The 72089-nt window shown below is 41.1% G+C and overlaps 1 protein-coding gene across 1 annotated transcript; it reads right to left on the minus strand.

Annotated features, from left to right (window-relative positions):
- Positions 1–2360: 2360 nt before the first annotated feature.
- On the minus strand, positions 2361–60476 carry spred1 (sprouty related EVH1 domain containing 1). The gene is made up of 6 exons (XM_010878703.4): positions 59814–60476; positions 29572–29785; positions 12780–12948; positions 10124–10170; positions 3692–3856; positions 2361–3471 (listed from the first exon to the last, which is right to left on the minus strand). Exons 1-6 carry the CDS (start codon positions 59843–59845, stop codon positions 2770–2772), a joined length of 1329 nt encoding a protein of 442 aa, XP_010877005.1. The 5' UTR covers positions 59846–60476; the 3' UTR covers positions 2361–2769.
- Between the last annotated feature and the right edge of the window lie 11613 nt (positions 60477–72089).

Below are 72089 nucleotides of genomic sequence, written 5' to 3' on the forward strand. Positions count from 1 at the left end.
GCAGCTTTATGTGTGTGTATATATACATACACACACACACACACACACACACACACACACACACACACACACACACACACACACACATATGTATGTGTATATATATGTATGTGTGTATATATATACACACATACATATATACATACATACACATATATACATATACATACATATATACACACACACACACACACACACACACACACACACACACACACACCTATATATATACACACACATATATATATATATATATATATCAAACTTTCAAATAAGTGGACAGTCACTACTGTACCGTGTTAGCACTCTAGTCTGCCTTCTTTACTCCGTACAAAACTAGAAAGAAACTCTATTAAAAGCTCAATAGTCATTTCCATCATGAACGCCCTCTACTTTTCAATGTGAAACAATACTAAAAGGTGACCTATGTACATAATGCTGTCAATTGAAGCTACAGTATATGCTGACAGCAGTGATAAATACAGCTCTATCATTTAATGTCCAAAAACAAAATGGGATTATTATTTGGCATTTAAATATAGTGTTACTTATTTACAGGAGTTTGGAGTTGGTACCTGGTAATGTCTACTCAGCGCTATTAAAGTGTCCTGTCACCGACTCAGTGTGGAGAAGTCTGTGCGTTTCCCATTCGTTTTCTCTATGTCTTTCCCATGAGTCTCGCGAGTTTGCATAGAAATAACAAGTGTCGGTTGGTGCCATGCGTTGGACAAGAGGGTGTGATTTGGAAGAAGTTGACTCCCGCCATCAAGTCGGGAGACAAGACTGAATGATTACATCCTATTCTGGAGCTGTGGCCCGGGGGTGGTGTGAATATCGATTGGCTATGTCACAAAGGTTTTAATGATAGACTTGTCTGGTCGGGGGGGCGGTTTTTCGATTACTTATGATAAACAAATGTGTCTAAAATGTTCAAAGAAACCAACTTCTTTACATCAGTTATTTTTTTTTAGCAGTTTCTCTTAACCTGAGCGAATTCTAGGAGCAATTAAGAGTTAAGTGCTTTGCCCACTAATTCTAAAATCAACAGTTGATTCCGTTGTGTGGCAATAATATTGTCATTTGAGATGAAGTACAAAAGTATTCAACTGGGGGTCAGAATATAGTCACAGGATACAATCCAGGCCATGTTCCTCTGAGTGAAATATAGATTTGAAAAAGGTCAAGTTATTTAGTCAACATCAGTTTCTATGATCACTGTGTTGACATCTCTGTGTGAAGATCTATGCATGTGAAAAACTATGCATATGAAGAACTATGCACATACATTCACTCACTCTTATGCTATAATAACCTATATCTAGATTACATTGTGACATTTAAAACAATGCACCCATTCATTCACAGCTGGGCAAATGTTATGTAATGTATGCTAGGAGTTACCATGAACAAGCTGCAAAATGACCTAATATCAGCAGTACATTTCAATCATCCTTACAAATGCATCAATCAAAAAGGGACACATACAGAACTTTTGGAGATGGTGCTGTAACCAAAGCTTGGAGACCAGTGCTTTCAAGGTGGGTTTTTCCTCACACTAATCTGGGGTTTCAGTTAGTGATTTCTAGTTGCCAACTAATTCAATAAAAAGGATTTTCACCCCAAAAAAACAAATTTAAGTGCCTTGTTAAACAAACGACCACTTAAGACCCTCTACCCAAATTAAACAGAAAAACTTGCTGGTTGAGCAAAATTTCAGCTTCTTCAAAACCAAAAGAGGAAGAAAAAAAACCAGTTTCACCATTAAGCCAACAGATCTGGTAAAGTATGTGGAATTTTGACATATTGGTCTCACGTACGGTGATTCATGAAGTACTGAACATTAATTCTTGACTTAGGGGGATAGAAGATGTATGACCATGTTTTCCTTGCTCATGGAATCAATCCCTTTATATTGGAATGCAATCAAGTGGTCCAAACCGCCTTACCAAAACAAAGAAAACATTGTTTCATCATCAAAATCTATGTCAGACTGTACCATCAGAAGATAAAGGTGTTACCGAATTTTGTTAAATATTTGATGAATAGGAAAAATATGGAAACATTTACAGATCCACCACAAAAAAAGTTCTGAACTGATAAATTACTTGACAACAATATGGTGTTATGGTTAATATACCACTAGAATTGTGTGAATTTTACCTTTAAGGGTGGGTGCGTGGGTTGGAGTGGGGGTAAAAAGAAAACCTAGTGCACTTTCTCTAAATTATGTTATCAGCAAATGCTCATTAAGGAAAGGCCACTGTTACCCAACTGTAAATTCACAAAAAAGCAACAACATATCCCTTTTAGCATACTCATATACTAAGTATGTTTTCTTTACGGACAATTGTTTTGTTTTCTTTTTTTCTTGTTGTTTGTTATTCCTTCATAAAGTTACACATTACTTGTAGGGTAGAGTCTGACATGATAGCCTGGTAGTTGGGTGTATTGTACGAGTGGGAGTCAGTGTGTGTGTATTTAGTAATATCGCCATGTCTGTTAATCTCAACACCTCCTCGCATTAGGCTTCCCGTACTCAACTTCTGGCCCAGAGCCCGTCAAACGCCAGGTTTCGTCTTTCGCCGCTCTCTGCATCGGAGGACACAAACTCAAACGTCTCCAAAAGACCTCCAAGCGCCTGGGGTCAACAACATGTCACCCCCTCTGAGGTGAATGAAAAACAAGGACGCCGTCATTTTAAGAACCGGCATTTTTCCGCTTTCCTGTGTTAGCTAGCTGTGTTGTGGGTGGATGGTCCCAGACGAGCCCTCACCCGGCGGCCTTGTGCTTGCCCCCGCAGCAGCGGCAGGCCTCTCCGCAGTAGTGGCAGAATCTCAGCGGCAGATAGCAACACATACAGGGCGCCATAAAGGACAGAGCCACCAGGGCCAGCCAGCGCAGGCAGAACTGCTCGTCGGCCGTGTCGCACGAACAGGGGTCCGAGAAGTCTCCCTCCGAGTCGGACATGCAGTGGTAGAGCATGCTCTCGGCACACAGCATGCAGCTGACTTTATGGATGCACTGCTTGATGGGGTCCGGGGCGTCCTGGCACTGGCCCCGCCGGTTGTCCTCATGGTTGAACATCTCACGGCAGTAGATGCAGCGCGAGCGCTCGCCGTCTTCCCGCCGCCGCCGGCCTTTTTTGGACTTGAGCAGCGGTGAGGGCTGGGTTTTGATGGAAGAGTCTTTACCCAGGCCTAGCCCCAGTCCTGTACCCAAGCCCATACCGCCTGGCCCCGAGTGGGACTCCATTCCTGGACCCTCCGGGAAGAGGTACTCGCACTTCTTGTTGTCCAGTTTGTGGAAGGTGGTTGGGAAGTCTTGGTCGTCCCGTTCCGCCTCCTGCTTCCACATGATGGGGTGGCGGTAGTCCTCGTAGCCGCGGATCAAAACGTCCTTGCGAGGGTTGATCCGGACAATCTCCTCCTCGTCCATGTGAAAGCTCACGTGACGCGTGGACTTGAAGGCCACCTGGTGGAAAAGTATGGTTACTTTGTCAGATTGTTCATTCCGGGCATAAGGAGAACAGATATTGCAACGTCTTTTTAGTATGCGTCTTGTGTGATCTTCACTGACCTTCCATGTTATAATATATATTAGGTCTTATTAATAACAAGCTTTTGTCTCCAACAACAGTTAAGGGCTAAATACAGACAACTGTACAGTGGATGTGGGCATATTTGGTTCTGACCTGTGGAGGCAGGTAGCGGCGGTTGCTGGACGGGAACTCGTCAAAGGGCTGAGTACGGACGTAGCAGCCCCGGCAGGGCTCAGTGGACACCACACTGTGGACACTCAGCGGGGAAAACGGCTCCTTCACCGGACTACAAATGGAGGGCGGCTCCTCACACAGGGGCTGCAAAACAAAAACGGACATTGGCCAAATCAACATTAAATACATAATTTATCACTTCTCCTCTTTAGTTCACGTGGAATGTTTATTACACTTCCAGCTACAAAATAGAAGAATACCACGGATTTATGCAAGATGCCAATGTCCGTTTTGCCCACCACATTTGGCCACTAGATGGGGCTCAGACATTCCATTTGGCCCTGTTCGCCTGCCTGGGAGATGACTCAAGCTCCTTCTGTTAAGAACTCAGAGTTCCTATCAGCCTCCCATGTGTTCCCACAGGCAGTTATATTTGTGTGAGATCTACAAACATCGCTCTGATAAACACATAGCTACTTCTAACCTTGTGGCCGGTGCCAAATACAGGAATTCAGCACTCCAGAGCAGAACACTTGCTCTTCTTTAATGCAAAACGTGTCCTCTATCGAGAGAGTTTTTGGTTGTTGTTTTAAAGTGTGGGGCTCAAAAGACAATCCAGAAGCGTCCACAAACATGATTGAATAGCTCTAGTCAACTGCAAAGCTAAAGTAATATTAAGAACTGAGATAGTGACGTTCAGATACAAATACACACCTGCCTTGTATGTGCAAACAACGGACTATCAGCTCTGAACTCTAGCAGGAGAGGCAGAATGTTTTGGAGTAGAATATTAACATTCTGGAGGAGAGGAGAAAAAAACGATCTGGAGGAGAGGAAAGGCGAACGCTTGGGAGCGGACAGGCGAAGGCTCGGGAGCGGACTGAAGAACGTTCTGGAGGGGACTGAAGAACGTTCTGGAGGGGACTGAAGAACGTTCTGGAGGGGACTGAATAATTTTCTTGAGCAGATGAAAAACCTGCCAGTGGACACATTTCTGTGCGTGCGTGTATCTCTCTCTGTCGGTCTCTTCCTAACTCCCTCCCCCCTCTCTGCGTGTGGAGGAGGCTGCTGGCTCTGGTTAGTCAGTGCCGTGTGTAAAGTAGCCCACGCCAGTGTTTTAACGCACAGCGGAAATCTGGTTTGCTCCCAGCTGCTGCTACAGTAATTACTGTCCTGTGGTTGCTAAGAGATGCTTCCTTTGACTTATTTTTTCCCTCTCTTTTCTTTCTTTTTTTTTCTACCTCTCTCTCTCAGACTGCTAACACAGTGTCTTTTTTCTTCTCTGCATGCTAAAACGCTGTGTCTGTCTGTCTGTCTGTCTGTGTGCACATGTGCGCACGTCACGCTCGGTGTTAGACGCCTGAGCAGGAATGACAAAATATGGAGAGGAGTGAAGAGAGAAAGAACAGAACAGGGAAAAAAAAAACAAGTGTGTACCATGTGTATACGTGATCGTGTGTCTAGATGCGTGTGCGAGAGACACAGCACAGCCAACGAGTCTGCCGAGGGAATGTCAGAAACCAGCTCCAGCTGGAGAAATGCAGCACAGAACTTAAAAAGCCAGATGACAGCTGTGTGTGTGTGTGTGTGTGTGTGTGAGAAAGAGAGAGAGAGAGGGGGGGAGGGAGGGTGGGTTAGGGGGATGAAATGGGAACCAGACTTGTGCTTCCTTTTAAAGCACTGGGCTGAGCCCCAGCATTCAAAGGCATGTGTGGGGGCCAATCTGGTTCCGATCTGACCCCAGAGATGTTGAGGGGGAGACGGCTGATGGCGCGGGACCAACATCGGAGCTCCACGTGCTTCCGCCCTCCCAGGGACACACAGGGAAACTGGCAGCCCTGGAAAGCCCACAGGGCTGGATGTTAAGGACACAGGTCTGGAGCCTGTACGACAACACCGCGTGTTCACGGCGTTTCACAGAGTAACCTACCAAAAACCAAAAGGGCTCAGACGTGGTTTTGAGAGAGCGGGAGGAGAGGGAGAGAACGTGGGATCGTGCACGACGAGTTCCTCGGCATTACGGACAACGATGACTCATCTTTAGCGTTCATCCTTGTAATGCCGCTAAGCCCTGCTCTACACTAATTGTACAGGGGCTTTAACCCAGATTTGGAGTTGGGTTTTCTAATCTCTCCTGGACTACACCACCCATCTTCTCTCAAGCACTTTGCTGCACCAGAAACTTTGTTTGCTAACAAGCACAAACAGAAGTCGCCTCTTCTTCATCCATTTGGGTTTATCCCCCCACTGCCCACCGTTCGCCCCAGCTGAGGTCACGACTGTTGTGTTGCATTCTTACACACCTGCATTTAGGTGGATTCTGAGAGCGCTTCTGCATCGATAAGGTGTGAAAATGGCGACGAGAGAGCGAATCCAGGCCATTTGTACAGTATGCCATCCTTAGAATGTGTAATCACATGTCAGGTGTGTGTGTGTGGGTGGGTGTGACGGGCAGCGGGTGTGAGCTGTCACAGTGAAAAGAGGGCTGTGGTCTGCTGGTAGGGGCGCAGAAACCTGCTGGGCAGGATGTGGGTTGATAATGCCACACACACACACAAACAAACCAAATGGGTGCACACACACATCTGGACTGGGGAGTAAAAAGATCCAGATACCAAGAGATCTGGCTGGATAGAGGAGTGGAAGGGGGGTGAACTCAGACACCCCAAAACACTTGTTCCATTTCCAGTCCAGCTCATACAGAAAATGACTAGGCTAAATACAATAAAGGTCTAAACGGGTCTTCAAAGTGGGGAGAACAAGTATTTGATACACTCCCGATTTTGCAGGTTGTCCTACTTACAAAGCAAGTCATTTTTATCATAGGTACACTTCAAATGTGAGAGACGGAATCTAAAACAAAAATCCAGAAAATCACATTGTATGATTCAATAATTAATTAGCATTTTATTGCATGACATAAGTATTTGATCACCTACCAACCAGTAAGGATTCCAGCTCTCACAGACCTGTTCGTTTTTCTTTAAGAAGCCCTCCTGTTCTCCACTCATTACCTGTATTAACTGCACCTGTTTGAACTAGTTACCTGTATAAAAGACACCTGTCTACACACTCAGACTCCAACCTCTCCACAAGGGCCAAGACCAGAGAGCTGTGTAAGGACATCAGGGATAAAATTGTAGACCTGCACAAGGCTGGGATGGGCTACAGGACAATAGGCAAGCAGCTTGGTGAGAAGGCAACAACTTTTGGCGCAATTATTAGAACATGGAAGAAGTTCAAGATGGTCTGGGGCTCCATGCAAGATCTCACCTCGTGGGGCATCAATGATCATGAGGAAGGTGAGGGATCAGCACAGAACTACACAGCAGGACCTGGTCAATGACCTGAAGAGAGCTGGAACCACAGTCTCAAAGAAAACCATTAGTAACACACTACGCCGTCATGGATTAAAATCCTGCAGCGCACGCAAGGTCCCCCTGCTCAAGCCAGTGCATGTCCAGGCCCGTCTGAAGTTTGCCAGTGACCATCTGGATGATCCAGAGGAAGAATGGAAGAAGGCCATGAGGTCTGATGAGACAAAAATAGAGCTTTTTGGTCTAAACTCCACTCGCTGTGTTTGGAGGAAGAAGAGGAATGAGTACAACCCCAAGAACACCATCCCAACCGTGAAGCATGGAGGTGGATAGATCATTCTTTGGAGATGCTTTTCTGCAAAGGGGACAGGACGACTGCACCGTATTGAGGGGAGGATGGAGGGGGCCATGTATTGCGAGATCTTGGCCAACAACCTCCTTCCCTCAGTAAGAGCATTGAAGATGGGTCGTGGCTGGGTCTTCCAGCATGACAACGACCCGAAACACACAGCCAGGGCAACTAAGGAGTGGCTCCGTAAGAAGCATCTCAAGGTCCTGGAGTGAACTAGCCATTCTCCAGACCTGAACCCAATAGACAATCTTTGGAGGGAGCTCAAAGTCTGTATTGCCCACCGACAGCCCCGAAACCTGAAGGATCTGGAGAAGGTCTGTATGGAGGAGTGGGCCAAAATCCCTGTTGCAGTGTGTGCAAACCTGGTCAAGAACTACAGGAAATGTATGAGCTCTGTAATTGCAAACAAAGGTTCATGTACCAAATATTAAGTTCTGCTTTTCTGATGTATCAAATACTTATGTCATGCAATAAAATGCTAATTAATTACTTAAAAATCATACAATGTGATTTTCTGGATTTTCGTTTTAGATTACGTCACCTGCAAAATCGGCAGTGTATCAAATACATGTTCTCCCCACTGTATGTCCAAGTGGCTCTTCCCCTGGCTTTCAGCTGGGCTACAGTACAAGGTCACTTTCAACTAAATCGACTGACGTTAGTTCGTCGATGAGGAACAGATTCTGAACAAAACCAAACACATCTACTAGTTTTTTTAGTCTGCACACAGTTGTCGTCAATTGAGTCAAATGCTCTGACGTAGCACAGCTCAAAGCAAAGACTAGATCGTGTCAAGTTACGAAGGGCTAATGTCACACATTGTGTGGTGGTGTTTGAGTCAAGCATTAGTTAGCTCTCCGTCTCACGGGTTGCATGGCTCGGTGTGAGAGTGACTAGCCTCACAGTTTCTCGGTGTAGCCCAGGTCTCCAACCGCAACACTCCGATGCCAAATCACCATGGCGACACCCTCGGTTGCTCACTCACTGAACCCTCCCCCACCACCCCCCCACCCGCCCGCCTGCTCCTCTGCTGCTTAGCAACAGCAGTGCCATTGGACTTCCTGTATGGTTGATTCCTTAAAGCTGCTCTGCCGCAGGAACAGGAACAGATCCCCCCTCCCTTTCACGCCCTCTGACCTTCTACACTCCACTCGGTGAATGAGGTAAGGTAGTGAGGGATCAAAGGTGACTGTGGCCATCCATCAGGTCAGTTTCGGACACAAAACCCACAGATATTGGGAAAAGAAGGATAGGCAGGTCATACTGGGCAATAATTGGATAGGCAGGTCATCTAACACAATGGCATTTGTTAAGAGGTTTCATTAACCCTACACACATGGATCAGAAACATACATCTAAAATTACAGACACCATCCAAGAAATGTTGCATATGCACCAAAAGCTTTTCAACACATTTATATACCTATTAGTGAGCTTTTCCTCTTTGCCAAAATAATCTATAAGCCCATATAAGAAGCTTTATAAACCCAATGTCCATTACACAGGTGCATCTTGTTCAGGGGACAATAAAAGGCCACCGTAAAAACAATGCCCCAGAAGTCACAGGTGTTAAGGGAGCATGTAATTAGCAGGTTGACAGCAGGACAGTCCCCCAGAGCGGTTGCCAAATAATTTAACTCTTCCATAAGACACCTCAAACGGTCTTTTAGAGGATTTGGCAGTTTGCCCAACTAGCCTCAAAACCGCAGACCACATGTAACCACACCAGCTAAGGACCTTTACATCCGGCTTCACCTGCACGATCGTCTGAGGCCTGTCAGTCAGACAGCAAATGAAACTGTGGGATTTCACAACCAATTGACTTCTGCACAAACTGACAAAAACTGTTTCAGGCTGATCTGTGTCTGACTGATGCCCTTGCATTTTCTTTCAAGGTATGTGACCATCAAATGTGTACTTGTATTACAAGTCATGTGAAATCCATAGATGCCTAATTACTTGAATTCAATGATTCATATCCTTACACGAACAGTAACTAAATAAACTTTTCTAAATCACATGTATATTTTGTTCAGTGTACAACACACCTATTTCTGGTATAAGTAAAAACTAGGGCAAGGGGCAGTGATGTTTCTACAACACTCCATATCTAAAGGGAAATCAAGCCAATACCAGCTAATGTCTTGATGAGACTGAAAAGCTTGCTAACCACACATAAAAAAAAAAAAACAGTTCAGTAGCTTGTGAGAGGACCAAGACATAATTTCTTCCTCAGCTCACCAACACAATATGTCTGAGCATAACTTGATCTATCGATAGACGGGGAACATGAGAAAATACAAGTGGTTTCAGATAACCCACAAAGATGATTTGGAAAAAAGTCAAGTTGGACGATAACCTTTATTTTTATTCAACTCGGTTCCCAGGTATCAGTTATGAATGCGTGACAGATATGGACACATAAGCCATAGGCACATTCAACAACTCCTCAACAGTAAAAGGTAATGGAAGGCCCAGGCTGTTCAAAGACACCCAAACCCTAAAGACAACTGTCAGGAAACAAGACAAAAGAGCCTGTAACAGAACTGGGATAGAATGTTAGGTTGAGCCACTGCTCAGATTTCCCTCAGCCAGCTTCCTGGAATCAAGCACATGCAAGAGAACTGAAACGCACACTACACAAATGAGAAGAGAAATCAAGTCAGTCCTACAGGAAACCATAGTGCTTTCAAATAAATTCACATGCGCAGATCATTTAGGAGCCCTAGTCCCAGGACTCACCTGTAAACCATCTTCAAGAGAGTCCGAGTCGCCAAATGCAGGAAAGCCTGGAAAACAGAAAATGTAATATTATCAGAAACGTACACATGTAACTATAGAGGGACATGAGCTACATAGACAGACGAATGAGCTACAGAGGCTTAGAGAGAGGCAGCTCAAGACGTCTACCAAGTCTCCATATGTCAGAAGTCCCTAAAATACCACATGTCCCCAGGCTTAGATGCCACTGGTGACAAAAGGAAGCCGTTCAGGGAGGTATGCTAGGCCCAGACTTATACTCGTCATCCCCATTAAATGGGGAAATGAAAGCTAGCCTGTGCTTATATAAGCGCATGCTGAGACAAAAAAGACATGTCTTAATCCAAAAATGGCACGCGGATGAGTTTCAAGCATGTAGACATCACAGAAAACCGAAGTAACTGTACTGTCAAACATGTATGAGGCTTACAGCACCATCTTGTCTAACTGCAACCTTTCAAGAAATCTTGGGAAGGGAAAGTGTGTCCCAAGTTAAATGTTGTCAACTACGGTAGAAAACAGAGATTCCACTGGGATGGAAGAAGAAAAAAAACTGTTTGTACCTGAGGCATCAGGGGGCTCTTTTAAGAGTCCCAGTTCACTTAATTAGGATCACCAAGACCTCATTTCAAACAAGCCAGGCAAGCAGTAGGAGAAACCAGGCCTGTCTGTCCTACTGTATGCACACTGCTCTGTGTTATTCTCTGCCTCTGGTTTAGGAAAGACGCTTGCATTGAAACATTGCACAACAAAACTGCGGGAGTATTCAACGGTGTCCTGGTATCTATTTGTCTGTCTGCCTGTCAGTAAGTGCTGGAGTGAGACGCGGGCTGTCTGTAGCACGATGAGGCAGAGACTTCCTGCAGCACAACTGTGCCAGTGCTGGGCCACGGAACTGCCTGAGCCATGTGCCCACCGTTGCCATGGCAACAAGAAGACTGCAAGGCTGACACACACACACACACACACACTTAAAACACACTAAGACAGATACACTTGTACACACATGTCCGACAGTAGAGCAATGCAACAGGAATACAGAGGAACCTGCCTGTGTTGAAGAGGCATTACACAACACTAGTGGAATACAGAGGAAAGGAATATTATACGGCCATGAGAGACAACTAGACCAAATGCAGAGGCATGTGCAATATTCACCAGGTTTACCAATACAGATCAGCTTCTATCCATCAATAACCAGGTTAACCTAACTAGATCAGCTTCTTCCCATCAATAACCAAATTACAGTAGCTAGACTAGCTTGGACCCATCAATTCCCAGGTCAGTCAAGTTCCACCCATCAACAACCAGGTTAACCTAATCCAGCTTCCACCCATCAACAACCAGGTTAACCTAGCTAGACCAGTTTCCACCCATCAACAACCAGGTTAACCTAACTAGACAAGCTTCCACCCATCAACAACCAGGTTAACCTAGCTAATCCAGTTCCACCCATCAACAACCAGGTTAACCTAATCCGCCTTCCACCCATAAACAACCAGGATCAATTAGCTAGTAGCTTGTCCAGCATCCAACCATCAACAACCAGGTTAACCTATCTACAGACTACACACAGTAACAACCATCTTAACCTAGCTAGAGATTACACACAGAAACAACCATCTTAACCTAGCCTAACCTATTCTAGCATGTCCAGCACCCACTCATCAACAACCCGGTTATCCTATCTAGTCCAGTTTTAGCTTATCAAGTTAACCTAACTAGTCTAGTTTTAATCAACAAAAAGCTTATCCAGTAAGGTCTTAACATTAACGTGTCTAAAAACAATGACATATTGTAGGTTGATTTGAGTGCAAGTTATTCTTCAAATTCCTAACGTCACTAGCTCTAGCATCTGTGTGCTCATATTCTCTACCTCGACTATCTGCACACAAGGTTCGCAGTCCTTACAGGAAGTGATGCCCTTATCAACTCCACAGCTGGTACAGATAACATAGTAGGGGCAGTCATGGGTGAGTGAGCAGGGGAAGTCATCACAGCTAATCAACGCTATGCATCTACCACCAGGAGAACAGGCAGCAGGTCAACCATTAAATGCCACAGGCAAAGACCAATCACCATACAGTCAAAACCAGAAACAGATGCAAACAGACCAGCACACACAATAATATATACAAACATACAGGCAGAGACAAGGAGCCTCTAGATTGTGAAAAGGGAAATAAAAAATGCAGGAAATGTATTGGGTTGTTTACTAAACCCAGATCAAAACAACATCATTTCAAACGCTTGAATTTGGTCAGGGTTTGTTCCAAATCATGAATGTTAAGGGACTAATGCTGTGATTGAGTAGCACATCTCTACACTGATAAAGTATCTCTAGTCTTGGCCAATAAATCCCTGCATTTACAAACAGGCATTCGATCAACAGGCAGCACTCAGGCGGATGTGTACTGTTAAAAGGCTCTATTAAATTGAAGAAAAACATACTAAAATGTAGCCAGCTACAATATTTCAATGAGAAACATTAAAGATATGATGGACCATCCATCATATAGCAATCATACTTGCGTATATATTTTCAGCTGATTTAGTCAAAACAATGTATTCTTTGTACAGAAAAACTGTACATAAAATGTAGGTAAAATCGTGTTGAATAAGTCTCCAGGGTCCCCACCTTGGTTCATGTCCTCGATGGCTCGGCGGATCCCTCTGTCAAACGCCCTGGCGTCAGCAGGACTCTGGAAGGTCAGGCCAAACTTTTTCTCATTGATCCTCCAATGGTGGAATATGGGATTGACCTTGTTGTAGACCAGGTCCTTCTTTAGAATACATTCCAGAACAACCTTAACAGAAAGACAGACAGGGCGGTTAGTGACATAAAGTTACCAGAAGGTAAAACATTGGTCCGACTTATTTAAATTAAATTACGTAGTTTAGCTCCAGGCAGAAGCTGCAAATAAATACCCGAAATTGGTTTCTTAAACTAATAAGCAAAACTGTTGATGGTTAAGCAGAAATGCAGGTTGATATGAGATTGTAAAATCATTAAGTGGAAACGTAGCTATTTACTCCAGTCTGACAGAGCCTTTGAGAATCCTTGATGTTACTCTTCACCCTAAGCTCTTTAAACCTGTCAAAATCAATTACAACAAAAACAAAGGGTATGAAAGAGAAGAATCCTGATGTGAAGATAAAAATAAAAATAAATACAAACACTCTAACCGTCCAACTATGTATTTTAACTCAGTCTTCCTATTTTTTTTATTTATATTTTTAAAACACAATATTAAATGACAAAAATCAGGGTCCAGCCAAAGAAAATGAATGTGTGACAAAGGCGGGAGCCCCCAAAAGCCTATTATTAATCAAAACTGCTGCATGGCCTCCAGCCCATCCTTAAAGCAAAAAGACGGACATTAGCCCGTGGTTGTGTGTGAGCATGCGCAAAGACAGAGGGTGAATGAGTGAATGGAGTGTGGTTGTATGGACCAAGGGTTGGATAAGGGAGGGACTGATCAGTGGTATTCAAACCCGGCCCTCAAAGTCAGTTCCACTCCATGTCTTCATCAGAGTCTTATTTAGACGGGGGACACCAGGTGGGTGCGATTAATGATGAGGTAGGACAGAAGGCTAAGTCCCTGATTAGGTCGTTGATTGGAAAAATGGAGTGGATCTGGCTTTTTAGGGCCATATTTGAATACCACTGGACTAGTTTGTGATAACTTCAATATTCTTATTCTCAAGTAAAAAAATAATTTTCAACAGAATAGTTAACTGGTTTGTAAGAAGGGGTTACTGACAGTAATGTTTAGTTGTGTAGTTCTGCTCTGGTGTTAAAGGTAGAATCTCTGAAATTTGTCCATAAAATATCAGCAGTAATAGTGAAATGATATTACTTGATCACATTCATGCAACAGACATTATTTTGGGTGCATACAAAAGTGCATTATAAATAGCAGAATTTATTTTGGTCAAATGGAAAAGCCACACAACCTTCTCCAATGGCATCCAGGGGCAAGCAAAATGCCTAAGTAATTTCATGATTCAATCCACTTAATCTTTGTTGAAGAAAAGCACTAAACAGGGTACGGAACCATATAACCATCTATATAGCTTTCTTGCATTCTTTTAAAGATCCAAACATTAACTTTTTCAAGCTTTTGTAAATTGGTCAACCAAAAGCGAAAGTGAGTTTTGAGAGTGTGCTGCATGGCCAAGTTGGTGTAATTCAGTATACTTCTACAACGATCAAAATAGTGAAATTATGTAGATGTTTGCATTATGAGTGAGATAATTTCAACAGGGACTATAATATAATACGATTAAAACAATAAATCGAATTAGGCCTACTCATCACACGTCCTTTGAAACTGGAGAATAGAATATATAATGTCTTTGGCCCACTGACCCTCCAGGAAGCCCAGGCATCCCATTTCGTAGAGACGCATCCCCTAGGTTGGGAATCCCTGGTATATGACATGATAACCTGTGCTATTCTGTCACCCTTTAAACAAGGCACCGGTAACTGTAGTGAGATCAATTCCTCATATCAACACTTTATGTAATAACCAATGCAGAAATCGATAACCTCAATATCAGAGCACATAAACATGGTCACCTATTTCCATGTTTGACATCAGTGCGCATGTAGCAGCTGTGTGGCTGTAAGATATATAGTGCCCTCCATAAGTATTGGGGAATTAAAGTCCCAATACTTATCAGCTGTGTGACTGTAGTCACATTAATTTGGCTAACATACCTGGTTTCTGGAGACCACCCGACTATATCCAGAAAATATTTGTGTGAATGGGTGCACTAGGGATGTACATTGGACCATATTGTACTATCCGAATAGTGGGTTGTTATTCGAATAGTATTCGGTTAACCGAAATACGTGGTTTTAAAAACTACCATACCACACGAGCGCTACATAACGCGCGAAGGACAGGGTGTTGTTCTCATGTAACATCGGCTAAATGATCGTTTGTGTGACTAACAAAGCGACTGCGTGTATGGAGGAAGCCGTGTGGTTGACACGCAAAACTACAGAACTAGAAAACAATATTAAGCAGCACACAACATTGAGATTATTGGATGGAAGAGTGTAGAGAAGCTAAGAAGTATACACTGCGTTATTCCGACTGACTGGGCCCGATCGAACCACTACCGCTTTGATTGAGGAACGTAGACAACAAACACGTGTGAAGGAGCGCATGTTATAAAAACGACTTAAAACGGTATAACTTTTTTAAATGTCATGGTATATTGTCATATGTAACATTTTTTGATGGGAAGTATTTAGAAAAATAACATTCAAGTCTATTTATTTCAACCAAAAAAATACATATCGTTTTTAAAAAATGGGGGTTAATTGAATACACTAAATACATTTCAGGTATTCGACTATTCGTGCCCATCCCTAGCGTGCACATTGTTTGGGCAGAATGCTGCACTATCAACCTAGATACTAACATAATAGGCACACGACAGAGGAGAAATATATACATAATTCCGCACTAAATGTCTAAGATGTCAAAAAGTGCAATTCATCCTCCATGATGAGATTCGAACGTGGGACCTGTTGATTGCAGGTCCGCATCTCTAACCACGCTATTTAACAAGGGTGGGTGGATCGGTCAGTCGGTGGGTCACTCACTCACAAGTTCGGTCTGTCACACACTCGGTCAGTGGATCACTCAGTAAGAGACATTTGCTCTTCTTGGCCGGCACCGCTTACGCGGTCCGGCAAAAAAACTGGACAAAACTTTAATGTAAGTTGTATCAAGTGAGCTAGATTGCCAAACTAGCTAGCTTGCATCTAGTTGGCTGAAATACTATCTAGAGTCACAAAAACACATAAAAACACTTAAGTTCCCATGGTAGACAAGAGGGAACTTCAAATGTTTCCAGATTTTTACTTAGTTTGAATAAGATCCACCAAAAACATTGTTTTATATTTTGTTTCATTATAATGAAAATGTTCTAAAAAAAATTCTTACATTTTGCATGAAGCTACGTTTAAAGCTACAATAGGGTCATCTAGATAAAAGTTGTACCAAGACTTGTTGGATATATGTTATTTGCAAGTATAAACTGTTAAAAATGGATGTTCCACCATTCACTGTCTCTGTCACAGAGACAGTGAATGGTAACGAAGGTGAAAGTACATTCCCTGTTGTTTAAAATAGCAAGGATTTACAGTATGGGGACACTAACTCTCTGTGACACAAACAGATTGATTCAATATGCAACATGTTTTCCCCAACCCAATTACCTGTGGTTTAATATTAAGTTGCACTGGCTGGCCCAAGTACATTGTTAGCATGCAACTTTCCATGACTTTCAAAACAATGTAGCTATTGGATGTTGTTTTTCTGGAGTTGTCCTATAACAGCATCCGACATGTCAAAAAAGCCTTTTAACGAGTATAAATAAATAAATATAAAAATAAAATACATAATTGTGTGGCATTATAGGTGGGTCAACTTTTTTCCCCCATATTTTTCAGGATTGATTCGTACATTTGTACTATTTCGATCAAACTTCTGTTCTTAAAAAAACAAAACAATACTAATCAGGCAAGCTAGCCAGCTACCTAGCCCTGGTGCCCTAAAGATACAAATATTACTAACTTATCGCCAAGCTTTGTGAGTGTGAAACATTGGCATTGCATGTGTATATCCAACACTGTATTCACATATTTACGTAAATGTAATTTGTCACTAAATTGTTGTAGTCCGTAGTCTTAGCATGTTGTGAAGATAACTTTCAACAAGGCACACCGATTAACTAAAATGCATTCCAGGAGACCACCTCATGAAGCTGGTAGAGTGAATGCCAAGTGTGCAAAGCTGTCATCAAGGCAAAGTGTGGATACTTAAAATACTCCAAACCCAACTCACACATTTCATCATTATATATTCTGGATAATATAATCTGCACTGATTTTGTTATAAATCCATGGTTGCTGTTTCATATGTACACTAGAAATTAATTGTGGTGGCCAGGAATGTGACAAATGTATATTTTCTGTAACACTTTTGTTAATATCACCGTCATGCACAGAAAGATGAAAACAGTCCACATGCAAAACAAAATCCATGTTAAGAGTTAAACCTTTATGTTTACACTGTGGAATCATATGAAAAGGCCAATATCATACAACACAGAGCCTACAGAGGGAGGGAGAAGGGAGGGGCGATGGAGAAGAGAGGGGAGCAGGGGTGTCCGCCTCTGGGGCTGATTGTGGGAGGCGAGACTGAGCGGAGCCAAAGCAGGTAAGGTGAGCAGCAAGCCTATGAGAGGAGGAAGTATCGCTGCTACAAGGAAGGACGACACACCACACCACATTCCACAGAGGGAGGTAGAGAGAGGTAGAGAGAAGTAGAGAGAGGGAGAGAGGGGGACAGATAGGTAGAGGGATAGAAAGCTAGAAGACAGAATAGAAGACAAAGGTGGAGCAAGACAGTTTAAAAAAAGAGATAGTGAGAGACATGTAGGTAAGGAGAGGGGGAAGATGAATGGTATTCAGAGAGTCTAAACGGATTGGAGGGAGGTTAGAGTTGCACTCCAGCTTCTGTGACAGGAGAAGGGAAGCTGCTTCCACTCTGGGAGTTAAACCAAATAGGACTGTTTGAGAGCAATAGACAAGCAAACACCCAACTGCTATGTTCCCTCAAAAAAAGATTGACATTAATTAATGATTTTGTACTTGGTCTGTAAAACCAAGGTCCAAATAGTGAGTGTAAATAGAATTGAATGAAGAAAGAAATCCTGTTACATTGTTTTTTATTACCATAGAGATAGACTACAAACTAGTACATAGGCATCTCTCTGCTTATTGGCCAACTTGCAAGTTCAAGTGTGAATAAAAACATAACACTGGCCCTTTAAGACAGCTTTTTATCTGACTGCCTTCAGAGATCTTAAAATGTAGACCTGTCACATTTTTTGTTATTTCAGGAAACAGTAACTCCCCCATCGCTGATGAGAATAAACATTTTCAACATATATTTTTAATTGGTCACATCAGCGCAACATACAAAAACAAACATTTAAATATTTCCAGGTTTTATACTTTGGTCAAGAAATAATGTGAAGCATTCTGGTCCTGAGCTATGCCCTAAGCAATCAGAATTTAAAAAATGAGGCGACAAGAGGCAGAACGATTGGGCAAACCGTGCAAGGGAGGACACAGATTATAGTGTAGTTCACCAAGCCTATAACATGCCATCTAAAAAGTTCAAATCAGAGATCATTCTACAAAAAACAAACTCTCTCACAATCCATGGCATGCTAGACACAAAATGAGCTTGGTTCATTGGCATCAAAGCAGATAATATAAAAAGTATACCGCAGATCAACACCCCACTCTCTCCCTGAACTAATGTGAGACACAGATCATAAGGCAGGGGAAACCTCCCAAAAGCCATATTGGTGATGTGCAGTTCGTGAACATTATTTTTAGTAACACCCTGCAGTTTGTGAACTGAGCATATTACTTTGCAGCTGTCAAGCAATCAAAATGTGTTGAAGCTGGAAGTCCATCTCGTTTTAACTGCATTACATGTATTTGAGCCACAAAGTAACAAGTCTATAATGTCAGCAATAGCATATTATTCTGAACAAGCAGCTTGAATGTAGAATCATGACGTGAATATTCAGTTTTGTTTGCCAGCAGTGGGTCATGGGGTGGTCTAGGCATTACGGACTAAAATTAAAGATCAGTCAAAAGATGTGTTCTTTTCACTGAAAAACTCAAAAATATGAGTTCAGTCAGAAATGAACCTCCATCACTAGTCCATATTGGTTGTGACGAAATCTAGCATGCCAAAGCAAAAGGCGTTAACTGAAAAGTAAAATAACTCTGAGTACTACAGTACAACCATAATGGATTTCACCCTCTGTATACTCAACCTGACCCATTAAGGAGGAAATAAATTCCACAAAATAACTTTCAACAAGGCACACCGATTAACTAAAATGCATTCCAGGAGACCACCTCATGAAGCTGGTAGAGTGAATGCCAAGTGTGCAAAGCTGTCATCAAGGCAAAGTGTGGATCCTTCGAAGAGTCTAAAATATACAATTATTTTGATTTATTTAAACACACCTAAATGATTCCATTGGGTAATTTTACTAGTTTTGATATATTCACTATAATTCTACAATGTGAAAAATACACTGCTTAAAGAAATTTTGGGAACACGTAATCATCACAGTATCAAGTCAATTAAACTTCAGGGATATCAATCTGTTTAGTTAGGAAGCATAAGCGATTGTGAATCAATGTCACCCGTTTCGGTGAAAATGAAAACAGGTGCACTGGAGAGGCAACAGCAAGACAACCTCCAAAAACTGAATGGTTTTGCAGGCAGTGGCCACAGAACTGTTAGGGTGGCATGAGGGCCTGACGTCCTCTAGTGGGACCCGTGCTCACAGCCTGTGCAGCTGGATTGGCTTTGGCCAGACAACACCAGAATTGGCAGGTCCGCCATTGGCATACCGTTCTCTTCACAGATGAGACCAAGATCACACTATACACATGATGGTGAATGTAATGCTGCCTGCAACATCATCCAGCATGATTGGGGAGGCATATACTTGGAAGATCGCACAGACCTCCATATGCTAGCCAATGGTACCATGACTACTGTTATTTACCGGGAGGAAATACTCAGACCCATCATCAGTCTTTACTCTGGTGCAGTGGGCCCTGGGTTCCTCCTGGTACAGAACAATGCCCAGCCTCATGTGGCCAGAGTGTGTAGGCAGTTCCTGGATGACAAAGGCATTGAAGCCATTGACTGGCCCTCACGTTCCACAGACCTGAATCCAATTGAGAACCTCTGGGATGTTATGCAGTAGCGCCACAAACTGTCCAGGAGCTCACGTATGCCCTGATCCAGGTAGGACACCATCTGCCGTCTCATCAATAGCTTATCTAAACGTTGTCGTGAGTGCATACATGTATGTGGGGGCCTTTCACACTTCTGAGTCACATTATGAGTAGTTGGAACAGCCAGCCTAAGATTTCAATTGTTTACTTAGATTTTCGGTGAGTTTGAATCCAGTCCGTAATTGGTTGGTGATTTTTAAAAAATTGGTTAGTGATTTTATTCTCAGTGAATTACAAATGTACAGTAAAGATTTTGATCTATCAACAGAAGACGTCTGCAGGAAATAATTTCAGTCAATATATCAACAAAATAAATCAAGATAATTGTTCCCAGTGCCTGAGATATTCCACATTGAAACTTTCTTGCCTGTCTGTCTATTAGCTCACATTGATTTTGGGTCTATTTACACAACCGTTCAAAACTCTGTATCATTTACAAATTGTATTTTTTTCAAAAGAAAAGTCCAGCATCCTAGAGTAAACCCTTCACGGTCGACATTGAGACTGGTGTTTTACTAGATTAGATTAAACTTTGTCATTGAACGGTACAAGCACAGTACAATTAAATGGGAAGAAAATGTACAAGAATTAAGTATAACGTATGTTAGAAGTGGGATGTATAGATGTGCAATGAAAGCAAATTCAAGTGCAAATGGCAATTCTAAATGTGGCAATTCGAAATTCCAAATTAAGGTGCATTTCCAACAGAAATGCAGGGATAGCAGCAATGAGGTTCCAGCGGTAGGTGTATACACTCACCTAAAGGATTATTAGGAACACCATACTAATACTGTGTTTGACCCCCTTTCGCCTTCAGAACTGCCTTAATTCTATGTGGCATTGATTCAACAAGGTTCTGAAAGCATTCTTTAGAAATGTTGGCCCATATTGATAGGATAGCATCTTGCAGTTGATGGAGATTTGTGGGATGCACATCCAGGGCACGAAGCTCCCGTTCCACCACATCCCAAAGATGCTCTATTGGGTTGAGATCTGGTGACTGTGGGGGCCATTTCAGTACAGTGAACTCATTGTCATGTTCAAGAAACCAATTTGAAATGATTCAAGCTTTGTGACATGGTGCATTATCCTGCTGGAAGTAGCCATCAGAGGATGGGTACATGGTAGTCATAAAGGGATGGACCTGGTCAGAAACAATGCTCAGGTAGGCCGTGGCATTTAAACAATGCCCAATTGGCACTAAGGGGCCTAAAGTGTGCCAAGAAAACATCCCCCACACCATTACACCACCAGCCTGCACAGTGGTAACAAGGCATGATGGAATCCATGTTCTCATTCTGTTTACGCCAAATTCTGACTCTACCATCTGAATGTCTCAACAGAAATCGAGACTCATCAGACCAGGCAACATTCTTCCAGTCTTCAACTGTCCAATTTTGGTGACCTCGTGCAAATTGTTGCCTCTTTTTCCTATTTGTAGTGGAGATGAGTGGTACCCGGTGGGGTCTTCTGCTGTTGCAGCCCGTCTGCCTCAAGGTTGTGTGTGTTGTGGCTTCACAAATGATCTGCTGCATACCTCGGTTGTAATGAGTGGTTGTGTCAGTCAAAGTTGCTCTTCTATCAGCTTAAATCAGTCGGCCCATTCTCCTCTGACCTCTAGCATCAACAAGGCATTTTCGCCCACAGGACTACCGCATACTGGATGTTTTTCCCTTTTCACACCATTCTTGTGCGTGAAAATCCCAGTAACTGAGCAGATTGTGAAATACTCAGACCGGCCCGTCTGGCACCAACAACCATGCCATGCTCAAAATTGCTTAAATCACCTTTCTTTCCCATTCTGACATTCAGTTTGGAGTTCAGGAGATTGTCTTGACCAGGACCACACCCCTAAATGCATTGAAGCAACTGCCATGTGATTGGTTGATTAGATAATTGCATTAATGAGAAATTGAACAGATGTTCCTAATAATCCTTTAGGTGAGTGTATATGTAGAAACTGAAAACATCCTTATCAGACTTTGCAAAGCAGTGTCAGAGAGAGAATAAATTGCAAGTAGTATGTTACAAGTGGGATGTATAGGTGTGCAATAAAGGCAAATGCAAGTACAATTTACTACACAAGTACAAATCCAAGTACTATTTAATGATGCTGCCAGTTGAGGACCTGGCATCGGTTTCTCCAACTAGACACTAATGTATTTGTCCTCTTCCTCAGTTGTGCACTGGGGCCTCCCACTCCTCTTTTTATTCTGGTTAGAGTCAGTTTGCACTGCTCTATGAAGGGGGTAGCACACATCATGCTATGAACTCATCAGTTTCTTGGCAATTTCTCACATGGTATAGCCTTAATCCTCAGAACAAGAATAGATCTACAAGTTTCAGAAATTATTGGTTTCTGACCATTATTAGCATGTAATCCAATACACAAATGCTGATGCTGAAGATAATCAACTAGTCAAAAGAAGGACCGTTTCATGGCTTCTTTAATCAGCATAACAGTTTTCACCAGTGCTAATGATCACAGAAGGGTTTTCTACTGATCAATTAGGCTTTTAAAATGATAAACATGGATTAGCAAACAACGTGCCATTGGAACACAGGAGGGATGGTTGCTGATAATGGGCCTCTGTACGCCTATGTAGATATTCCATTGAAAATAAGCCGTTTCGATTAACAATGTCTATACAAGACATTTTTATGTTATTTTACGGGATAATATATGTGATCCCAAACTTTTGAACGGTAGTGTATATACACTTGCTTAAGACTGGCAGTACTACCCTACCACCACAAAACTGCTAATTTTCTATGTGGACTAGCTAATACTATTCCAGTCATGTTTAGAAAGGGAAGGAGATACGTCGTATCATTGTGTAGCATTTAGTAAAAGTTACAGGCAGGATTCTACACAGTGCCTCTGTGTAGAATCCTTAACGACTCAAATAAAAAAATTATTAGGAAGGCTACAAAATAAATAATTCGAAGAGGATGTGTTAAATCTAGCAATAAAGATGCCGGGAGACAGGCCCGAGAGACAGGCCCGAGAGACAGGCCCGAGAGACAGGCCCGAGAGACAGGCCCGAGAGACAGGCCCGAGAGACAGGCCCGAGAGACAGGCCCGAGAGACAGGCCAAGGTAATAATCTGAGAGCTTGGAATTCAGCAGCCAATTAAAGATGTGCTCTTTAACAAACAGGGAGAGAAGGAGAAGAGAGAAAGAATAGGGAGAAATGGACAACAGAGAGAGAACAGATAGAGAAGGAGAACAGAGAGAGGAGAACAGGGAGAGGTTGGTTATATCAGGACCCAGCTGACTCATCAGTACAATCTGTGCTGCATCATTGTGCTTACAGGCAGATCCCCATCCAACGATGCAGTCACCACCTCCTCTCTATTTCACTCTCACACACTCTCACTCTCTTGATTTCTTTGTCTATTTTTCAGTCCATCTCTTTGACTGGTAATCGTCTTCCTAATTTTTCTCTGTTCCATACTGTTCACTGGTCCATTCTTCCTCTCACTCCCAGGCTGTGCCTCCATCTCATCCTATGTTCTCATCTCTCCCCTCTTCATGGCTCCATCTCAGTGCCTCTCGGGTGTCCTTCTTCATCTCCCTGGTGTCATCAATCTGTTGGTGGCACAGTCGGTGATGCCAGCAGACACCCCGGCACTTTGGTGGCATTCCCCAAACAGCCTACATATGGTGGGGTGTTTGTTGTGGTGGCTGGGGTAGCCATGTTTTACTACATGAGCTGGCTAAACCCAAACATCTGAACTGAAGACGTGCAGTTGACTTGACGATCCAATCCTCAGAGAGCACGCCCAGTCCCCACCGCTAAACACACCACACACCCCGAGTGTGGGAACTATGAGTGGCAGTCTGAGGCGCAAGTTTCGTCTCTGTAAAACGGTGGTTTGGGCCTGCTGCTGTAACAAGCCACTGGGGTGGGTGACATCACCAAAATCACGCTCCATGTAGCACGGTGACCCAGGACCAGAATTGACACCAACATGAAAAGAGAAATGGCACGTTGGAGCAACTTTGCCAAAACACCCAAAAAAAAAATATTCTCTACATTCTCGTGAATGGAAAATACTTGGTTAACACGAATGAGAGTGACAGGACCAGTTTCATTGAGTTAGGATGAGAATATAAGATGTCCGTTACAGTGGAGAGAACAAGTATTTGATAACCTGCCGATTTTGCAGGTTTTCCTAAGTACAAAGCATGTATAGGTCTGTGAGAGACGGAATCAAAGAAAAAAAAAAATATTTAATTTGCATTTTATTGCATGACATAAGTATTTGATCACCTACCAACCAGTAATAATTCCGGCTCTCACAGACCTGTTAGTTTTTCTTTAAGAAGCCCTCCTATTCTCCACTCATTACCTGTATTAACTGCACCTGTTTGAACTCATTAACTGTCCATACATTCAATCAAACTCCAACATAGACTCCAACCTCTCCACAATGGCCAAGACCAGAGAGCTGTGTAAGGACATCAGGGATAAAATTGTAGACCTGCAAAAAGGCTGGGATGGGCTACAGGACAACAGGCAAGCAGCTTGGTGAGAAGGCAACAACTGTTGGCGCAATTGTTAGAAAATTTAAGAAGTTCAAGATGACGGTCAATCTCCCTTGGTCTGGGGATCCATGCGAGATCTCACCTCGTGGGGCGTCAATGATCATGAGGAAGGTGAGGGATCAGCCCAGAACTATATGGCAGGACCTGGTCAATGACCTGAAGAGAGCTGGGACCGCAGTCTCAAAGAAAACCATTAGAAACACACTACGCCGTCATGGATTAAAATCCTGCAGCGCACGCAAGGTCCCCCTGCTCAAGCCAGCGCATGTCCATGCCCGTCTGAAGTTTGTCAATGACCAGCTGGATGATCCAGAGGAAGAATGGAAGAAGGCCATGAGGTCTGATGAGACAAAAATAGAGCTTTTTGGTCTAAACTCCACTCACCGTGTTTGGAGGAAGAAGAAGGATGAGTACAACCCCAAGAACATCATCCCAACCGTGAAGCATGGAGGTGGAAACATCATTCTTTGGGGATGCTTTTCTGCATAGTGGACAGGATGACTGCACCGTATTGAGGGGAAGATGGATGGGGCCATGTATCGCGAGATCTTGGCCAACAACCTCCTTCCCTCAGTAAGAGCATTGAAGATGGGTCGTGGCTGGGTCTTCCAGCATGACAACGACCCGAAACACACAGCCAGGGCAACTAAGGAGTGGCTCCGTAAGAAGCATCTCAAGGTCCTGGAGTGGCCTAGCCAGTCTCCAGACCTGAACACAATAGAAAATCTTTGGAGGGAGCTGAAAGTCTGTATTGCCCAGCGACAGCCCCGAAACCTGAAGGATCTGGAGAAGGTCTGTATGGAGGAGTGGGCCAAAATCCATGCTGCAGTGTGTGCAAACCTGGTCAAGAACTACAGGAAACGTATGATCTCTGTAACTGCAAACAAAGGTCTCTGTACCAAATATTAAGTTCTGCTTTTCTGATGTATCAAATACTTATGTCATGCAATAAAAAGCAAATTAATTACTTAATCATACAATGTGATTTTCTGGATTTTAGTTTTAGATCCCATCACTCACAGTTGAAGAGTACCTATGATAAAAATTACAGACTTATACATGCCTTAAGTGGGAAAACCTGAAAAATCGGCAGTGTATCAAATACTTGTTCTCCCCACTGTATGTAATTACTAGCACCTTATAATAACGACGAGCAAAAAAAAGTCTCTGAAATACTGAATGCCTCAAAATATTTGGGAAAAAAGTATTATTATATTTTGGTACAATTGCTCTAAGAAAGACTTTGTAACCTGATTCAAACACCTATTATTAAAAACGATTTTGACCCCATTGTTATTTTTGTTAAGTGTTAGGTTACCTGAGAAAATTATTTCAAGTATTTAAAGCACTCAATAAGTATTTGTTCATAACAACAGTATAACATTGAAGTAAACAAAGGAGCATTAATACAATAGAAATTCACAGAAATGTACTTCATTTTTAAAGCTTGTCAGCATTGTTTCCCTAACAACACAAAGCGAAAGCAATTTACTTTTTTCAAGTAGTCTGAGCGTCTTGCAGGAATTGATTGTGTTAGTCTCATAGTGGTCATATCCCAATTGCAGACTTCGCTCTAAGTACTTCTTAATCATATGGGGTCATTATTGTGCTGTAGATGACTCTGCCAGATGCTGAGCATGCACTTTAGTGGATTTCCTTTTGTCCATCAAGGAAGTGAGCTTTAAGTACTGTTTACTAAATACATTTCTTGTAGCCATCTTAAAAGATGCCTATTACCATTCCGACAACAATTATTTTATTGTATTCATGTGCATTTGTATTAATTCAAACCACATATGTTGCTTTTTAGAGCAAAAACCCTTACTGCCCAGACTGCAGGTGCTGGTCATAAAATTAGATTTATTTTAGTAATTCCAATCAAAAAGTGAAACTTGTATATTATATTCATTCATTGCACACAGACTGATATATTTCAAATGTTTATTTCTTCTAATTGTGATGATTATAACTGACAACTAAAAAATCCCAAATTCAGTATCTCTGAAAAAATTATTTGTATAAATGTTGGCCAACTGAAATATTTTGGCATGTACAGCACTCAATACTTAGTTGGGGTTCCTTTTGCCTGAATTACTGCAGCAATGCAGCGTGGCATGGAGTTGATCAGTCTGTGGCACTGCTCAGGTGTTATGAGAGATCAGGTTGCTCTGATAGTGGCCTTCAGCTCTTCTGCATTGTTGGGTCTGGCATATCACATCTTCCTCTTCACAATACCCCATAGATTGGTCCTTAAACCAGGTACTGGTAGCTTTGGCACTGTGTGCAGGTGCCAAGTCCTGTTGGAAAATGAAATCTGCATCTCCATAAAGTTGGTCAGCAGCAGGAAGCATGAAGTACTCTAAAACGTCCTGGTAGACGGCTGTGTTGACCTTGGACCTCAGAAAACACAGTGGACCAACACCAGCAGATGACATGGAACCCAAAACCATCACTGACTGTGGAATTCAAGCAACGTGGATTCTGTGCCTATCCTCTCTTCCTCCAGACTCTGGGACCTTGATTTCCAAAGGAAAATGCAAATGTACTTTCATCAGAGAACATAACTTTGGACCACTCAGCAGTAGTCCAGTCTTTTTTGTCTTTAGCCCAGGCGAGACGCTTCTGGCGCTGTGTCTTGTTCAAGAGTGGCTTGACACAAGGAATGTGACAGCTGAAACCCATGTCTTGCATACGTCTGTGCGTGGTGGTTCTTGAAGCACTGACTCCAGCTGCAGTCCACTCTTTGTGAATCTCCCCCACATTTTTGAATGAGTTTTGTTTCACAATCCTCTCTAGGGTGCGGTTATCCCTATTGCTTGTACACTTTCTTCTACCACATCTTTTCCTTCCCTTTGCCTCTCTATTAATGTGCTTGGACACAGAGCAATGTGAACAGCCAGCCTCTTTAGCAATGACCTTTTGTGTCTTGCCCTCCTTGTGCAAGGTGTCAATGGTCGTCTTTTGGACAGCTGTCAAGTCAGCAGTCTTCCCCATGATTGTGTTGCCTACAGAACTAGACAGAGACCATTTAAGGGCCTTTGCAGGTGTTTTGGGTTAATTAGCTGATTAGGGTGTGGTACCAGGTGTCTTCAATATTGAACCTTTTCACAATATTCTAATTTTCTGAGATACTGAATTTGGGGTTTTCATTATTTGTCAGTTATAATCATCAAAATTAAAAGAAATAAACACTTGAAATATATCGGTCTGTGTGGAATGAATGTGTAATTATACAAGTTTTCACTTTTTGAATGGAATTACTGATATAAATCAACTTTTCGATGATTATTCAAATTTTATGACCAGCACCTGTAAATTAAAAGGCCTTTTTTGTACTGTTTCTCTTATTTTTATAAAGACCACCATAATAATGGACCTGACTGTACTAGATACAACCATAGAAGAAGGACATCTGTTAATTGTCTTCCTCCTTTCTTTTCTCCTCTGTTATCTTCCCTTTGACATCCTGCATCCCTCATCTCACATTCTACTCCCTTAAACAGTCTGCCCTTTTCCTCTCTCTGATGATATCAGCATGCATCACACACTCGCTCAGCCCCAATCCTATTTACAGATACCTGCCCTGCACAGCCGACAAAAGCCAAGCAACCACTTCCTGTGTGTGTGTGTGTGTGTGTCTGCATACAGCATAAATGAACGCAAGGCGGGGGCTGATGGTGATCTCATCCCACAACCCCTCTCTGTGTGGTGTGCGTCACAATCAGCAAGCATGCATCCTCACCATTGTGAGTGATGAGTGTGTGAGGTTGTCAGAGTGCGAGTTGCATGATGAGGAGTGTTTCCTCCAATTTTAAATTTTAGAAGGAGATGAGGTCCTGGTCCACACCTGCGGATTACCTGGTTTGGGGGGACCGTTGCTGTTCCTGTGCTTGTCCAGCTGGTCATACTTCTGACCTAGTATAAAATCAAATATACTCTGGATTTAGCCCAGAGAAATGTATTTATTATTCCAATTGGACTCTTAATATCTCACCCGGCACAGCCAGAAGAGGACTGGTCACCCCTCTGAGCCTGGGTCCTCTCTAGGTTTCTTCCTAAAATTCAACCTTCTTAGGGAGTTTTTCCTAGCCATTGAAATTCAACACTACTGTTGTGTGCTCCTTGGGGTTTAAGGCCGGGTGTCTCTGTAAAGCACTTTGTGACAACTGCTGTTGTAAAAAGCGCTTTATAAATCAATTTTGATTGATTGATTTGATTGAGTGTCAAGTTTGTATTAGGAGTCACTCCTTGAGTGGGAGCTTTGTTAAGTTGTAAAACACAGAGTATTCACATACTACGTGTTAGATATCAGGGTTTGAGACAAAGACCAAATTAATGGTATTTGTGACGGTATGACTTCAGAGTACGACAAAATTTGCATTGGTTGCTAGGGTGGGAAGAAATGTAGCATGGCGCCGTTCATTATAGATTTTTATATTATATATAGATTTTTATATATATATATAAGTTATTATTAATCCAAACAGTGGGCTAATGTGCATTTTACATGAATATAAAGCAAATAAATGTGCTTGTGTAGTGTGTGCGTAGGCCACCTTCACTCACTCTCCATACGGTGTACCCAGTAAAAAGACATGCATTCTAGCATGTTGCCCTAAATGCAAGCATGTGGACAGTTTAAAATGCAACAATTGTTGTTCTAGTTACTGGAGTAGTCATTGCTTTCTGCAAAGTAATTTATTTTAAGAGTTAATATTGATTTTGTAGCACCACTTCACAATTGTAGTAGGCTGTAGAATATGGTTTTAATGAGTCTTTGGAGACATATTTACTGAATAGGTCAACATGAAGTACCATAGGCTTACGCTGGAAAGTTACTGGACATTGCATTTACTGGTAGAATTAATTAAATAGGTGTTTAGAATTCCCACTTTGTGGTCAATAATACAGCCTAGGCCAAATGAACATATATGATAAAATCTGGATCCTATCTTTTACAGGTAAAACATGAAAATATAAATAATGGATGTGAGGAGAAAGCAAGGTCGCTCCTTACCGATTTGTCTTTGAGACGCTCCCCCTTGATCAGGAAGTCCGCCGTACTGTTGGTTCTGGTGCCGTTTGGGTCTGTGACGCTGCTTTCACTGTCCGCTGTCCGGCTGACTTTGTAGACGGTGACACAGCTGAGGCCCCCGCCCCCCAGAGGCAGCCACCCACCACTGGAGTCATCCCGAGTCATGACCACTGCTCTCACACGCGCATAACTATCACTGAATAGAGAGAAGGTAGAGAGGTAGAAGGTTAGGTCCTGCAACATAACCATAGCATCCATTTCCTGTACACGTAAAGAGTAGAAAACAGAAACATGATGCCCCATGGATACAGGGCTACAGACAAGGTTGTAAAACCAGCTTAGTAGAACACAGAATACGTTTTGAATGTAGAGAATGATAGGCCTCATTCAGAGCTTCCACCAATTCGGTCAAATGGATGGGTTAATCCTTCCTGAGGACTGGGTTGGAGTCATGTCCAAGCTGTTCATTGGAAGCCTCTAGAGACCATCATCACGCTCTACATGCAAACCTTTTTCTCTGCGAATTCTCTTAGCGCGTTCTCAGCCTTAATCTGACAATGATTTTCAGACTAACTCAGTCAGAACCAGTGAAAAGTTTGGACACACAGTACCTGACTTTTGACAGGTACTGTTCAGAGAACAACAGATTCAACTAGGATCTGAGATCAAAACCACAGTTTTGGGGGGTGTCAAAGCAAAGTAATTCAAATAGACATGGCATACAGCGCATACGATGGGCCCTGCCTATGTCAAGCCAAGCAGTAGGCGTGTTAAACGGTTCAGGGCTCACCTTTGCCCTACTGTGGACTGAGCAGGCAGAGTACGACTGACAGCGTTGAGGTTGGGAAGCATGCATCAAATGACAAAAGCATACCTGAAACCTTTACTCTCCATATGTTCTGCTCCGGCTGTCTGATGGCTCTCAGATTAGATAAAGAACATTCCACTGGGCTACTACGGAAATGGCAAAAGGTCAAAGTGCGTTGAGGGACACCCACTTTTCAGATCCTACAAGTAACATATTAAAAGCTTAGAAGAGAGAAGGGAGGCAGTTTTACCGCATGACGTCTTTCTCTATGGCATGTTGTAGTCTCACAGGGGTTTGACTTTATTACCCTACTGGCCAGCGTGTCTGGGTTAAGTTGCCAACATGTATTTATTTCCTCCTGTTCACTGTACTCAACTGCAGTGTCGTCACAAATGTCTGGATTTTACTTAACAGAACACCAAAACGATAGTGGGGCAACAAGATATATTTTGCCCCCAAAATCACACTAATAGAAAATCACAACAATGATTACGAAACCACAGTGAATGCTACTTTTGAGATCTGTGATTTAATCTTTATTAAAAATATTTTTAAGTGTGCATTAAGTGGGTTAATGTAGTACAAAAACAGCCACAACAGATAATCACAATTCTACCAGGTAGATATGCAACCTTTTATTTCATTTGTAATAAAAAAATAAAAGGGAAATGGGTTTTATTTCCATTTACCCCAGTTATCATTAACAAAAGTAATGGCTGCACGAAGTCAACATCAGCCACAGTCGCCAAACAGGGGCTGTTGCCACTTTGAAAAGCAGAGAAAACAAATTCCTAACGCATTCTGTTCATTTATCATGATAGGCCAAAGTTTTGGTGAACCAAGCAACAAACTCATTGCAATAGTCACTGACAGAAATAAGAAAATAAATTACACTTGCTGACTGAATATTAAGACCAATTATACTAAGACATGGACTTTTCAAGTGATGTTAAATACCAGAGTAACAGTGTTCCATCAAAAGTATAACAGGAGTACAGCAGCATTTTCCATTTTCTCCATTCATACCAGAGAACAATTCCAACATATGCCCTTTGCTCTGCATCCACACCTTTGGCAAACCTTGATATCAAGGTTATTAGTTATCAATTAATGCATTTGAGCCATCAAGCATTAAACATATGTTTGCTTGCATCCAAACTTACATAGGCCTTCAAACCCTAGTTGACCAAAGCTCCTTCCTGGGTCAATGATCAAGGTTAATTCGAAAATATCTCCAACGAAACAGGAACATATGTTTAAGCAGCCTTGAAACCACACTAAATTCAGCCCCAGCGGAGAAGGGATGAGGAGAGTGAGGAAGGCCTACTGAATTACACCCCCTGTGCACACTGGGGTAGTGTTAAACAACACACAGGAGATACTAAGAAAAATGTACATGCTTTACCTCCAGCAGCAACAAAAAACACATGTCAATTTCCACTTTGAATTAGAATTAATTCCAAGTGTACAGTACGAAACTGGGAGAACGGAAAACAAAAATCTGTCTGCAACTGATGAATTGTATTTAAAGGTGAATTCCTTGAGGGACAGAAGGAAATCCAGCAAAGTAATCTAGCACCAAAGCACATGCTTCCACCGTGGAACTCCACAAGAACTGGCCTTGTAGGGTGTGTTGCAGCTAAGAATCCACGCAATGTGTTTTTGCTTGTTGCCTTACAGAAAAAGATTTCTTGCAAGAAAAAAAAACACTTACTGCCCAAATAGCTGTACTCAAACTTCTGGCTGGTACTATAGCTCAGTAGGTAGAAGTGCCTACAACGCCATTATTGTGGACTCAATTCCCACAGGAGCAAGTATGCACTTACTAAATTAGTCGCTGTCTGATAAGCTCGTATAAAAATTTTGGCCCATTTTAATTTTTTCAAATATACTGAAAGCAGACACCCCTTTTAAATGCAGTCATACCATTCCATGAACAGAGTACCAAGACCAGGTATTCAAAATAGCTTTTGAAGTTCCAAAATTGTATGGGGTAAAGTTTATTTTTTATTTTCCCAAAATAAATTCAGTTATGTAGATTTGGAGACTGTAGGATATTTTACTTTGCATAAGAGCTAATGTTAAAGGTCTATAAATGTAAGAATGCAACATTTGATATGAGACAACTAAAGGTTGCAAGATAATTGCTTATTGAAAAACAGGACATAAGGTAGATCAACACCCATTAACTGGATGACATCCTAAGTCCCTGACACACAATGCAGAGATATGATACATTGTGATGTATACCGAATAGATCACAATGGGTCATTTTAAATGGAAATGCCAATGAGCATTTGCAGACATATATAAGTGCAAATCGTGCTCAACAATCTCTATTGGGAGCTGTAGGACCAGCAGGCACCCTGCAGGCATGCGGCCCTCTAGCTCTAACTGTGTATTGACCCCCTGACAGTGCAGGAAGATAGGGCAGGGCGTTTATGATGACTTACATTTGGCGTCTCTTTCACTTAAGACTACCCCCCTCTCTATATATCTTTCTGACATTCTGTCCCCAACCAAGCCAATCACAGCTGGTCCCGGCTGGGAGAATGGACTTCCTCCCAGCTACTTTCAACCCTTCCTCCAGATATTAGCACCATGGGACCATGATGACACTGAGGACAACAACCTAGTTTGGGTAAAAAGCAGGGTAGTAAAGGAGGCAATAAATGGGGCTGATTTAGTGCCTGGAACACCCCCTACGGCCCCAATAAAAGCAGGGGGTCCAGGAGGAGCTGTCAATCAAGGTGGGGTTCCCTGGGGGCTAACAGAAGGCAGGCGGTTGTGTCGCTCAGCCGTGACCAGAACACAATGACCAGGGACTGACCCCACAGCTACAGACCTACCAACAACCAGGCCTCATCCACCAGCACACACATGCAAGTAGCCAGGAGAACCATGGGAGGCCGGAAGGCATTGACAAAAAGGAAGTAGGCCTGTGTGTGTGTCCTTACATTTTTTTTTTTTAAACATTATTTGATTGTCGTGAGAGTAGGGTTAACCCATTTGAATTCAAATTCTTGACACACATTTCACCATTGTAGTAGTACCCAAAATGTAACAGTTTGGGATTGAATGCCACACCATACCTAAAATCCTGGAAGCATTGGTAAATAAACCTTTTAATCAGAACATTTTACAGATTTCGATCTGGTGTTAGATCTGGACACAGCACTATCAGAGAAATTACTACTTTTCAGACAAAAATAAATTATGGGACGTAGATTGGTACATTTTCTCGGTCACACAGCCTAACTTTGGATGACCCTAAAATGACCACCATAAACGGTTCTTACAAATACCTTGGGATTTGCACCTTTTGTAGGAATGAATCATGCCTGTCATGTAAGCATAGAAAATATATTGTGCAAGCAACTTTTATATTACTACTAGATAATGGTGACATACTATATATGCATGCCTCAGCTTCTGTATTCAAATCTCTGGATGCGGTCTATCATTCAACACTGCATTTTATCACTGCAAATTTTCATAAAGATCAACCTTTTTAAAAATCACATCTCTCAAATCTGTGTTTTCAGGAAGCTGTGTGATCACAAGTCTGCAAGTATGACAGGGTTGCCAGGTTCAGCAAAATATTTCCTACATAATGCCAACTCAAAACCTGAAAGGAGTCCAGAAAAAAATTGCGCAGTTTTGCAGAAATATAACAGGCATGGTAACACTGAAACAGGGAGACAATGTGGGAAATACAATGTCAAAATGTTTTGCTTCATAGTGCACTAGGAACAGTTAAGAAAAATCCTGAACGTAAAATGGGGGACCATGTATAAAAAGGGTTGTAATTCCTATATGGTTTGCGGTATATGGATGTAAATGCCCTCAAAATTAAAGCTGACAGTCTGCGCTTTAACGTCATGGTTTCATGTCAAATCTAATATCCTTGAGTAGAGCCAAAACAACAATAGTTATGTCACTGTACTTATGGACTGCACTCACTGAATATACTTAGTCATGGCAATATAGATATTTAAATGAGTTATAGAGAAGGATATTCATAAGATGGAGATTGATGATCACTTCAATATAAGGGTAATTCTATAAAACAAGTGCCCTTTGCCTCCCTGATGCTGATATATACAGTACAGGCCAAGAGTTTGGACACCTTCTCATTCAATGCGTTTTCTTTATTTTCATGAATATTTACATTGTAAATTCTCACTGAAGGCATCAAAACTAAGAATGAACACATGGAATTATGTACTTAACAAAAAAGTATGAAGTAACTGAAAATATGTCATATATTCTAGTTTCTTCAAAGTAGCCACCCTTTGCCCTGATTACTGCTTTGCACACTCTTGGCATTCTCTTGATGAGCTTCAAGAGGTAGTCACCTGAAATGGTTTTCCAACAGTCTTGAAGGAGTTCCCAGAGATGCTCAGCACTTGTTGGCCCTTTTGCCTTCACTCTGTGGTCCAGCTCACCCCAAACCATCTCGATTGGGTTCAGGTCTGGTGACTGTGGAAGCCAGGTCACCTGGCGCAGCACGCCATCACTCTCCTTCTTGGTCAAATAGCCCTTACACAGCCTGGAGGTGTGTTTGGGGTCATTGTCCCGTTGAAAAATAAATGATGGTCCAACTAAACGCAAACCGGATGGGATGGCATGGCATGTCGCTGCAGGATGCTGTGGTAGCCATGTTGGTTCAGTATTCCTTCAATTTTGAATAAATCCCCAACAGTGTCACCAGCAAAGCACCCCCACACCATCACACCTCCTCCTCCATGCTTCACGCTGGGAACCAGGCATGTAAAATCCATCCGTTCACCTTTTCTGCGTCGTACAAAGACACGGTGGTTAGAACCAAAGATCTCAAATTTGGACTCATCAGACCATAGAACAGATTTCCACTGGTCTAATGTCCATTCCTTGTGTTTCTTGGCCCAAACAATTCTCTTCCACTTGTTGCCTCTCCTTAGCAGTGGTTTCCTAGCAGCAACTTGACCATAAAGGCCTGATTCGCGCAGTCTCCTCTTAACAGTTGTTCTAGAGATGTGTCTGCTGCTAGAACTCTGTGTGGCATTCAGCTGGTCTCTAATCTGAGCTGCTGTTAACCTGCAATTTCTGAGGCTGGTGATTCGGATGAACTTATCCTCAGCAGCAGAGGTGACTCTTGGTTTTCCTTTCCTGGGGCGGTCCTCATGTGAACCAGTTTTCCGGACTGACTGACCCTCATTTGTTAAAGTAATGATGGCCACTCGTTTCTCTTTACTTAGCTGATTGGTTCTTGCCATAATATGAATTCTAACAGTTTTCCAATAGGGCTGTCGGCTGTGTATCAACCTGACTTCTGCACAACACACCAGATGGTCCCAACCCCATTAATAAGGGAAAAAAATCCACTAATTAACCCTGACAAGGCACACCTGTGAAGTGAAAACCATTTCAGGTGACTACCTGATGAAGCTCATTGAGAGAACACCAAGGGTTTGCAGCGCAATCAAAAAAGCAAAGGGTGGCTTCTTTGAGGAATCTAAAATATAAGACATGTTTTCAGTTATTTCACACTTTTTTGTTAAGTACATAATTCCATGTGTTCATCCATAGTTTTGATGCCTTCAGTGAGAATCTACAATGTAAATAGTCATGAAAATTAAGAAAACGCATTGAATGAGGTGTCCAAACTTTTGGCCTGTAATGTATTTGCATACAATGTTTATAATATATAATAAATAATATAGTCATAAAAGTTAAGCATGTATAATTTCTGTCATCATTATATGGTTCTGTTTGTCATGTTGAAAATACACTAATAATTTGCATACTCTAATAGTCACCCTGGCATTACTCTCCGGCTTTAAAATAGTCAGGTGTGAAAAAATTATTTCGACGAATGTAAAATATTATGAATGTAAAGTTACATTTGTCCCTTAAAATATATATTTCAACACTAGCATATAAATAATTCATTAATAATAAATATTTTGCCATGTTCCTAAATTTCTGCCAACCATGTCAGTTCAATAGCAATCCCCTGGTTATATTATCAGACTATTCCACAAGTCACATGACTTTCAGGAAGTGATCAACTGCCTCTTTGGAACAGCATGGCCTGAGGAAGTAAGGAAGTAAGAGTCTCCTAGTTATATTTCTTCAAGTTTTCTGATATTTGACAGAGAGGGACACACTTTACATGTAAACTGTTTTACCCTGATGTCACACAGTAAATAATAAAACATTTCCATTTTGAAACATTTTTAAAACCACTAAAAACCTGCCATCAATGCTAACCACATGGCCTTATTACCTTCATCAAATGAACATTAATGGATAGTTGATGGTTACCCTGTTACATGTTTATTTTAACAGGATTGACAATGATAACTTTTTTTGATGGTAATAGTGCTGACAAATACATTTAATCACCAATAATATTACAATTGAATTAGAAACCCACTTTAGTTACATTGTAGTTGATGTGCACATTAACTACATAATTTGTGCACTGTGAGCTACGTAATTAGGAGAAATGGTGTGTCCTGAGGTACGATGACAACCTCTCATTTAAGTAATCAATGACATATATGCACAGGTCAAATGTGTGCATGGAAACAACAGATTATTCTGGCCAACTCGGGAAGACCTGATTTGGTACCTGTTTGATGACATTATCAGATTAAACCCTGCTCCCCGGACAGTTACTGAGGGTCACATTGAAATTCAAAAAGGTATATGGGCCAGATTTGTTGGGTAAAATAAGACTGAGCAAGTCTTAGTGTTGTTGAATTAAAAAAATATATGTTAGTTACCTATTTTAAGAGTAACATCAAAAACATTTGCCAAGAAAACCACATGAAGGACTACTTTGTAAGACAGGCCTACTTGAGATAAATAATAATAATAATGTATTATGCAATTTACTGTTAAATCCTGTTTAATGTTACATGATCGTGGGAAAGAAGCAGTAATTGGGGGTTAAGGACAAATTATTGCCTCTTATTAATGTTTATGAGTATGTTTTGCCCTTTACATATGTTATTTACTTCATAAAAGTATATGACAAATGAATATGGCTCACATAGGGCAAAAGACAATAAGAAACTTGGCTGCATTTGTTTAGATATAGCGTTTAAACAAAAACTATATTTTCCATATGTTTGTCCAGCTTAATTAATTAAACAGAACAGGTCTGGATCTTATTTATGACTACTAACACTGTAGATAATGTTAAACAAAAAAAAAAAAATTATAAATCACTGACAAAACATTTGCTGGTCCATAAACTCTGTTAGTATGGTCAATCCTGTAACCAACCCTGTAATTTATAGCCTACAATTTTGGGGCAAAATCTGTAGATTTGGCAAATAATTTACCTCATAACATGAAAATGTAAAAAAGGTTACAGGCCAATTATCTGAAATTAACACACCTATTAAATGTATGCTTTTTTGAAAACTGAAAGTGCCTTACACTTTCAGTTTATACACAGCTTATACACAGATTTTTGAAAACATTTTCAACTATAGCGGTTAATACATGGGTGTGGCAAATACAAGAGTTTACATTTTTAAAACCGTTTCCACCAGCAAACCTTTTCACAGATGACTGATTGACGGCGTAGAGGTCTCAGAAACTCATGTAGCAAATATGATAGAATTGGTATTACAGGGATTTCAAAAACAATTTTATTCTTCAACAAATGTATTTTGGTAGTGCCCTATGACAGATTTTTTATATTGTTTAATATTAATGTACAATGTATGTACGAGTCATTATTCTCCGGGCATATATATGGGTGCAGTTAATACTCAGGTTTGTATACATACAAAGCTCTAAAACGAATGGTGTGGTTTATACACAGTGTGGGTTATAAACAGGGAATTACGGTAGTATAAATTGCAACTCCTGGGTTAAATCAATTAAAACAAGTATGTATATCAGTGTTTATAAATTCAAAATGCCCAAAATGCACAAGTGTATTTCATGGTCAATAATGTTGTTAGCCTTATTTGAAATCTTTAATTTAGACATAATTAAATACCATCAAAGTATTCAATCAATAACCTTTAATAAAAATCTCAAACCTTAATCTTTTCCAGTGATGTACACACCTGTGTACAAACGTTCATCTTTTCCAGTGATGTACACACCTGTTTACAATGGTATGGCCAGTGGTATAGGATTTTCATCCAAACATCCCATCCTACTAAAAATCCACTAATTTGTTAAACTAGCCGTTATACAAAATTACACTACAGTATATCCAGATAAACAATTTCAATGTAGTTATTTTAACCTTAGAGTGGAAATATCATCAGAAAACAGTATGCACTAGACTGCACTGACCCTTTAACCAAAGTTGGCATATTTATAACATGTTGGCTGTACCCAGACCATCTTTAATACTTCATGAATCAACACAACAATGAGCACAAATTCTCAGTAAGTCTATGGTTTTACAAAATCTATAGAACTCATCTGCCTGTAGATTCTCTTTTTCAGCCCCATTCCATTAATTTATCCTCTCATAACACAACTCCTTTACCCTTGTTTAAGAGGAAAAAAACACAATGTGCTGAAAAGAACCTCCTATGCCTCAACCCCACACACCCACCCACCCACCCACAGAGTAGGGTGGTGCGTGGAGACAAAGACTGGGCTCTGTGCCCCTCACTGGGTACACACAGTCCAATGGACACACAATGAGAGCGGAAGCTGATCAGCTGGCTCAGGCCCGCAAGCATAGAGCGAGGGGAGAGGGGGGAAAGGAGAGAGGAGCCCACTATTCCAAATTATTCCAAGTTATTCTGCTGGATGACTGACTTCATTTCCGACAAAAAGGAGAAGAAAACAGGGGGTGTGAGTATGCACAGGGGAGGAGGGTGTGCAGAGTCGACAGCGCTCATCCGGATTTAAAACCTCTCAAGTTCATCACCAAACTAGGACATGGGTCTGCTCTTCTCCGATGAGGGCGTTTATTTCAAGATTGTATCATCTGCCTGGAAAAAGATAGTTCAGAAAGTTTGCTCAAACACCCCTTTCAATTCAACCAAATTGGATCCCTGCATATTGTCATAGTTTTCCTTCATTGTTTGGACTTTTAACAAGTGGTTCATTTTCTCCAGTCTCTAAGCATTGCTTAGCTTTATAGTTAAGCGGTGGGCTACTTTATTTGGCTTATTAACAACAGAGACTTAAACTGAAAAAAAGTTTTAAAAACAAGTAGACGACATACTGCTGGAGAAGCAAAAAACCTTTCTAAACTAAAATATAAAACTGACAAAAATAACTTGCTTGCTGAAATAACAGAAAACATGTAATTGAAAGTCACTTGTCTATGATTTAAGACTATACCTAAACCAGCTCAACTCCTCAAAACCTGGATATACATGACCACAGTACAATTCCACCCTAACACACAGCCAGCATACAGCAGCAACAGAAACATGAAGGGCTCCAGGCTAGGGCTGTACTTGAGAGAGCACGTGCTGGCCAGGCCTGTGCCCAGAGGGCCTGGCTGCTTCAGTGTGTGGTGGAGCAGGGGGATCCTGGGACAGCCATTTCCTGGCTTGACAAAGTGGCTGTTTGTCTATGGCCCGGCCTGTGGCTCACAGAGCTCCAGCATGCCATCATGCACTGCTTCTGCCTCAGCTTCCCAGTCCCTGAAGGGAGGGGCAGGGGGATGAAGGGGGTGAAAGAAAGATGGGGGGGCGAGGAGGAGAGGGAGGATGTGTCTGTAGCCCTGGGCGCTTGCCAAGTCACCCTCCCCTCCTTCTAACCCATCCTCCCGTCCCTCCCACCCCTTATCCATCCCTCTCCCTGGCTGCCTCTTTACACAATGGCTGCTTCTCTGCTGAAATTTCACGTTATTGGATCCCGAGCCTGGAGTTTTGTGTTCTCACAATGTCCAGGCAGTGGAGCATGCTGCAGGAGACACACTCTGCAAGCTAAAGGCTGGAAAACCGTTTCTCTTTTCATTAGCATCAAAAAAGGGGTGAGATGTTTCTCCCCAAAACCCCCACCCTAATCCGGAGGAAGGCCATCAAGCACTAACAACACACTTTAAAATCAATATTAAAATCAATAAATAATCATTATAACCAAGCTACTTATACCAATTAGATCATTATTGGCCGATTGGAAAGAAACCACAAGGAGAGGAGAGAGAATCAAATGGTAACTAGAGGTGACTCGTTCTTTTCTGTTGCTGAAATGCATGTAAGATGTGATCGTCAAATTTACACCATCACATAAACCTTTCTTTCCATGAGATAGTATGCTGTGGATCTCGGGCAGTTATTTTTCCCCACCTATTATGATTACTTTGGCACATATTCATCTTTGTCTCATCTGTCTATAATTCCTTTTTCCAGAACTCTACAGTTTTTAAGTACCGTTTAGCCAATATGTAACCTGGCTATCCTGTTTTGAGACTAACTAGCAGTTTGCACATTGCCTAGGTAGGTCTGCTGGGTAGGTCATCTGCGAGGTAGTGGCTGACACATCCACGCCTACCTCCTCAACAGGGTTTCTGTTCTGTCAGACAGCTGTTTCTCAATAGACAATGGCAGTCACATCAACCAAACCCTAAGAGTCAAAAAATGTCAGCTCGGCTGTAAGATTTGTGTGTCTTATACCAAAAACAATTCCTTGGGAGGACACTGTCACTGATAACTAATCTGATGTACATTATATTATATTTGGTGGATTGAAAAACTACAATATTGCTGCCATGGGAAAAGAAAGAAACAAGGCCAGAGGTAGAATACATGATTTTTTTCAACAAATTTTACACAGTAAAAAAACAAATTGTAAATATAAAAAAAAAAAAAACACTAACAAAACATAGAACTAAATATAAAAATGGACAATATCACCAAAAAGCAACTATACCACCTCCATATACAATCACATTGTTAACTTTTAGCAAAACGTAGATTCATCCATCTACAGTAGTCGATTAGAACTAATCACAACTATTTCTGCTGAAGCACAGAAACGAAGCGCTGAATGTAATCCAAGTTTCATGATTTGATCTAATGGTAATCTCTCTTGTCCTGATATCAAACTCTCTACTTCTTGTAGTGAAAATCTCTACTAATCATCTGTTCCACTCACCCCTCCTGATGAGGGAGTAATAGTGACAAAAGCCTCCTTTGGCACGTGAAACAGGTATGCAATGGGAATATTAAAAAAGACGCAGAACAAGAGCAAAACGAATGAGTGAGAAAGCACAGATAACAGCCAATTTCTACACGCGTGTAATATTCAGTTTACAAAGTCCAAATCAGAGATCGTCCAATTTTATTTATTTTTTTATTCTCATCCCAATCAAATGTTTGCTAAATATACAATCTGCGATTGGTTTAATGCCAACATAGTCGACAAAAAATTAATAATCATACAGACCTTTACAGACACAGATCTTCCCCAATCATACAGACACAGATCTTTCCAAACAACTGTGAGACGTGTGGATCAGAAGATATGGGAAACCTTTCAATGGCCTTAATGTTGATGTGAAGATTGTGAACAAATCATAATCGTTATGGAAATGCCCAGTAGTTCACAAACTACTTGCACATCGCTCTAGCCGCAATCAGGCAAAACACTTCAATGTAATCAAGTTGAAGCTACAACCACACTTCGTTTTAAATGCATTAAGATTTTTTTTATTTGTTGTCTGATAAATACTATATTTCAGCAATAAGGAAAGTCAGGGATTTGTGGTAGGCTGTATGGTCAAGATAACACAGTGACGGACAATCTTAGGCACCAAGATCCAACGCCAAGTGCCTAAAAACTGCTTCTGAGAAGTGATGTGGAGTTTCAAATAAAATGCTAAATGTTGTTGCCATTGAACAACAGAAAACAAACAAGTAACCTTTTACTTCTTCAAATGTTGTTTGTAGCAGTTAGATGTGTTGAGTTATATTACATAGAATTATTTCTATATATTCCTTATATTTTCAGTGACCTTTACAGCAGTTGCTAGCTAGGTACAATTAGTTAGCTAGCTAGTGTTAGCCAGGAAGCTTGCTAGACATTTATCACATAAAATGCACACGTATGTACCACAATCGACTGGGGTTCCCAATCAGGACATTCGTTTGTCATGTACATCATTATTCCAAAAAGGTCAAAGAAAAAAAGGGCTTTGGTGGGAGGAGAGCAATGCAATCCTCTGATGCTGCACTCATGCTAACTTGTCCCACCCTGAGTAAGAGAGTTGCATGCATAGACACAGTCCAACAACTATTTCAAGTGATCTATGAACTTCAACAAATCACGGCTACTTGAAACTTGATTGTATTCTTACAGCCAAAACATACAATCTAATGAAATTACTGAATTTATGTATGTTGAAATAAATTAATATGCTAAATATTTGTTATACTCCGATTATTATGCAAGATAATTTGTAGGATGGTGCAACCAAGTAATGTGCTTGTGTCATGCACTGAAAGACTAGGTGGCATCAGTGGTTTGGGGATTTAATTGCCAATTTAGAAAGTTGCCAGACAATAAGGAATCACAGATACATTTGTTTCATGTTTAAACGCACTTGTAATACAATCCACTAGGGATGTGCATTGGACCATATTTTACTATCCGTATAGTATGTGGTGTTATTCGAATAGTACTCAGTTAACCAAAATACATGTTTTTAAAAACTACCGATACCACATGAGCGCAACTACATAACACGCAAAGAACAGGGTGTTCTCATGTAACATCGCCTCAATGACTGTTCGTGTGACACAAAGCGACTGCGTGTATGGAGGAAGCTGTGTGGTTGACACGCAAAAACTACAGAACTAGAACTATATTAATTAACACACAACAGAGATTGGATGGAAGAGTCTAGAGAAGCTAGTTAAGCTAGCCAGCTATATGCTATTTGCTTAACTTACTTTTCTGCACTCTAAGTATTTAGACATTCAAGTCTATTTATCTCAACCAAAAAAATACATACTTGTTTATTAATGTATTTGAATACTAAATACATTTTGGGTATTCAAATATTCAACTATCTGCCCCCATCCCTACAATACACACGTAGTTGTTTTTGTACTAATTTCAATACACTTTCTGTTTTAATGCCTGTTATGTGATTCTATCAATTTACTCCATAATTTAGATTTTATAGGTGACCTAAAAGCATGAAAAGTAACCGACCATGCTACTCTTCTTCAGGGTCCTATGCAGGCTAGTGCAAAAAACATAAAAGGCCGACAGCAATCTATAAATAGCAAGTATAAATCAAGTAAGAAATGATCACAGCTATCCTGAAAATAAATGGTGTTTAAGAACATGAGATGTATCCTTCTGCCTCCATGTCTTCTTTCAGTCTGGTAGCTAGTTGCCTCAGCCTGGTTCTAGTGGTGACTCATCTGTGTCACTACAATAGTAATGCAGAAAAATGAACTGTGCCTTTCGCACAAGACCAAATCTACCAATCAAAATTATTATAATTAGTACACATTGTAGCCTATGTAGAAGTGCAACAATGAAAGTAGGGCTGAAGGAGAACCTGTGTTTAACATTCTTTTTAAAATAATTTTAAGCATCATGTCAAGCTCCTCGGGCACATTTTTATTGCACCATTGATTTGTTGCCTTACGCCAACACTAACCAACCATTCATTACAATATTGGGTCTGGAACCCCAAAGACAATTTTCTGGGTACCCCCAGCGCCAGGGTACCAAAATAAATCAAAATAATTCCAACTGTGTATCAAAAGCCCAAAAACTATTCTCAAACATCAATCAAAGTCCCACATATTGAGATGATCTTAATTCATACCACAAGCATTTGGAAAATTAAAACCTTGCGCTTGCCATTACAGAAAAAGACAGACCACAAATGTGGACTGCTGCGGCGTCACCGGAGTAGCTTTGATGTGAAAGTAGTGTCTGGAAACCCTGTTTCTAATAGTCATAGTTACTGCAGAGACGTAACACTGAGGACGGTTGGAAAGAGTACCGGGACATGGCTGAAAACAAGCCGGCTGAAAACAAGCCAACTGAAACTCACAGAAAATCAAACATTAGTCAATGCTGTAAAACTATCCCTGTAATCCAGATAGTTGCTGAAACATAACAACCCCCGAATTCAGTAAAGACATCACATTGTGGTAGGTTGTAAAGAAACCATCACAAACGGGTCTGCCTTGCAATCTAGAATGCTGTAAACAGTGCTGGAAGACATTCTGCAAAACAGGCATGTACATGTGTGGAAAAGTGGTTTCTACTCATTCAAAGTAAGGTTCAAGTCTTTAAAACTGCAGCTGGCATGATGAAAAACTGATCAAGATGACTCAGCAGATAAGCAGTGATTTACTTCTAATAGGCTACATACCACATCAAAAATATTGGTTAACAAAATATTTATTTTATAACAGAAAGCTGTGTTCATTAAACCCACTCGCCTACCCTACACCTACTTCTCTTTTACAAACACACACTAACCATGCATGTACACATGCAAACACATGTACACATGACGTAAGCATGTAGACCTAGACTTACAAACACACATGCAGACCCTAACCCCTTCCTGTCTTCAAATAGTTGGAAACTCAAAGACAAGGTTTAGGGTATACATCTGCATGTTTTTATGTGTGGCCTTGAAGTGAAGAACCATCTTAACCGAGCTGCAGTAGCTCCTAACAAGGCCTTGCTTTTGTACTCCTGCATGCAAGAAGTAAAATCTGAAGCCATTTCACTGCTCAAAGTAGTTCTTAAGACCGAGATATGACCAGGGCACATTAGTGAGAGGAGCACCATGAAAATATATGCTGTGAAGACCATGGCGAACAATTAACATTCATATGTGGTAGCTTCATCTAAAATTTTATCTGGAATGTTGTGAAAATTATATAGTGAAAACATGAAATGCTACTGGCTGTGTTAATAATAATGGGAAAAAAGCATAAAATACACATTTGACAACTATCAGTTTAGGTCTGCTCATGAAAATGAGAATTACAAGACGGAAGTGGCTCAGGTATAAAATATACGAAACTGTAACAAATAATTAGAAAAGAACAAACGCAGGGCTTTCTCCGTTGCAGTAACACACTGAGCAAACAATCATCCCATTCGCCAGACTTATGGGCTTAAATAATCATGCACACAAATTAACACACGTGTCATTCAAACTTTTAAATGCCTTTTTGCAGGGACCCCATATTTTCTCCAGAATATCTGGTGATCCAAAGGGGGAGCAAAATAAAGCATCCACCAACGCACATTACACCATCCTAGCTGCACTAATGTCAACAGCAATGACAAAACATACCATTTCATCTTTCTATTGATTAGCTACCGAAATCAACTTTACAAATTTGCCGCAAAGTAGCCTCGTCAAGCAACAGCACTGCCAGCAAAAGTAGCTAACACAGCATATGGAAAAAAAATGTATTACTTTTCTATATACACACACATTAGCTTTGTCTGTTTCTCTTAAAGTAACCTAATGTCACTGTCAGCCCCTGATATTTTTTCTTTACATATCTTATGAACAAACCCCCCGGAATGTGGTAAAACCATGACTCCAGTACCAAGAAAATGTATTCAAAATAGCTTCTTAATATTCATAAATTGAAAGTAAGTTAATGGGGAAATATGATATATGATCATCTTTTCAATTCCTGGTTTTTAGATGACAAAGACAAAGACTCCAGTATCTTTGTAACCTATTATGACTATGTTAAAGTATTCTTTAAGAATATATTAAGATAAAGTGAAAGTTAAACCAAAACCATTGCTGAACATGGTTGTACACTACACATATAATAATGAACATCCTCATTTTCTGTAAAAGACAACGTTTTACCAAAGTATGGCAACAACACTAGAATTCCCTTGAGGCCCCACTTGGGCTTGCAACCCTGACTTTGAATACCTCCGCTCTAACTGAACAAACTAGACCATAAACAGCCTGTACACAGTCATTTCAAAGAATGTTCAACAGCTCATCTTCCACAGTTAATTATCATATGTTTGCATTTGTTAACAATCAAGGAGAAAGAATCATATCTCCTCAGCAAAGACAAGACAAATATTGGACAAAATAGACCTTAAGTTCAGTGTGAACTACTATCAGTGATCTTCTGACAACCAACTATGCCAGCTGGCGGATATATAAAAACAAAAAAATAACAATGAGGTCTGACTGAAGTTAACTGAAGTTCCAATTCAATTAAGCAGTTTTTTAAGCAGTTTTTTATTTTTAAGGACCACTTCCCCCCAAAAAAAATACAGAAGCAAAACTACAGACAAGGTTATACAAAGGCTGTGAAAAATAGTCGGCCTAATGTAGCCTATCCATTCCTTCAATTCTAGCCCGAAGAGATAAATAGAAGGTGGTAAATAAAATCTCACAGGACATGACCTAGGCAAGTCACATAATCCTTGAAGGGGAAATATCAACAATGTGGCAATGGGTTAATATAGTCCTCATTGTTGGATGGTATGTCTAAGCATGCTGTTCTGTCACTCATAGAAAACAACATGAGGGGCGTGTCCCCCTCCTTTACTAGATACAGAACTTTGTGGAATAATGAAAAACAATGTAACAATGAAAATACTAGCTACATTACTGATGCCAAAACAATTATGATATAAGGCATATACATTCAGTGTTACATTTGCCATTGGGTTTACATGTTTTCTAGCATTTCCATGACTCAAATTAACATTTTAAATACTTTAAAAACAGCTGATGTACCTCTATACTCCATTTTCAAAGCAGAATGGTGCCATTCGAAGAGTGACTGTCGAGGTGGAATCTGTTTTGGGAAGTTAGAGGAATGGAGGGGCAGAACAGACCCCAAGGTGATAAGAGCGTGAAGACCCCACATCGACAGATAAATCTTGAGCGGTCATATCCAGCTGAATGACCCAGATAAGAATGGTACATATGGTACAAAAACATCTTTAGGCCTATTTGTTTAGTGTACTTGTTGACGTGGGACAACAGACGTTCACCCATTTGGAATAGTCCTACCTTACAAACAAATGATTGGTTTTGCTAAGTCTGTTCCGACCAGATGTGGGTGGCTGGGGAAATAAATTAGGTAATCAACAAGCCTGGGTACAAGGGGGGTCAAACCTGTCTGGACCTGACAAGTGCAGTTATTGAACTGTTGGAAGTTTAGATTATTTAAATGGTATTGCTACCCAGGCTCAGTGAGAGAACATTTCTTACAGTAAAGGTTTGAGGAGTCAGAAGAAGAGAGCGAGGACGAGGAGATGCAGGAGTGCCGCCAACTGGCCAAACAGATCAGAGAGAAGAGGACGTTTTTAAAATAAACAGCATTTTGGATAGCCCTGCTTGTGAATATGTTACGGGATGTGGTAGCCCAATAGTTAATGTTTGGATGCCAGCAAGTGATGGTTCTGAACTGTACTGACAATTATCACATCAGGGCCCTACACAACTAGTCCTAAATCAGGAATGCAAACAGTTGTGTGCCAGAAAATGACTTTTGTTGCACGCACAAATACGCAAAACATCAGTGCCACACAATGTATTATACCTAGGGCCATTAATGTTGTTTACCCCACCCCGTCACACTAGTTCCCATTATTGTTCTTCTACTCATTAGAACACACAATTTATCATCCAACTGTTCACCACATAACAGAATAGGCTACTGACAACTTACTCCCAAAAGTTAAGACCCCAAAAATAATTCCTCAACAGGGACACCAGGAAATGATTCATTAAAAATAGGTTGGAATTACAATGATTAGACACACTGTATCCTACCTGAATCCAACCGATCCTTATTGCTAATCTTTGAACATCTGTTGTGCAAGTAGCTCTTCCGTTCTTCCTGTGCTCTCCTAATGTGTGCATTTGTTAGCTAGCAGGACTACCCTGCCCCCAAAAATCATCTAATTAGTGTGAAACACTAATTACATTACGGTTTGAAAGTACATTACGGTTTGTTAATACATTAACTTATCAAGATATTTAGTCAAAATAACATGCACCTTGCTACATCTGAAATGCAACCTAAGTATTACGGTTAGAATAGTGGGTGGCTTTTGGCAGAAGACAAGCGTTCAGTGATGCGGAGCTGTTTAAATCCAGGTCTGCGTCACAGTATTCCACTGACCTATGAGTTTTGGTGGATGGCTGGCTGGCTTTACTTAATATGCCTGCCCTTACTAACCTCCAACAACTGACAACAGATTCTAGCTTACTGAAATAGACAGCAGTGTACCCCCCTTTCAAAAATGACCTGCTGCACCCCTGAACCTCTTTTGATTGTGACAGATAGTCTGAGATTAACTTTTTGAAGAGATAAGATCACTATGTTGTTGAAGCAGCTCGGCCATTTGAATGAAGCGATCATGTGACTGTTGTTCCGGGAAACTAACCAAGTGAATGAATGTTGAGCACTGCCAAAGAATAGGCCATGTTTAATCTCATGGACAGATTCTCAGGCACAGATTAACTGGCAAGAATCTGCCAGACACATTTTGAGCAGCAATAGTTCCTGGTTTTGGGATGAACATTTGCTATTTGTTTGAATCAGAATTGGGCGAAGACCGTGCTTAAACAAGGTTAGAGATTTTAAGCGTACCATAAAAGTGAATAAAAAGGGGGGAGGAGACACCGTTTCCTTTTTCGCACAACAGTAATCACACTGGTTAAGGGCATTCCCCCGAGAAGCAATACAGGAAATAAACACAAATTTGTTTTTTACTTTCTGGTAATCGAGATAGGCCATTTTAAGTGTTTCCTCTTTTTGTGCAACAAGCAGAACATGTTAAACATGGTGGTATGCATTTCAAATTCTTTGAAGGAAAAGGAGTTAATTAGCTATACAATAGTTGATCAATGTACAGCTGTGATCTTTTGATTGCCCACTGCGTAACTTAAAACCATTCTATAAAAAAATAGAAGCATATTTTTCACACTTGACCTGTCGAAACTAAGCACTCGTCTGTGTGGTTTATTGACGCCATTTGAAGTACATGCGCCTCCACCAAATCTAAAAAAATTCTCACGAGCATCAGACAGTGCATGCTTCCAGCTACCATCTAATCATTGCATTGATAACACCACGTTTAGCCAGTACTGGCATAAAAGTGAAACCTACCACGTTATTTGGATACTTATTTTCAGCATGCTTCTAATGTTTCCAGATATAGTGCATGCATAGGATTATTAACTCATTGATGCCACCAGGCTTGCCTGTATTCAACCAGTAAACATTACCTAAATGCTGCAAACAGAACATCAATTAGATCTATTAGGTATTTGTATAAAATAGCAGCAGAAGGCTATATTTATCTACATTATTTTATACTGATGTGATTTTAAACCAAACAGACTTTATAGGCCCTTCTTTAGAGTAGTTTATTCATCTTTATTTGACCAAGCATAATAACAGCAAATGTAGTTTGGTACTCTCATGTACAATAAAGTTTCACAGAGATGAGGCACATCCTGGATCGTTCATGTTCATTGACGGGGTAACTCGAAAAGTAACTAATAGTTATATAGACAGGCTGTTCAACAGCATTTCTCAATGTTCATCAAGTTATTTTCAAAAAAACAGTTCAGAGTTAGCTAAATTAACACCAAACTGTATAATAACTAGGGATGTAACAGTACAAGGTATGTTATCGAACCATTCGGTATGCCGCTTACGGTTCAATACACACACGTGAACCGTAGAGTTACGATATGCCAGTCATTTTCCTATAATTTCCAAAACATTCTTATTGCGCTGCAGATTACACATGAATTGTAGATTCAGATTCACAGAAACAGATGCATAGCTTACGAACAGGTAAGGCAGGAAACTGCATGGGGACTCAGGTTGTCAGCTGACTAACATTACTCGACTACAACATCTCAAAATGTGACAATCGCAGGGACCCCAACCCGCTCCCCCTTAAACAACCAATGGACAATCTGGAATGACATCTCAGTAGGAAACCTCCTTAACGGCTCCCCACAGGGTATCTACAGGTCTCAGCAAATTAAATGCAGAAAATACGTAAGGACACCAATTTGACTGAAGTACCCACTGTTGTCAGAGCAGTAAGCCTACTGCTAACAACAACGTTACTGGCTGCACTTCGTAGGTCTGTCATATGTGATTGGAGGCTTTTCGCAGTGTTTTTGGGCAATTTTCCCATGTGTGTCACACTTCATACGAGATTCCACAGATTTAATTCCCATAAATCAGTTTGAAAGACTCCTTGCAAACATGAAAAGGAACCAGGCAAGCCAAGTTCAGCCAGCCTGCGATTAGAATGAATGAATGGTGTTGCCCTCGCTGGAATCAAACTGGAGTCCCCTATCTGTCAGACTGTGTCTTTAACAACTACACCACTCAGCTCTGTGTGTGCAGTATCGGTATACTTCTCCATTGTAAAACCAATTAGTTGAAATATGGCAATGACATTTCATTACAATCACTCAATGGCTGGTTTGTTTCTTTAGAAAACAATGACGGTTGAACAGCCAACCACTACTCTATGTGAAGTACTATGTACAGTTAGGTCCGGATTTTTTCATAATTTTGGCTCTGTAAGCCACCACAATGGATTTTAAATGAAACAACCAAGATGCAACTGAAAATGCAACCAGAAAAGGAACCAGGCAAGCCTATTTCAGCCGGCCCGCAATTAGAAGTTGATAAATATTGTTGCCCACACTGGAACCCGGGTCTCCCTCGTGAGAGGCAGTGTCCTTAACCACTACGCCACGGTGCAAAATGTTTGCCCTTGTCAGTATAGCAACTCAACATTAGATAATTCTGTCAGGCATTAACATCACGCCAAGTTTGAATATTTTGCTATTAAGCATTGTGTTAAACTTATTAAGTATGCCTCCACCACAAATAGCATCTATAAAATGTATAACTTTTGCTACTGGCCGTTTTAAAAGCTTATTAGCCAGTAATAGGCTTAGTAGTATCTGCTAACTTACTACTTGGAATAGTCATAAGAATTGAGCAATTGCTAGCGTGACTGAAGATGAACTATGCACTGCCAAAACTATTTTATTTCATGGCACAAAAACTTAAATTTTTCTTTTATTCGTGAATGACATTGATACGATAACTATTTAAAATAGGTGAGGATAACTGACTTTTTCGTCAAGTGAAAAGATGAGAGAATCATGGAAACCCATACTCTTTTACTCTCCAAGGTGTTTTGATCTAGCCTATATAACCCCAAAAATCATGCACGGATGCATACTTCGAAAATCCACTAGAAATAATTGCCATTTTATCATAAACAGTTCTATTTTAGGCTTACTATAACGTAGCTACTGGTGGTTGTACCCAGCGAAGGGTGTGTCTATCTGGAACAAATCCTAATGCATAATTTGTTTTGACTGTGACGAGATTCGAACGTCAGTCAGTCAGTGACATTCGCTCTTCTTGGGAGGCTCTGCTTACCTGGTCCGGCAAACATATTTTATGAAACATTTAGGAATTGTAACCATTTTCACACACATTCCCCTTATTTCAGGGGCTCAAATGTAATTGGACAAATTAACACATTCTTAAATAAAATGTTCATTTTTAATACTTTGTCGAGAATCCTTTCCAGGCAATGACTGCTTGAAGTCAGGCAATGACTGCTTGAAGTCTGGAATGCATGGACATCAACAAACGCCGGGTTTCCTCCTTTGTAATGCTTTGCCAGAACTTCACTGCAACTGCCTTCAGTTATTGTTTGTTTGTGGGTCTTCCTGCCTTAAGTTGTCTTCAGCAAGTGAAATGCATGCTCGATTGGATGGAGATCAGATGATTGACTCGACCAGAATATTCAATTCTGGTCGAGTCAATATTCAATTCAGAATATTGCCTTAAAAAAAACCTGGGTGATTGTTTTGGGTCATTGTCCATCTGTAAAGTGAATTGCCATCCAACCAACTTTGCTGAATTTGGTTGAATCTGATCAAACAATATATCCCTACACACTTCAGAATTCATCCAGCTGCTTCTGTCTTCTGTCACAACATCAATAAAGTGACCCAGTGCCATTGAAAGACATGCATGCCCACGCCATTACACTGCCTCCGCCGCATTTTACAGATGATTTACAGATGCCTTCTCCATACTTTTGTCTTCCCATCATTCTGGTACAGGTTGATCTTAGTTTCATCTGTCCAAAAATGCTGTTCCAGAACTGGGCTGGTTTTTAGATGTCTAATCTGGCCTTTCTCAGGGTTCCCACTCTAAGTCAATTGTCAAATTCCCTGACTTTTCCCTGACATTCACAGACTAAAAAGCTGAATTTCCATGACCTATAATGAATGGAAAAAAAAGCAGCCTTTGTGCAGAACACTGAACAGACAAAAACCAGCCCACACATTTATAAACCCATCAATTTGCAAGCTTTATTTACTAGTTCACAGATGCTTTCAGTACAAAACTAAGTTTTCACTGCTTAAACATACACCGATCGGCCATAACATTATGACCACTGACAGGTGAAGTGAATAACACTGATAATCTCATTATCATGGCACCTGTCAGTGGGTGGGACATATTAGGCAGCAAGTGATCATTCTATCCACAAAGTTGAAGTGTTGGAAGCAGGAAAAACAGGAAGCGTAAGGATCAGTTTGAATTTGAGGGCCAAATTGTGATGGCTAGATGACTGGGTCAGAGCATCTCCAAACTGCAGCCCTTGTGGGGTGTTCCCGGTCTGCAGTGGTCAGTACCTATCAAAAGCTGTCCAAGGAAGGAAAAGCGGTAAACTGACAAAAGGGTTATGGGCAGCCAAAGCTCATAAATGCACAAGGGGAGCAAAGGCTGGCCCGTGTGGTCCGATCCAACAGACAAGCTACTGTAGCTCAAATTGCTGAAAAAGTTCATGCTGGTACTGATAGAAAGGTGTCAGAACACACAGTGGATCGCAGTAAATTGCGTATGTGTCTACAATGGGCATGTGAGCATCCGTGAGCACCACGGAGCAATGGAAGAAGGTGGCCTGGTCTGATGAATCACGTTTTCTATTACATCACGTGGATGGCCGGGTGTGTCTGTGTCGCTTACCTGGATAACACTTGGCACCAGGATGACCTATGGGAAGAAGGCAAGCCGGCGGAGGCAGTGTGATGCTTTGGGCAATGTTCTGCTGTGAAACCTTTGGCCTGCCACTCATGTGGATGTTACTTTGACATGTACCACCTACATAAGCATTGTTGCAGATCATGGGCACCCTTTCATGGCAACGGTATTCCCTGATGGCATTGGCCTCTTTCAGTAGGATAATGCGCCCTGCCACAAAGCAAAAATGGTTCAGGAATGGTTTGAGGAACACAACAATGAGTTTAAGTTGTTGACTAGGCCTCCAAATTCCCCACATCTCATTCCAATCGAGCATCTGTGGGATGTGCTGGACAAACAAGTCCAATCCATGGAGACCCCACCTCGCAACTTACACAATCTGCTGCTAACATCTTGGTGCCAGATACCACAGCACACCTTCAGAGGTCTAGTGGAGTCCATGCCTCGATGGGTCAGGGCTGTTTTGGCGGCAAAAGGGGGACCTACACAATATTAGGCAGGTGGTCATAATGTTATGGCTGATCAGTGTAATGCACAATTATGACCATCATTAAGATGATAATCCTGTCTGCTTCATGTGGGTAGCATGCTTCTTACTGTTTGCATGGCTGCAAAGGGCTCCCTCTCACATATTTTATAGATCGATAGCAGTTTTACAAACTTTACATTTATTTTGCTATAATTTACTTTTAACACATAGTCTTTGAAGTCATCATTATATAGCCAAAGCTCTTGCAATGTACATTTTCCTGGCATGTTTGCCTTCATTAGCACGTTCAGGAGACAGCATATCTTAAGTGATTGCCAGTTGACGAGCGGGAAGGGGATAAATGGATGCTGAAAAATGAAGTAGCCAAACCATAACAACACACAATACAGGAAATGCGTGTAATAACCTGATAAAGAAGAATACTGCATGGAAAACACATTTTGATAAATGGCAACTAAAATGTAATCATGCCACAAAATTCCCTGATATTCCATAAAAAATTCTAAAATCCCCTGACTTTCCATGTCCAGAATATACTTTTTAAAATTCCATGATATTCCAGAAATTCCATGGCTAGTAGGAACCCTGTTTTCTATTCTTGAGGCTTATGAATGGGTTGCACCTTGTGGGGAACCCTCTGTATTTGCTATTGTGAAGTCTTCTCTTCATGGTACACTTGGATAATTACATGCCTACCAACTGGAGTGTGTTCTTCACTTGGCTGGATGTTGTGAAGGGGTTTTCCTCTACCAAGGATAGGTTCATATGATCATCCACCGCTTGTCTTCTGTGGATGTCCAGGCCTTTTTGTGTTGCAGAGCTCACCAGTGCGTTCTTTTTTCTGAGAATGTACCAAACTGTTGATTTGGCCACTCCTAATATTCCTGCTCTCTCTGATGTTTTAGTTTTTTTTATGGATGTCCTGTTTCACTTGCATTGAGAGTTCCTTCAACCACACGTTGTGGGTTCATTGCAACAGCTTCCAAATGCCACACCAGGAAGCCCATATTCATTATTCAACTGTAACTTTAATATATTTTGGTAAACAGACAAAATAAAAACTTGCCAGGTTCCAATTATTTCTGAAATCGAATGCAATGTTTTGTCCGTGGCGAGGATCAAACACTGGTCGCCTGCATGGCAGTCCGCGTGTCTAACCACTAGGCTATTTAACAGTGGGTAGTCAGTCAATCAGTCACTCAGTAAGAGACATTTGGTTTTCTTTGCCGGCAAAAACATAGTGGGCTTGGTTTTCTTTCCCTTCAACAGATTTCAACCACAAAGGAAAGTTGCTGTTGTCCAACAACTTCTGATTGAATTTGCACTTTCCCATGGTACCTGCGGGACATTTAACAGCCAATGCCCACTATGTAGCTAGCTAAATTACCTAGCTCTCTACCCCATGAGTAACCATGCTGGGAGAAAAGCAGCCAACCGTCACAGGTGTCTTGCTGACATCTAACATTCTGACTGAAATCGTGGTTTGTCACTGCACACGACCAGAGCTAAAATGTGTTGACAAACCACACATTTTTTGCATCACCTCCAGACCTTTCAAAGGCGAAATAGAAAATGTATGACTTTAAGGCATTTTATTTAAGATAAATTGATTTAACACTTTTTAAGGAACCGTGGACATCCTGGCCCCATGAAGAGAGGGGAAACTAAAAACAAATAGGCCTATTCTCTCAGCTCCAAAAAAACAATGGCGAGCATTAGCAAGACCGAGAGAAGCTAATTTTAAGAGCCGTGTGAGAACATTTTGGATTCAGGTTTCAATACGATGACGAGGGTAAGATGATGATAAACATAGTACAGTCTGCAAGCTTTGCCACGGTCGGCTACTCAAGTGGAAATAAATCTAACATGATGACGTAATTCATACCAAAACCGTACTGTTACACACAAACAGCGATGCATACCAAACCGTGGGCCCACTTAACCGTTGCATCCCTAGTAATAATGTATGGTTAGTTCAAGCCTGTAAGTATTACTGTACAGCTAGCTATTAGCAATCCGAACATTGTAACACGGATATGCAGCAGGAAGTGGCCCGAAACATTTTCTAGCCTACAAGCTAACCAGGCTGTAATGATAAACGTTACAGTGCACTGGAACAATATTTCTCATGCTTGCATTGCTAGCTGATGAAAATAGTTAAAACAGCAAACAGTGGAATTACACTGCTAACGTCAAACTAACAGAAGTTAGCAAAAAGCTAGCTTGCACAACTACGCCCACTGTACTATCTACAGCAACTAACAAGCGTATTGCTTAATGCTTAGCTGTTTATATTAGGCAAAACATAGTACACATGCTGACCAAAAATTCTGAGCGAAAGCTTTGGATATGAGTTTATAGAACATTAAAAAGTTTCTGAAATGCTACATTTCATTAGCTATGCAAAGCAGCAGCCTTCTCAGGACTCTGAAGGCATAGCAACAACAACGACAGGCTAGAGGCAGCTGGCTTCGTAAAAGTTGAAAACTTGTTAGCTAGCAGCTACAAACTGAACATAGTAGCTAGCTTTGGTGGAAAACATTTGCCCATCTTGAATTGGCAAGATGTATAATTTGGAATTGTGGTTTCAGCAGGTATTAATGGTCTGAAAGCTACCGCATAGCTATATAAAATGTGTTTAACAACAACGTGATAACCATTCATAGGTACAATTTAAACTGTCAAATGTGGTACCCCAACCGCTGCCTGTCCAGGACTAGCAGACATTTTATTGGATTTAAGTGCACCCAGCCTATGGCTTCAGCTTGGCTATTTTCCAAAGCCCCCAAACACAAGCCCCGCTCCACAACGATTCTAGCATATCATTCCCTCTTCATTATGTCTGAGCCACCCAAAAACATTTTGCCATTAAGCATCAAAACGATGTTTATTAGAAGGAATCACAAAAAAATATAGATTCACTCAAGCTTTATAATTAATCACAGTCAATATTACTGTTGTCTATTTTCGTTGTTATACTATGTTCTTGTTAATTTGACATATATATTAGTCTTGTTATACAGGCCGATACATTACAGATTTGTTGCGTTGTTTTTTCCACCATCCTTGCCTTGACACCACATCATTCATCCCCCTTTCTCAGCTTTCTTCAGCTGTAGGTTACTTGGTGCTTGTGTTCATCCAGTGTCTTCACGTTCATGCATTTATATTGTTAGTGACTTAAATATGTTAGTTGTATATTTTTACACTGTATATTGCATATAAAATTTTGTTGGGGACAGTAGCCTACATACCCTAAATCTAATGTTTGTCTGTCTTGTGAACCTTAATGAAAAAAATCTGTTCTACTAGACGTAATCTGAAACGTTAACAAATGTTATGCAAATTGGATGTAGTTTAGATGATAGGTTTTATTAAAATATTTTGACATGCTTGGGGGTAAAAGAAAACTAGGTTCCACTTGTTTTTCCAATATAACTCATCTCCGCAATGTCAGGACTGGTAAAGTCCTGTATGAAAGGTTGCCAGATCACTGACAGTAAATCGTGAAATCTGCACAAACGCTATATCTTGTATATAACCCTATCTGTAAATTGATCTGCCCAAGTCCATTAAAAATAGCCCAATAGGGAGAGAAACCTACCCATCTGGCAAATTCTCTCCCGCAGGGCTTCTAAAAATGAATGTGTTAACATTCAGAACTCTAGGCTATCATGGCATGCCTGTGACTGCCACTGCACACGTTGTTCAATAAAATTCTAAAGGGATTTGGAGTCAACCGATGAAACTCAACGACAGAAATAAATTGAAAACATCAATGGATTATAGTCCTGCATTCCCATTGACACCATACTGCTACCAGGGTCCGGCATTACCAATGACACCATACTGCTACCAGGGTCCGGCATTACCAATGACATCATAGTGCTACCAGGGTCCTGCATTACCAATGACACCATACTGCTACCAGGGTCCGGCATTACCAATGACATCATAGTGCTACCAGGGTCCTACATTACCAATGACACCATACAGCTATCACAGTAATACATTACCAATGACACCATACTGCTACCAGGGTCCAACATTATCAATGACACCATAGTGTCATAGACGCAACATACACAATAATCCAATAATGCTACCAATTGAAACATTTCAATTAATAACATTGTGTGCAGGTACAGAGAACACAATACTGGGATAGTGTCAAACACTTACAGGCCTATAAATAAATGTAAAAAATATATATTTTGATATGTAACTACATCAATGTTCCCCCCATTAGTAGAGGATCCATTAAACTAAATAAATCCACAGATCTTAGCTCAATCAATGGAGAAATACATAAAATAAGTAATGAGGTCTACATTAGTACCTCACTTTCACAGTACAAATCTAGCCAGACCCAACAATGTAATACACTAGCGTAGCTCAAATGAATCTAAATGGCACAAAAAAAACATATAGGTTCTTTATGTACCTGTTTTCTTTTTGTCATCAGAATCAGTGACTGTAGGTTAGAATAGCTGTGGGGTAATTTCAGGCGGGGCTGTTCGGTTCCCACCATCTCCCTTTACCTTCAATGAATCATGCAATTATCTGATACATTATATCATATTTGCCATCTTATGTGCTGTGTGTTATAAGTGTCTTTAGGGCACTAAAAACAATATGGAAATGTAAGTATATGAATGCTTTTTAACTTTCAATATTAAGAAATATAGACGCCGTTCCATAAAGAGGATTGGAACATTTTGATAAAATCGAATAATCCTTGCATGATATACTTGTTTTTAAAGGAACGGGTGTCTTTCATGTCTACATCCGGATTAAGCTGAACCCAAATGCAGATAAAATCTTTGTGTGATCGATGGTGCGTTGAAGACACTGTACTGTACTGTGAATGGGCACCCAGGTACTTTATGAATGGAAGCGGTCACGTGACCACAGCACCTCCCGAGCAGATATTTCTCACTGACTGTCAACAAGCGCACGCAAGGGATCAGCCCATTAAAACAATACGGACTGACACGGAGAAATAAGATACATGTACAAAATACCTTATTTCTAATTCATAATCACAATAACGGATTTCTGGCGGCAACATATCAGCATTCCGAACGCAATACATCATTTTATTTTATTTTTTTTATGAATGGAGCTTGTAATATGCAAATGACTGTGATTGAGAAAAAAAAATATGGCGTCTTCTGCTTTTGGAGTCTGACAATGCAGAAGCCAGTTAACAGCCACATTTTCATTGAAATTTCATAATATTCAGATGTACATTTTTCTTCAAAATCCTCAATACTTATTTATCAGGATTTTATTGTAACTCCGTCAGACGACGTGAGTAACGTAGTCAAATGTCAAGAAAACACAATCGTATATATTTTTTTAAATCTTAGCCATGACAAATTAATTATAAAACAGGCAGGCCTAAGCATTAGGTCTCGTTAAATGCCTGTAACAATTAATTTGGTTATTTGACACTGTGATAACAGCTTGCTATATATTACAAAGATGAAAATCAATATTATTCACGCGCATTCCAGTAACAAATAATGAAAATAGATATTGACTAAACAATTATATAATATTTTTTGAATTAATTGGGACTATAGAGTGGATTGTAGCCAATCTTCTACACGGTTGTCCAAATTACATGTTACACCTGTCTTTGGCATAATACAACAAGGCAATTAAATCAACACCCAAAACATTCTGTCGTTGTTATAATAGCAAACAAAACAAAAGAATCAGTATTAATGGTGATCTCTTTAATATTTATAAATATATGAGTTCAGATATTGATATTTGTAGACCAAGCGGAACAGTGAAATTAAGAATCCTGCAAATCATTGCAGTCAATTTTAGATACATGAAGGACATCGTTTCAGTCTAGACAGAATATGGGGTAAATAAATGTACTCACTCGTCGTTTGGATTTGTCGAATCTTCGCTCATTTTTTCTCACGGGGATCCAAATCCTGACAATAGCATCAAGGACGCAGTGACGGCGGGGAAATAAACCGCAAATATCACCATTTTCATTCGCATAAAACCCCCCAGATATTGGAAAAAAATGTGAATGGTCTTACAACGTTACATGCATAACTGAGCCCTCTTCGGAAAACCAAGTAGCCTACAGTAGCTAGCTGTAACTAAATTGCGAGAAGGAATGACAACCGATGATTCATTTCATCTTCCCTGGAAGTAAAATCCAACCACAACAAAATGCAGAGATGCATCATTATCATCGGCAACGAGAATTCCAATGCGTTCAGATGCTACAAAGTGTACTGAATAAACCAGACATTTGGCACGTTATTTGTGGTTAGCTATCGAGCATTCCCTCGCCAACTTCAGGTCCAGGACAACACTTGAAAAGCGCTGCAGCGTTGCTCCGTGAATGTGTCGATGTAGGTTGAATTACAGTCTCCACAGCTGGAAAAAATACACTAACAAATTTCAGTTATGATTTTGAAACAGAAATAAAAAAAACTGTCACTTATATTTTCCCGAATAAGTTGGTGGACATCTGCTTCAATCGAACTCCATTTTTCAACTCGGGTAATGAACATCGGAAAACTGGGCGGAAGCGTCGACCCTCAGCTCTAAAAGGAAATCCCTCCGCCTGGCCTAAAAAATATATGATGATTTTTCAAATGAGTATGACCTATCAATACTATTCCATACATATACCCGAAATAAATGTAATTATTTCTAATGTTAAAATATGCCTCTGACATTTTCTAATACATAATAAGGATAATTTATACCCAAAGTAAACCTAAAGTAGTCCCTGCACTTCCCAAAAGAAGTTTCCCTTCAATCACGCATTGATACACAGAAAACGGACGCGTCTGTGTGGTAGCACGCAAAGTAGAAAATTATCTGTAGGGACGATTGTGTGCGATATCAACGACATTAATATCATGTGTCTCGTGTTTTGGGTTGCATTTTATGCGATAAGTATCACGAAAACAACCGATGTAATAATGTAAGACTACTGGTATAAAATTGAGATTTTATAGATATTATAGACATGAGCCGAATACACGGTGCAGCACGTGGAATTACATCAGATTTCCCTTCATTTTTCAAATAGAAGAGAAAGAAAGCTCCAGGATTGTATTTTTCAGTCTGCTTCACAGTAATTGGCCAAATGCTTAATTTCAAGCATAGGTCTGAGGTGTGAATTATAATGAATATAATTTTTATTATTGCAATGTTATGATGTATCTTTGACATCATAAATAACGACTGTATCTGCAGTGACCTCTTGACTAGGGCTGGCAATTGAACCTACTTTACAATTGTATCCGTGTAACCTACGTATGTGCCAGTACTACAACATGTTTTACAATTCGCACAATTTAATATTCTATGTATTGCAAATTGATACTATGATTTTGTTGTGATTTGATCTTCCAAACATTGCGTTACATGTCTGCTGCAGAAGGACAATGCGAGAAGTGTATGACATTTTTTTTAATATTCAGGTTCTTCATTTAAAATGATGATAAATCTATGAATGAAAATACCTGGAGCCATACCTCTGTACTTAGTAACTTGACAAAATTGACATTTAAGGCAAACCATCTGAAAAGGATTGACGTACTGTCTCATGGTAGAATACTGTAGCTCGTCTCATCAGGTAACCTGGCACAAGTTAGCCCTATGGCTACATTACCAGATGGCAGTGATTATTTCCTTTAACACATTCCTCAAAAGTCTATCAAAGAATAAAACCTTTTTCTACACAAACCAATGGCATTTATAAAAAAGTTAACTCAGTCAGCAGTGGGATAAAATCAAGCCTTGAATTTTGAGTTTTAGATGTAGCCACAGACAGCTAGCCCCCGAAAGTAAGATTCTGAAGTATATGGACATAATTTGTAAGATTGAATTTTGCCTTCTTTCTTTCAATTTTGTCATTGATGAATCATATTAGTACAGTTGTCTCTGTTCCCAAATGTAGAATATGTTTTTAAACTGAGTGGACCATTTCCTAAAGTTTCTAAAATGTGCAATGTATTTAAGGAGTACAGGAGGAATGAGTTATTGCACACTCATATCACAAAGTAGGTGTTTCCTTACAGAAACCTGCTAGAATGCACCAAAATTGCCCAATAGGATCTCACTAGGTCATGCTTGACTTGGCCCAGCTACATTCATAAGTTCTGACCACTCTGCTTCACTAGCCTATCATTGGAAATGACATCTTCTGGATTGTCTTGGTTAAGTAAAAAAAAAGCCCTTTGCTGGCCGAGTTGACCCATTTTAGGAAATGCCACTGGTTTGTGGAGAATGTGTTTTTGGTCTTTGAGTGGCCGATGAGAAATGTTTTAATGGAAATAATCATTGCCATCTGGTGATGTTAGCATAGGACTAATGTGTGCCAGGTTATCTGATGAAGCCAGATACAATATAACATTCTCTCACCTGACACTTAACATTTTAATTATCTGATCCAATGCAGCAGTCTTTCTTGGTCTACCAGGTCATTTGCAATTGCCAGGCTTGCCTAATGTTTCAGCTAGGACTGATATTATCTGATTTATCTGGCTCATGATGGGAGCTTGTCACTTCTTTTTGTTCTCATGTTGTCAGACGTCAGCAATAGACTCCAAATGCAAATACAAAGCCTAGAATTAGGAATAAACTTTGACAGCTCTTTTGTGCATACTAGCCTAACAAGATTCAGATTTGAAGGCAAATGTCCAGATACTTTTGGCACCCTCAAATGTGGGGACTTTGTAGAAAACATGATGTCATTTCTAAATGGTCAGCCAATAAGGACAAAATTGCCCTCAGATTAAAAGAAGAAGTCTGTACTTTAAACCCATAGTCACTGAACATTTTTAAAGCCAGAGCTAAAAAAAGGGTCAATTTCACTGTAGTTTTGGAGTTCACTGTATATGGTTTTTTATGCAAATATGTTGCAATATCAAGTACTTAACATGTGCTTCACACTACATAAATAAAATCCACATTTTACTAAACAGTGTATTGAGATTTATAATTTTCTCTCAAATTTCTAGCATTTGAAAGTTAAAGTACAGGCAACAGTAATTATAATCATTGCATTTTCTGACTGGTTAAAGAATTGTTTGACATTTAGGAGCATGTAACTGCATCGGGTTGGCTAATCACATGAAGTGCCAGGACTCCAGCCAGTTTTTCACAAAATCGTATTTTTTTTATATATATATATATATATATATATATATATAAATGGTAATTATAACAGACAACAATATCCTTTCTTTTTAAATTGAAATTATTATTTGGATTTACGTAATCATTTTATTCAATTATTTAACCCCTTCTCCGCCACAGCTTTAGATTTGCGCATTGGTCAACGCCAGACTCATTGAGCCTTGGATATACAGTAGCTGAAACCGTCTGAAGTCGTCAGTGGCAGTTGTCCTGTCACATAAACAATTGCTGTGACCAAATGGTTGGAGCTACAAACTCATAAGTAACTCCATTTACATCAGGACAGTCACTCACAAATAAATTCCTTAAAAATCACCAGTTGGAGCTTAAAATAAAAACATGTTCTATATTCAGTAGTCTCTGGAACAAGGAGGTTTGTTTTAGTTTTGCTCCGGGACACACACAGGCTGATCTATAATGGTAAGGATAAATACTGTACATGTTGGGAGAATGGACAATAAGGGTAAAAACATTTTTTTTGTTCCCAAACAATAACATAAATACAAATCTAATTCTTATTTTCCCATCTTTTGGATAGAAAATATGCAAACAGTAAATAATCAACAAAACACATTTTATGGAAAACTAAATTATAGGCACAATAACCCAAGGCACTTTCCTTGTCGTATCATATCATTATATATCCAAGGCTCATAATTTTTTTGGGGAAAGCTACATAGGTCCTACAACTCTTTATCAAACTTTTAATGTATCTGTAAAATTCATATAAAACAACTGTATATGTTAACTTTGCACTCACAGAATTTAGTCTTGGCCTGGTATGTATAAGGTCTGGAGATTGCTAACACAACTAAACTGGAATTCTTCAGACTAGGCAATGATTTTCCACTCCTCAGTTTTCCAGTTTCAGTGATCGCAAGCCCTCTTGAGCTTCTCAATCTATGTTTTAGAAGATAAGGGTGGAACCCATTGTGCTTGATGTCTGCCTGCTAGCTTGCACAATTCTTTCCATTCGACCTCTCAAATTAACAAAGTGTTTTTGCCCACAGGCCACTGACCGGAGGTTTTTTATTTGTCACACCATTCTTGGTAAAACCCTAGACACTGTTGTGCATGACAAGCCAGGGGAGGGCAGCCATTTCTGACGTGCTGGAACAGACATGCCTTGGACCAACGATCATGCCATCCTCAAAGTCCCCTTAGGCCACTTGTTCAGTTTAAAAACTGCCAGTATCTTGTATGTTTGATCTCATTCATGTGTTTGTGTGATGAAGACAAAAACAAAAGCCATTTCAATTGATAAATCACATTAAGTGCAGGCCCATATGATATGCATTCATTATTCACTACCAGACTAGTGGAAGATGTTTCGAATGCCATAAACAACCAATGGGATGGTTATATAAGACTTGAATGCTATTGGATTTCTTTCCTGTATGGAATGGAAAGAGATGAGACTAAATTATTCTGCTCGGTTGTCATAGTGACAGTATGTTGTGTGAGAAGTTTCTTTGTATTTCACTGGCTCTCTACTACTACAGCTTTTGCCACAGCCTTATTTAACAGCTGTACAAAACAGCCTGATACATTGCTCTAATGAGATGCATTTGGTTAACACATAACGGCACTCAGGTGTTTGAAATGATTTCCTGACCGTTATGACAGCTAATGTCAGCTAATTATCATCTGTTGTTCCTGGGCTAGGATCACACACTGGTTTGATATTGGGGTTGGGGTCACTGCAGATTGTTTTGGAACAAGGTTGAGTTGAAAAGTTCCTTTTCCAACAACATAGTGCAATAAAAATGAACACTTACAGTATTACATCCATGTTGATAGGTTCATAAAATTATAATGCACTTTTATATAATCAAATGTCCTCATGCTTATGCATTGGTCCACAAGCTCAAATAATGTACCCCTTGTTTAAATTGAGGAGAAAAACAATAACCATCTTTTCCTACTAGCATGCCTTTATCCTTTGGAGTATTCAGAGTTCAGGAAGTCTGTTTGCTCATCTCACAAATATGGAATGCTTAGTGCATTTCCTGTGTTTTTCATACACAACACAGTGTGCAGAGCATAAGGGGAACAGGATGTTTAGCCACAGAATCCTTCATTTAAAAGCAACTCCTGGATGCTGTGCATGCCCATTTTCCTTTTCTGGGTGCTTTACATTTTGATAATGAACTGCAAACTTGGGCCGGTGGGCCAGCCTCTCACCATTTTGATTTCCAGCCAATGAGCATTAGCCCTTGCTCTTTGATTGACAGCAAGTAAGATACTCACACAACGCTGCACATTATAATTTTTTTTAAGGAATGTTAAGGAAAATAGGAAGTTGAGGATTATGCAACGAACATAAAACCAGCTTAAGGACCCACTGTGGACAATAAAAGAAGATGAACCTGTACAAGGATAAATATATCCAAAGCTGTGTTGTATTCAAAGCAGCAGCACTAATCTAGATGTTATTTATGACCTCAATCACGTTAAGACTTCAAACTCAGGTGAAAACCAGCAATAAGCAGCAGAGTGATCCATACTAAACAGACCTCATTCACTTGAAGAAATGCAAAGACCAATCTTGGTTTGAAAATGTTTGAGTACAGGATGTAAGTGTTGAGAATCAGAAATTTCATAATATGTGAAGACTACCTACAGCTTGTGAGAAGGGGTAGGCAACTACATTCTGCAAACCCTGCTTCCAATCCCTGACATAGACACTGAAGATGACCCTCATGAATGACCATGTTGAAGACACAAATATAAGGATCTTATACCTTTTTGTGTCCCTCACTTCGTTCTCCATCTTGTTAAATTGGGTTACACCACACCAGGTTGGGTGTTCTTTAAATTCTTGTTGATGTTGTGGATTCCTGTTTACCACAGCATACCTGTGGCAGAGGAACTCTGTTTTCCTCAGCCCATTCATAAATCGAGAAATTTCCCCTTTATTTTTTTTCATCTAGCCAGACAATGTACTAGCCTTGCCTACGGGCAGGGGCTGGGCCCAACTCAACAGAGGGATTTGAACAAGAGGTGCTGTTTAAAGGGCTGCCAGCTGAAAACAACAATGCATACCTATGATTAGTGTGGGTCTGGCCTGGGAAGCCTGTGGCTGTCAGGCATGATAATTGCTGGGTAGCGAGCGGAAAAGGTGTAACTGCTCTAAGGACAGGAAGTGCTAGGGTACTATCTATGTAGGTACACCTATACGGGTCTGGCTCTAGGACTGCTTTATACCAGAACATGCAAAACTGGTTTAGACATAGACAACATTGTGTGGAAATATTTTGAGGTATATTAGTAGTAATGTGACTATGAGTCCATGTGTTGTACCTGTTATGGGCCTGTGCAGGGAATGGGACAGTTGCAGGATCTGAATACATGGAATGGGGCAATTCCACAAAAATGTAATTTTACTGACATTTTTCACAATGTATGCCAGGCAAAAAGGTTTCATAAATGTTATGAGCACTTTTTCCCAAAACACTGCTTATAATTTAGAAAATAACCTATTTGTGTTATTGAAGTATAGTTAGTTAAGTGGACACACACCTGGTAATGTGAGAGCGGTAACACAAGTTAACACAATGTACAATATAGCACTGCAAAGCACAGAACAGTGAAATTCAGTAACAGTAATATCCAGTACTGTGCTTGAGTAAAGCACATGCATTATACTATGAACTAGGTGGTTTGTAGCTTGAATACTGATTACCTGTAAGCCATGTTATATGAGACTGTATACCACATATGGTGTTGAATGTGGGCTGTATGTAGTACCTCTACATTATGTTTGTGCCATTAAGTGTCATATAGTGTACCACCCCTTCCGCCCGACCTTATTCCTTTATTATGGTATTACCAACTCTAGTGTGCTATACTACACACTGTATTGAACTCTAGCTAGCTTACTCTGAGTATAGTGCTGTACTCTAGTGAACATTATTTAACTTTACCATTTACTGTGCTTTACTGTACTCTTCTGTGCACTACTGTATTTTAGTGAGCTGTGATTTCCACATTTGTAAGACATAGTAATCTACAGTATGATTAGTTAAGACTTAGTCCAACCTATGCCATATCTGAACCATTTATGTACAGTATCTCACATTTTTGCAAATATTTGATCTTTTCATGTGACATCACTGAAGAAATGACACTTTGCTACAATGTTAAGTAGTGAGTGTATAGCTTGTATAACAGTGCAAATTTGCTGTCCCCTCAAAATAACTCAACACACAGCCATTAATGTCTAAACTGATGGTAACAAAAGTAATTATACCCCTAAGTGAAAACGTCCAAATTGGGCCCAATTAGCCATTTTCCCTCCCCGGTGTCATGTGACTCAATTGGTGTTACAAGGTCTCAGGTGTGAATGGGGAGCAGGTGGGTTAAATTTGGTGTTATCACTCTCACACTCCCTCATACTGGTCACTGGAACTTCAACATGGCACCTCATGGCAAAGAACTCTATGAGGATCTGAAAAAACGAATTATTGCTCTACATAAAGATGGCCTAGGCTATAAGAAGATTGCCAAGACCCTGAAACTGAGCTTCAGCACGGTGGCCAAGACCATACAACAGTTTGACAGGACAGGTTCCACTCAGAACAGGCCTCGCCACAGTCAACAAAAGAAGTTGAGCGCACGTGCTCCAGCGGTTGTCTTTGGGAAATAGACGTATGAGTGCTGCCAGCATTGCTGCAGAGGTTTGATGGGGTTGGGGTGTCAGCCTGCTAGTGCTCAGACAATACGCTGTACACTGCATCAAAATGGTCTGCATGGCTGTCGTCCCACGAAGGAAGCCTCTTCTAAAGATGATGCACAAGAAAGCCCGCAAACAGTTTGCTGATCACAAGCAGACTAAGGACATGGATTACTGGAACCAAGATACCAAGATATCAAGATAAACTTATTTGGTTCAGATGGTGTCAAACGTGTGTGGCAGCTACCAGGTGAGGAGTACAATGACAAGTGTGTCTTGCCTGCAGTCAAGCCTGGTGGTGGGAGTGTCATGTTCTGGGGCTGCATGAGTGCTGCCGGCACTAGGGAGCTACAGTTCATTGAGGGAACCATGAATGCCAAAATGTACTGTGACATACTGACGCAAAGCATGATCCCCTCCCTTCAGAGACTGGGCCACAGGGCAGTATTCCAACATGATAACAACCCCAAACACACCTCCAAGGCAACCCCTGCCTTGCTAAAGAAGCTGAGTGTAAAGGTGATGGACCGGCCAAGCATGTCTCCAGACCTAAACCCTATTGAGCATCTGCGGGGCATCCTCAAATGGAAGGTGGCAACCTATGAAGCTCTGGTGAACTCCATGCCCAAAAGGCTTAAGACTGTGCTGGAAAATAATAGTGGCCACACATAATATTGACACTTTGGGCCCAATTTGGACATTTTCACTTAGGGGTGTACTCACTTTTGTTGTCAGTGGTTTAGACATTAATGGCTGTGAGTTGTGTTATTTTGTTGTGTTAAATTTACGCTGTTATACAAGCTGTACACTCACTACTTTACATTATAGCAAAGTGTCATTTCTTCCGTGTTGTCACATGAAAAGATCTAATCAGAAATTTGCAAAAATGTGAGGGGGGTACTCATTTTTGTGAGATACTGTATGTCTATATTTGGACCACATCAAGGCAAGCCCAGACAGCTAAAAAAGTCAAGTTGAAATGTTAGCCAATTCACACCATACTAAAAGCCAAAACTGACATAACCACAGCCTCAATGTCAATATCAATATTAAAAAACTGTTGGTTCTGAGTGTGTAGGGGTCAGATTGTGTTCACACTACCTTTTACCACCAGCAGCAGTGTTTCTAATATCCTATCGACATTACCTCAAATCTGATAATTTGACCATGCCCTGAATTATGCAGCCTTTTTATGTAGGAAAGATACGTGAATGGTATTGGGGTAAACAAGCCTATACAATCTATTGGTTTGGGTTTAGGGTGAATCTAGCGTTAATCCAATGGTGTTTTTTTCCCCCCACTGTAACCTGAAAGTCCCGACGCAGGATGCTCACTGGTGTGAACCAATCTCCTTTAACAGACTAGCTTGTAGACCGAAATGTGAAAATCAACTCTGGCAAAACTCCAAGACAATTATGTCATATATTTTTTGTTTGATTTCAAACAGTATAACTACAAAAATGTATGTAAAAATTTGCAAGAATTATGTTTTATTCATAGCCAGAACATATAATAAGCAGTTATTAAGCCTGTGCTTCATTAGCTACTATAGAAGAATATTCGGCAAAGTAAACCAACAAGTCTATACACTGCCTAGCTAGCTAATAATAAATGGTCGTACATGGTTTTAGTAATCCAAGAAATAGTAGCCCATACTACAAGGATGGCACCAATAAGTCCTTTATGCTGGCACAATTCCAGAACAACAGAGTTACATTCATTCCCTTAACTACAAATGTGAACACAAAACTTTGTTACATTACACTTTTTTATTCATGCCTAGAAAATATTACTAAGTTGTTATTAAGACAATGCTATGGTAGAATGTCAAGCCAACAAGGGTCTAGATGCAAAGATAAATGTTCTGCGGTTGCAAAAGCTGACTAGTATTTGTCATGGAAATATTATCACCATCCCTTTTGTATGAGTTGTGGGTTTAGCTAATGTTAGCAAGAATAGCAAATCATGCTAGATTTTGTGATATCATCAAACTTACTATCCATCCATCCATCTTCTTCCGCTTATCCGGGGCCGGGTCGCGGGGGCAGCAGTCTAAGCAGGGATGCCCAGACTTCCCTCTCCCCAGACACTTCCTCTAGCTCTTCCGGGGGGACACCGAGGCGTTCCCAGGCCAGCCGGGAGACATAGTCCCTCCAGCGTGTCCTAGGTCTTCCCCGGGGTCTCTTCCCGGTGGGACGGGACCGGAACACCTTCCCAGGAAGGCGTTCCGGAGGCATCCGAAAAAGATGCCCAAGCCACCTCAGCTGACCCCTCTCGATGTGGAGGAGCAGCGGCTCTACTCTGAGCTCCTCCCGGGTGACCGAGCTTCTCACCCTATCTCTAAGGGATCGCCCGGCCACCCTGCGGAGAAAGCTCATTTCGGCCGCCTGTATCCGGGATCTTGTCCTTTCGGTCATGACCCAAAGCTCATGACCATAGGTGAGAGTAGGAACGTAGATAGACTGGTAAATCGAGAGCTTTGCCTTGCGGCTCAGCTCTTTCTTCACCACGACAGACCGATACATCGACTGCATTACTGCAGAAGCTGCACCGATCCGTCTGTCAATCTCCCGTTCCATCCTTCCCTCACTCGTGAACAAGACCCCTAGATACTTAAACTCCTCCACTTGAGGCAGGCACTCTCCACCAACCTGAAGTGGGCAAGCCACCCTTTTCCGACTGAGGACCATGGCCTCGGATTTGGAGGTACTGATTTTCATCCCCACCGCTTCACACTCGGCTGCAAACCGTCCCAGTGCATGCTGAAGGTCCTGGTTAGAAGGGGCCAACACGACAACATCATCTGCAAAGAGCAGAGACGAAATTGTGTGGTCCCCAAACCTGACACCCTCCGGCCCCTGGCTGCGCCTAGAAATTCTGTCCATAAAAATTACGAACAGAACCGGTGACAAAGGGCAGCCCTGCCGGAGTCCAACATGCACTGGGAACAAGTCTGACTTACTGCCGGCAATGCGGACCAAGCTCCTGCTTCGGTTGTACAGGGACCTGACAGCCCTTAGCAAAGGACCCAGGACCCCATATTCCCCAAGCACCCTCCACAAGATGCCGCGAGGGACACAGTCGAATGCTTTCTCCAAATCCACAAAACACATGTGGATTGGTTGGGCAAACTCCCATGAACCCTCCAACACCCCGTAGAGGGTATAGAGCTGGTCCAGTGTTCCACGGCCCGGACGAAAACCACACTGTTCCTCCTGAATCCGAGGTTCTACTATCGGCCGTATTCTCCTCTCCAGAACCCTGGCATAGACTTTCCCGGGGAGGCTGAGAAGTGTGATCCCCCTATAGTTGGAACATACCCTCCGGTCCCCCTTCTTAAAAAGAGGGACCACCACCCCGGTCTGCCATCCCAGAGGCACTGTCCCCGACCGCCACGCGATGTTGCACAGGCGTGTCAACCAAGACAGCCCCACAACATCCAGAGACTTGAGGTACTCAGGGCGGATCTCATCCACCCCCGGTGCCTTGCCACCGAGGAGTTTCTTGACCACCTCTGTGACTTCAGCCCGGGTGATGGACGAGTCCACCTCTGAGCCCTCATCCTCTGCTTCCTCAATGGAAGACGTGTCAGCGGGATTGAGGAGATCCTCGAAGTACTCCTTCCACCGCCCGACGACATCCTCAGTTGAGGTCAACAGCTGCCCACCTCTACTGTAAACAGCGTTGGTAGGGCACTGTTTCCCTCTCCTGAGGCGCCGGATGGTTTGCCAGAATCTCTTCGAGGCCAGCCGATAGTCCTTCTCCATGGCCTCACCGAACTCCTCCCAGGCCCGAGTTTTTGCCTCCACAACCACCCGGGCTGCAGCCCGCTTGGCCTGTCGGTACCCGTCAGCTGCCTCAGGAGTCCCACAAGCCAACCAGGCCTGATAGGACTCCTTCTTCAGCTTGACGGCATCCCTTACTTCCGGTTTCCACCACCGGGTTCGGGGATTGCCGCCTCGACAGGCACCGGAGACCTTATGGCCACAGCTCTGAGCGGCCGCTTCAACAATGGCGGTGGAGAACATGGTCCACTCGGACTCAATATCTCCAACCTCCCTCGGGATCCAGTCGAAACTCTGCCGGAGGTGGGAGTTAAAGATCTCTCTGACAGGAGACTCGGCCAGACGTTCCCAGCAGACCCTTACAGTACGCTTGGGCCTGCCGAGTCTGTCCAGCTTCCTCCCCCGCCATCGGATCCAACTCACCACCAGGTGGTGATCAGTTGACAGCTCCGCCCCTCTCTTCACCCGAGTGTCCAAGACATACGGCCGCAGGTCAGATGAGACGACAACAAAGTCGATCATCGAC

This window comes from Esox lucius, chromosome 15, assembly GCF_011004845.1.
Source record: "Esox lucius isolate fEsoLuc1 chromosome 15, fEsoLuc1.pri, whole genome shotgun sequence".
NCBI lineage: Eukaryota > Metazoa > Chordata > Actinopteri > Esociformes > Esocidae > Esox > Esox lucius.

Bases quoted from the DNA above. Each gene is read 5' to 3' on its own strand.
- spred1 (XM_010878703.4), bottom strand. From the start codon at position 59,845: ATGAGCGAAGATTCGACAAATCCAAACGACGA. The intron at 29,786-59,813 runs GTGAGTACATTT...CTCTCTATTCAG, and splicing joins TCGACAAATCCAAACGACGA to TGATAGTTATGCGCGTGTGA. The intron at 10,171-12,779 runs GTGGGGACCCTG...TCTGTTTTCCAG, and splicing joins CATCGAGGACATGAACCAAG to GCTTTCCTGCATTTGGCGAC.